Below are 72089 nucleotides of genomic sequence, written 5' to 3' on the forward strand. Positions count from 1 at the left end.
CACAGCGAACAGCATCAATTTTTTTTTGTAAAGCAGTTTATAGCTATGCAAGACAAAAGAGGTTCGGGTGTAAGCGTCTCGAAATACTGGAAAGAAATGTACAGCGTCAAGAAGAAAATGCGGCGTCGAAACATCCCTCTACGAGTTGCAAGATAACTCAATACAGCCTGCGTGAAAACTCATCTTCGGCTGGAGAGCGTACACCGAATACTCCTTAATTAATATTCACTTAGACCCAAAATATCTGTATCCGAAAATAACTTTTGCACATAAGGTCCAATTTTACAGAACCGCAGCCACCCTGTTTGCTCTTTCTTCGGAAGGAATTTCTCAGCAGTTGGCTGTGCAAGAAAGTATAACTCCTTCAGGGAGTTAGACACCAAATTTCGGGTGCATGTTTTCTTTTTTGTAATGACGCGTAATACACTTCTAATTATTTATTTGATTATAGATCTATCACCACGTGGTATTCGCCTGCTGCCACTAAATATTTTGTATTTGAATTTCTTCTCCTAGCGGATGTGTTTCTATTTCAACAGCCGGACAATGGCTATGAAGTCAAAGGTCAATTTAGGTCATGTCAGTCATGAAGAAAACTGCATTACAGTCGCTGCATCTTCACTCACTCTGTTTCCGGCTCTTTAGGCAGGCTGGCTTTAGCGCTGTGGTGAAATTATTCGACGAAGCAGTGGTTAAATCGCAGTTTTTTTTTCGTGCCTTATGTGACCGGTACTGAACATTGACGTCATAGCCCTCTCGAGGCTGCCGAAACCGAAGCAGATTTGAAATTCGGCTGCAAATTATTTTGCAGCTGGACGCAATCGCCATGTCTTGATCTATGCATAATGATGTCTTAATCATCAACACAAAGAAGAAAATGTTCAACAAAAATTATGTCTGTATACTCCTTTGATTCTAATCTTTGTATCCCGTGGATAACTAGAGAAGGGGGGGGGGGAGGTGTAGAGGGGGCAGTAGATTTGAGATATCTGTGACGTTGTAAGCGTAGTTCCAAAAGCTTAATGACTCACGGCTATGAACCCGAAGCCTGTCTCTGCTGCGCATCGACTGTACCTTTCAAGAGGGCGCGAAATGCGACCTCGTAGTCCACATAATGGAGCTAACTGTGTTCGGATATCGCTGTCTCTATATTCTTCCTTTTATTCCTTTTTATATCCTTCCCCCATCCTTTCCCCCAGTGGGAAGTGGTTCCTCCAGTCGTCCATGATACCCCTCTTACCATTGAAGCAGTCTCTTTTCGTGAGATGGGAGAACTAGACCGAAATAAAAGGCCCAGGGCATCGTTAATAACTACAACTGCGATGTAAGCGAGACGCGCTATCAGAGCACGCAAAAGCGTGCCTAGGCTGTATTAATGACCATTTCTATACAGTGAAACCTAATAATGCGGACCACACCCAGGATGGCTCGTTAAATGTGCCGTTTGGTGGTGTTCCAGAGTTACTTAAAAAACAGCATTTCTATTCTCAGCGTGTTAGCATTGTTCAACCGCAGCTTCTTTCTGTTCCATGGTCAATTTATTTATTTATACAACATTTATTCCGTTTCCAACTACCGACCAGTGCGCCAGTAGCTAGCGCCGCCGTCCCAGTATATTTTTCTTTTAGGACACACGTTCTCAATAGAGATATTGAGTTTCTACCCCGGCCTTGATGTCTCTCTTATTCGCCTGTCTTCACCGCTGTGTTGCAGTACCAGCTGCGGTTTTTTGCGATAAAAAAACATAGAACTACAGCACCAGAAAATGATAAAGCGTCTCTGGTGATTCCATATTTAAGAGCAGAATGAAACTCTAGAAGCCGAATGTGTCCTGTATTATGGTTCTGTCGTATATTATTAAACACTCTGAGCCTGTCTGTCCACATCGCCGGTGCTTCACACGATGTTGTCCTGTCATAAATGAAAACGAAAAATTGAAAGCTGTCGAGACGTCTTCGAATTCCAATAAACTGATTCCGATTCTGACAGATGCTCACACGTGCGGGAGCATCGCCAAACGTGGCACATCTTCGTCTCACGTCCTCTTTCGGTTTCTCGAGTGAGCTGTTTAAGCCAACGCTCAGCGCATCTTTTTCATCCGTCCTGTTGTCGAAATGAAAACGCGATGTTCAAGAAATTGAACAAGTTTTCACTGGAATTGAAGGGGGGCTTCCCCGCGGTTTGTACGGTTGCAGGCGAACGCAGATTTGGAGCGTTGCAGCATTGAAGTGGCGCTGACTGGACGTCTCCAAGTACTCGTATGGTGGCCATTATGGCAATGGTAACAGTTTGCGTATTTCACAGAAGAGGATAAGTCAATAGAGAGGAAGTGCTCGGTTATACTGGACCAACAGTTGCTGCGTGCTTGTAAAGAAGTGCCTTCACTTTGCTGTCAACCGTTCGAGGAGACAAGGTTGCATTCTTCTCACTTTTTTATGCTGGCTAGAAGATTTTCATCATAGTTTTGGCTCTAAGTGAGCATTAGGTTACACCTAACTAGCCTGTGCTTATGTTAGAGACGCCGCCAACGCTGCTGCTTCTCCATGCAGGGCAGCTTGCATAGCTCGACTGGAAAGGAGGAGGTAGGTACGATGCTCGTGCAGCGTTCCAGGCAGACTCAGAAATGCGTTCAACGGCCTGAATGGCTGAGTGCCTATGGCACTCGGCTAGTGAGCTCGAGGTCCCGGAACTGAATCCCGGCCCCGTTTGCCGCACATCGATTCAGGCCTAATGCAAAATGCAAAAACGACGGCGTACTGAGGTGCCCGTACATGATGGATAAACGTCCCTTTTCTTGCTCTTTTTGTCAAATAGGAAGGAGAAGAAGTGCGAGCATTAGAGGACATTGGTATTCTTGGCATTCATTGGCATTCTCCACTGTACCTTGGCCAATCCCCCCGCGTGGGTATGTGTCATATTTACTGAGGTGAAGAAGAAAAAGAACGTTAGAGGACACCTCAATGTACAATCTTTAGCAGCAGCGAATTGGGTTTCTTCTACTTAGCAGAAAACTTCGTATGGTCCATCGCCACCCTGTTGGGCAACTGCAAGCTCGATCAGTGCGCGGTGATATGAAAGACGTTGGACGTCATTGCAACGAAGAGAAAGCTCACCTCTTCCATTATAGGCCGTAGCGGACCCTTTTGTGGTCTGACACGGTTGCACAAGCAACCGCGGTACGATAACGAGGTACAGGTTCGCGTACCCAGCCGTCGCAAGTCAGTTTACGCCACATTGACGCAAGAGGTCAGCGACGTAGTCATTGATAGCTTCATGTTAGTCGATGCGGGCGCTGTCAGCTTCTTACGAAGGTCAGTGGTTGTTTCCATTTTTACCCTGACTTTATGACAAATCCAAGGGGTGTCATTGCCATGCTAGCCTGGTTTGGCGGTGAATTAATAGATAGTGAACTTAGGAACGTATATCAGGCTGTTTAGGACACTGGCGCTGTTATCCCGCTGTGATGTGCAGAAGACGAGCGCAAAAAAAAAAAGCCTTCCCCAGCCTTTGTATACATATATAATTAATCCTTATGTTATGAATTCCGCTATTTTCATGCAGTTCAGTACTGCGGGCAAAGTCCACGGGCCGCTATGGGAAAACTTCATATTACATAAACAAGCGCTGTCAGGGCTTGTTTGTCTTGGTATCTTTCTTTGCTCTTTCTCCGTGCGGCTGCGCGCGGCGGAAAACGCGGAATACGCGAAGAAAATGTCAAAGAATGCCCTCCCTCCCCGTGCAATGGTGCATTATGCTTGTCAACTTTATTATGGTAGAGCCGCATGTAAACCTTCTGAAACAGAGATAATTGCTATTTCACTATTTTAGTAATCCAAATTGCATGGTTTTTCAGTCCGCAAACAGATTTGTTCCTCTTTACAAAACAGCAGGTCAAACACTGCTACGTATTTGTAGTTTTGATCTGTTGCTTTATTGATTCGAGCTTTATTTTCAGACAAAAAATTGTCCCTTATGTGATGCGGCAAAGGCATTCATTTCCTGACGAGGTCGCGCCACGCGAAATGCGATCAGTGAATGTGACAAGTGAAATTACTCCCGCTCATGAAGTGTCTGTCGTTTTCTTCGTGTGCCTGTACCATGTTGTCCATAGTGACACGTTTGAGCCCTACTCACATGTAGTGAAACTGGATGCAAACAAGATAGGAGCTGAGTGCAAATAAGGAATGCTATTAAGTGGGAGGAATACGCTATATTTGCTCTAACGCTTCCTCCTATCTTTAACCTTTGCTACTTAATCATCTTTTGGCAGCAAGCATATGCAGCGCGTAAATTGTAGTTGGGGTCTTTACTTCTTACTGATCCGAAGTTCCCGGGCTCGAACCTGACCGCGGCGGCTGCGTTTTTGTGGAGGAAAAACGCTAAGCCGCCCGTGTGCTGTGCGATGTCAGTGCACGTTAAAGATCCCCAGGTGGTCGAAATTATGCCGGAGCCCTCCACTACGGCACCTATTTCTCTTTCTTCTTTCACTCCCTCCCTCATCCCTTCCCTTACGGCGCGGTTCAGGTGTCCAACGATATATGAGACAGATACTGCGCCATTTCCTTTCCCCAGAAAACCAATTATTATTATAATTATTATTATTTACTTCACCTTTATGCATAAAGCAAGGCGGTCTCCCGTTGAAGTTGAAGTTTTATTCTCGGTTTCCTTCTACACGGAACTAAAAGAAACTAAATTATCACGAAATAAAGGTGCGTTTTTGCACCTTTCCGTTAGCGCTGGCACGCGCTAACGGAGAATCTTTAGCGAGGAGAATCGTTAGCCGTGGCTCTGAAAAAATCGAAGGTTCGTCCTCGTAATTTGGTGTATTCTATTCTGAAAGCTAGAAAAATTATTCTCCCAGTTCCAAGAGCCAAGCCGAGCACTTGGAAAGAAATGACAAGTTAGCGCCGAACGAAACTAAATCAGTATTTATGACGTGCGCCAAGCACAGGTAGACATATGTTGTTCTGTAATTACCAAAATAAATAGGATAAGAGTGATATATCAAGGAAAAGTTTCTTTCACGGCGTGCAGGCTTCTGTGGGGAAATCTTTATGCATGTCCTATGGCAATTAGAAGCAATAAATCAATTGAAGATATTCTGTTGTTCAAAAAAAAAATAGAATCTGGCTGCTCGACAAGACCGGCGGTTTAGACTCTGGTGTTCTTACATCTTTGCTCGGCGCGTCAGCATCCTTTACTTTTTTTTGCAGTCCATTTCTTCTGAAATGAACCACAATGTAAGCGCATTCTGTACATATCACTGAAATGTTTGTCTGTGCCCACGAGAAAAACGTGCTTTTGTGTTAGAGCACAAATTATTGGTGTTAACATCTCTGAGTTATAGAGAAATAATTGATGCTTGCTGTAATAGAACTTATAGTCTAATTAGTTTTAATACTTGTATAAGACCGACCGAACTATAGGCGCACGCAGGAAACAGCGACTCACCCGCAACGTACACCGGGAAATCATCAGCGGGGCGCCTTTCCGGCATCATTACGGTCTCCTCACCATCCAGGTGGTGGCTAACCCCAAAGAGAGGACTGGAAGGGAGGGGTGGCAAAGGAAGGGCATTGCGTAGCGTGTGCTGGTCTGTGCTCGAGCACGCAGGTATGAAGCTGCGTGTACGGTTCAGCGTTCCTCGGTGATGGGTGGGGCGGCGTTGGAGTCCGCAGAAGTAGAGCGTAAGATTGATTCCTTTCACTCGCCTGCGGCTCCGATACGCCTTTCGAGATCAATGCTGCTCCTATTCCGAGCGCCCCCCTGCCAATTTTAGTGCGAAAGCACAGAGATGGGCAAACCCCGAGCAAGACCGTGCGATGTTTGTGTGCCAAGTGAAAGGAGTAAATAAAAATGATGGTTGATTTGCGTGCTTCGGCCAAATAAGAACTAGACGTGCTAGCATGCAGTTCGGTTTTCTCTTCGGTTTCGGTGTTCAGATCTCCAGTGTTCACGGATGGCAGTTGTTCGAATAGCGATAGTGGGTTAGCGTCAATATATGCGGAATTGGTCATTATCTCCCTTCATAGATCTCTGGGAGTCTTCTTACCACAGCTGGCGCAGTGGTGCAGCGGTCAAAACATGCGCCACTTCTCTTCTCTGGCAAGTGCTGCCATCGGTGGGACATGGGTCGGGTTGCGACCCAGGTGGCTCTTCCCGAGCAGGCTCTCACAAATCATTAAGCTGCCTCTCAACACTGTGGGGAGGCTGTTAGGTATATATAGTATATATACAAATGAACGCACACGCGCGCCCGCACACACCGCTGGTTTTTCTCGTCATGGGACTAGTAATGTTTTCGAATTAAAAATAACGAAACATGAGAGAAAAGACTGCGCCTATTTTTAGCCAACAATCCAGAGGGCGACCGGCAATTACACTGGGAGGAACTGCAGCAAGGCTCTTAGAACACCGAGTCTTTCTTTGAGGCTGGTGTGCGCAATAAAAGCCGGCTTTACCACCTGGTTCATTGCCGGCAAATTTATCGCAGCCGCTCGCTCTTTTCGAGAAGGCGCCACTGATAAAAACAAAAAACGGAATGATTGCTCCGTGCAAAAGGAGGGTGTATAGCACTACGGCTGGCTGACCCATAAAGAGAGAGCCCAAAATCGGAGGGACCCTTGCTCCACACGTCACTTTCGTGTACGTCGGTATAAGGGCTGCCGCTCTTCCGCGGTCTCTCCTTTCGTAATCGTTCTCACTAAAACGCTGCAGCGTTCACAAAGCTGCGGGAGTGCTGAGCCAGTAACTAGGGCACGACAAAAAGTGGTGCAGTGCAAGTGTGGAACGCATTAGTCACGTAACAAAGCCAACTTACGCTGTGCCCTTGGCGTGTCCTTTTGTTCGGTGCAGCGTGTGTGAAAGTGCTCTAGGCTAATTCTAATGAAAGGCCGATGCCTCCTCTGATCCGAAACATCGCACCGTATTTTAGAGAGACTGTAGGGTATAATCGTCAGTTCCGTTCCTTTTTCTTCTCGTTCAGTCTCCCGCTCTCTTTTTCATCTCCTGGATTCGCTTCTGTTCCTTAAAGACAGTTGGGGCGCGTGCCTCTCTACGCGAGGCAACGAATACCTGACGCACGCGTGCTTTCTCGATAATGAATTCAACTAAAGCGAGTGTGCCGGTACTCCTGAAGCCTGCCAACAGGGCTGGCCCCGGAAAAGCGTGGCCACCAGCTTTGAACAGAAGCAAAGATTCGAGTTTTTGCTCAAGGACACAGGGCGGGCGAAAAAAAATCAATGCTCTGTTTCCTATCGATATGGAATGCCGAATACGTCGTGACCATTATTCAGCGACTCGGAAGCTGTTCGGAGTTTTAGTTGTTAGAGAACGACCCAGTTTGCGAAACCAAGTGACGAGCGGGAACGCCCTAGGTCTTTGGAGTTTGCGCTCGCTAATATTTCTCCGATAAAAATATTGTCAAAAATCAAAATTGGGAACTTCCCTAACTACAGTTAATTTTGCAGCAGCTGTCGGGCTACGCACCGAAATTTATACTGCGCTTTATTGAATACTGGATTACTTTACCCTGCGCTCTTCTTACCACGCGTGAGGCGGGCGTGACTCATCAGCAAGGCTACGAGCGAATGTTCGCCCACGCTAGAGCAAGGGGAAACTCCGAAGCCTGACGGTACGATATGAGAACGTTCTCCCCGCCGCTACCTCGCCCCGCTGGCGAAGAGCGGAGCGCGCACCGAACAGTCCGTACGCGCCGACCTTAGCGCGAGCGCAGCAACAGTCACGCCGTCTGTGGCACTCTTGTCGCTGCGATTCCTGCGCCCTCCCTTTTTAAGAACGTAAACTAATTAACCAGGGAGGGTGCATCGCGGGAAAGCAAACCAAAGGGGACGTCGTGAGGCAAAGTCCTCGCAAAGTCATGCAATATTTTTGTTTTTGTTCCACCGGGGGGGGGGGGGGGGGGCACGCTAGCGGGACCGCGACGACACCGACGACGATGCGAAACCGGGGGAACTAGGGCTAATACAACTAGAACTGTAATAAGAGCGCGCTGCTTGCTGATGTTCAACAACGAAAGGTGACCGAATCTCAATTTCTTCCCCGCTGGCTCATGCAATGAGCATGGGCCCTTACATTTATTCATTCAATTCTTCTTACTACTCAATTTCAGTGAGGGCGTGTCGAGGGACGAATTGCCAGCAGGGTCTCAAATCTGCAAAGCGGTTGAACTTGGTCCTGTAGAAGTTGAGGATGCTGCGAATCGCGTGGAGCCGCGAGAAGGCCCCGAACTTGTTCAGCGGCCCGCAGAAGTTGGAGAAGTCCTCGTAGTCCAGGTCGTACACCGCGATGCCGAAACGCAGGGACAACCGCTGAGCCTTCACGGTGCACAGCTGCGGGGAAAAAGGAGAAGTGTAATGGAAGGCTAACTGAGGAAAAAAAAGTAAACTTTCTCGTCGCTAATATTAATAATAATAATAATAATAATAATAATAATAATAATAATAATAATAATAATAATAATAATAATAATAATAATAATAATAATAATAATAATAATAATAATTGGGTTTTGGGGGAAAGGAAATGGCGCAGTATCTGTCTCATATATCGTTGGACACCTGAACCGCGCCGTAAGGGAAGGGATAAAGGAGGGAGTGAAAGAAGAAAGGAAGAAGGAGGTGCCGTAGTGGAGGGCTGCGGAATAATTTCGACCACCTGGGGATCTTTAACGTGCACTGACATCGCACAGCACACGGGCGCCTTAGCGTTTTTCCTCCATAAAAACGCAGCCGCCGCGGTCGGGATCGAACCCGGGAACTCCGGATCAGTAGTCGAGCGCCCTAACCACTGAGCCACCGCGGCGGGGCTCTCGTCGTTACCAGAAGCGCGAATTCTCTCTAGCGATCATGTTCTCTGTGAACAAAAAGCCGCTTAGACGAAATCTAACCAGAATACGCTTAAGAAACGCGCTGAAAATAAGACATCAATAGAGGTCCGAAAACGTCAATAAACTCCTAAAAGATATCCAGGGCTGTTTAACAACCCCGGGTATCTCACGCCGATGGCATAGTGATTGAATTCACTGGACTTATTCCCTTCTTATCGTGTTAACTGAGTCGATAGCATGGGTGGAGGGAAATGCCAGGGCCGGTCGGAGTGTTTAGTACCTCTGGGGTAGGGGTGCGAGGAGGAATGGCGGGCTTCTAGAATGAGCGCGCGTCACATGCGGGCTACCGCGCGTCAGGCATGGTCTCGCATGAACGCTCATTAATCCTTATGAGGCGGGCTTACGGCGTGACAGGTGCACTGGCGCAAAGTAATGAGAGGAAGAGTAAGACAGGAGGGAGACGAGCGAGAGTGAAAGCAGATGGAAAGACAGGGCAAGTGCTTAAACAACAGTAGCTTAGCGTGGAGCCCTGTAGACTGCTGTTTTTTAAGTTCTTGGTCTTTCTCTTTACTTTTACTAGCCTTCTGTTCGGTTTCGACATAATTTCGGTTAGCTTTTACTTTTTTCGCCTTGCTCTCTCTTTTTCAAATATACAACTCCAACTGACCTTTGTCAGTCGCCCTGTTTTCCCCATATTTTTGTCTTAGCGTGAGCATTGCACACTCGTTTTAATTTCCCTTTCGTTCACTTTTTTACTCGGGTCAGTTTTAGATGTCATATTTGTTTTGAGCAGGAGCCCTTTACAATGCCTTCATCTTTCTCCTTTTACTCGATCTACATTTTATTTCTTCATTTTTACCTGTGTTTTTGTTGGGCTTTTAACTTTTAAGTGGTGTCTCCTTTTTGTTCGTCTGCATCTCGGCACCGTGCTTTTCATATTTGGCACTATGTTCATTTGATTTATTTTGATTTTGCTCCTCTTTGCGCATGCTCATCAACTGATAGTGGTGTTCGGCTACAATATATTCGAACTGGTGGCTTTTCTTAAATAAAGTTACAAGTTAGCGCCTGTCCCGTGCACATCTGTGTTATCCGTATCTTTTTCTTTTGCGCTATGTTTTAAAAGAACAAGTGCTGAAGACGACCCGTACGACGACGAGGACACGATTTCGTTAAATATGTCATCTACAGCAGTCGCTGTAAATGTTCCCGGAATAAGTGGCAAAACAGGCAGTCTGGCTGCATTCGGCCAACGGGTAGTGATGGTGTGGAAGGATTATTGCAGTCACTGAAACACGCGAAGCCATGTTTTTTCGATGTCACCACAACGCTGTGGTAATGAGAACAGCCGGAGGCCTTGAAATGTGAACAAATGATGACGAACATGACTGGATGAATCACAGGACGTCAAGAGGCCCTTTCGACTGATGTGGGAATCAAGTATTCGTATGCACTGTATCTACCTGCGCTTTCATACTCAACTTAAGTAAGTTTTACTCCTTTTTTGGGCTAGATGACGCTGCACAAATTAGCAGTGCTCGAATAAAGGCTCAAAAGCTAACTATCAACATTTTACCTTAGACCAAACGCTCTGAGCAAGTTTCAAAAAACACGCGTGCAAGATGCAATGATGTCACAGCCAGAAACGCAAATAAACAAAAGTAAACGGCTAATTTAGTGCGGATTTAATTTATAGCCGTTCACGAAACATAATTTAGCAGATATCTAGCACCGTAACGTTCTGTTAAAAATTTTTGCGTTTTTGGCTTGTCATAAAAGCCACCAAAAGTAACCGAGGTGTGCATTGGCAAGGAATAAGAGAAGTCTCCACATTCGAAAACTGTATGACTCCCCTAACTTTTCCTCTGTCATTTTCTCGCCTCAATTTTTTTATTTGTCTAATGATTGGATAAACTTTCAGGTTCTCAGCAAGAATTAAGGCTTTTGCATTTGCCGTTCTTCTTGCATCTTGGTAATTGCTTCCAAAACATAGCTATTCTTTCTGTCTCCCATATCCAGGCGACGTGATTAATCACCCCTCCACCCCCCACCCCCGGGCCGAAAAAAAGAGAACCGAACCTACAGTTAGTAAAATGAGGCAGTGGTTCAGGAAGCAATTAATTTTCACCGGTCTTTGATTCGACTAGTCTCAAGAGGCTTGTCTCCTTCATTCCCATGAGTTTGTTTGCTATTCTTTTACAACCAAGCCTATAGGAATATAGAGTCCTGGGAGGCTTTGATAGTCAGCCAGAAAGAAGACGAACAAAAAGTCATCCGTCTGGCCCTGGGAACCCTAAGAGATCCCAGCCTGCTGAAAGAAGAGGAAGATGACGGCGGTCCAGACACAATTCGTCATCGTACTCTGATTCCTTGAGGGGTGATAATAAGGGTATTTCATCATCATCACACAGTCCCCCTCTCCGCCCCCCCCCCCTAAAAGTAGACCCACTTATGAGCACTTATGAGTCCGCTGCAGTCTCACCTTCCTGGCGAGACCCAGTTCGTTGTCGTAGGCGAACAGCACGGGTTCTGACTCGTGTACAGCCAAGACAGCATCAGCCGAACGGCTGTAGCTCGCTTCAAGGAAGCTGTCGTTTCTGCAGACCTGCCACAGTGCGAGGAGACAAGAGTAGCGCTTAGAATTCATCTACACGGGTTCAAAAACCTGCGTGGCGATGAGTTTGATTTACTAAGGCACACAGCACATATTCTCCAACAATCGAACTCACTTGCAAGTTTGAATGGCACAAAGTTCTTCACTCCTGAATGTCACTTTTGAAGCGAAAGCTTCACTACGCTAGGTTTTCAAGAGGGCAGCGTCATTGCAGTCACGTGGCAGGTCATGTGACCTACTGACGTCATCACAATCTGCCCACCGTGGCAGGTGGCAACTGCCCCATCGGGCATCGGGCATTTCATCGACGCTTTGCAGACAATCCGTTTGGCAGTCTGTGTGGCGTTTGTTAACGCAGCCATGCAAAGGAAGCTTTCGCTTCTCACCAGGGTTAACCGAAGTTTAAACCACAGATAATTTTTCAGCTCTATTGTGTCTCCATATATATAGCATTTTTTAAATGGTCGCCAACAAACCTCGTCGACTAAGGATTCAGACATGCGTATTAACGTTTACGCTGTATAGATTTTCTGTACAAATAGTTCAGGTTCATGCTAAAACATCAACTGATGTATTTCAGTTTAAACCACAGGATGAACGTTTTTATGCATAATGGGAATCGCCGCTTGTGCACTGAGGAACACAGAGAATTAATTCGATTTACAGAAACAGATTACCACATTATAAAAATAAATACGTTACAAAAGCTGCAAACTGAGTTTTTTTTTAAGGTAGATAAAAAAAAACAAGAAACACACGTATCTCAATTTAACTGAGTCCTTGAATAGGGGAACATTTCCAAATGTGATTTTGTCACCAAAAGATGTGTTTTCCTGCTGGACAAATTAAAATGGCCAGGAAGAATTCATGTTTGCAAAAAGAAAAATTGTACCAAGGTCCTTTTAAGATGGTTGTACGAACCGAGTTGCCATAAGCAATGACATTGGACGCGACATAGATAATCGATACGGTGATCCTAGAGGCGCGACTCAAAGGTAAGTGGAGGCCTAAATTTCTGTGCAGGCAAAAATAAAAGCTTCAGTGTTGTAGGCTTGTAGGCTTAGCCTGCCTCTTCCTTTGGAGCATTTTAGTAGTTACTTCTTCGGATTCCCCCCCCCCCCCCCCCCCACCCCCGTAAGGCCCCTCAGAGCAGACAGTTTTTCGTCCTTTAGAGAAGGGTGGTTTAGCAGTACCTTTGAACGGCCAGGGACGAAATGATTTGAAAACCTGACACCCAGTCTGTGCGATCGCAAACACGGCACCGTGATCTCAATTGCATCAGATACAAAACTGATGGCACTTTGACACTCGCAACGTTGGTTCAGTGGTTAGAGCACTCGGCTGCAGTGTCCCAGGACACGGGTTCAATCCTGGCCACGCGAGGTGCGTTCGGATTAAGGCGAACGCAAGGTGCCCATTTACTGTGCGGTATCAGTGCGCGTTAAAGAACTCCAAGCGGTTGAAATTCGTCCGGGGGCCTATACTGCGGAGTCTCTCATAGGCTATGGGCCGCTTTGGCACGTTAACGACGCATAATTTACCCTACGTACGACACCTGTAGTCTGGCATGAAGTCATCGAGGCCACAGAATGTCTCCTCGAATCGCAATGCAGTCAATTTACTTTGTTGTCATAAATAGAAATTTGTGCTCTTCACAGAGCATCCTAGTGCATTCGACATGAAGACCTCGAAAGCAATAATTTCTTACCGGATGTGTCCGGGCGGCGATATTTTTTTTTCCCGCATAAGCAATGGGGCTCCATTTCTATCAGTAAAACTAAAGTGTTCTCTTAAAAATTGAACGGTAGTGTACGCTAAGACTAACTTGAGACCTCCCTGTGCACAGTTGTGTGCTGTTATGGTGGCTCACCTCGGAATAGCTGCCGAAGGAGGCGGCGGTTGTGTTATGCACGCAGGACGAGAAGAACTCGTCGTACCCTTGAAAGGGAAGGGCGATCGTCCAGCGGCCTTTCATAGTCACCGACAGAGCCCAGATTATCGGCAGACCGCGCCCTGACAGCCGGTTCAAGGTGCCGGCGGCCACGTTCTGGGGAGACAAGGTCGAGCTGCTAAGATTGAGCTGTTCTGGAACCAAGTTTCGTTTGCTGACTCATACAGCAAACATTTCTAGTGATGTACGGATGCGAAGCCAGCAGCGATTCGGAACTGCACGTGCAAGCTATGACACTAGTATGTAACACCCGAGCTTCGCTTACGCTTTGGGGCGTAATGCTTACCCCAGATTGGTGCATCCTACGCTTTACACGATTTTGGGTTTCGGATGAAATGGGGCACGGGGCTTCGCCTTTTCGGGTACGAATTGACTTTCCACAACTATTAGCCCTTCTCGGGGATAAAAGTCAATGAGGTTAAATGTTAGAGCTCGGAAAGCCATCCTTTATTAACCGTCCTTCAGATTCGTGCTACGTAGGGGTGCAACCTTTTGTGCAGAGAGAAGAACGGCAGAAAGAAGAAAAAGAAATTCAGTGTCCACGGTGGTAGTCGAACCGCTAGACCTCCACTGCAGCAGATTCAGCCTTTCGAATACGTCGATTATATAAGCAGCATGGTAGAGGTAAGTGTAGGCCAGTCGAGATTTATGGAACGTTTTGCTACGGTTCCTGCAATGTGCAGCTGTTTCATTGTCATGCGCTTCCGCACAAACAACGGGCTCAAAGCGGCGTTTTTTGCGCAAGAAATAGGGTAGGATAGCCTTTGGAGCCGGCGCCACCGCGATCCTGGCACCATTTACTGAATGCCGCCTGGCACCGTATCGGAACTGTCTGCTCTCCCCGCCCCCGCCGTGGGTGCGTGTTCTTGTCTTACTGCAGAGCATGGCGATGCTGCGCCGGGCAGCCATTGGGTGAATGGTGCCGCGGCGACGACTAGCCATTTTCCCCTTCAGGGCACCGCCTCGCTGCCAGATAGTATAAAACCGTGCACTTAGTATTTAGTTTAAGAGAAAGCTTCCAAAAACAAAAATAAAAATGCCCAGCCCGCACCGCTTAAGGCGCAACGGGATAAAATCAAGAAAAAATTAAATAGAGGGCAGACCGAAATAGATGTTTTGCATTGCAAAAAAAAAGAAAGATAAATACAGAAATAAAAACTGCATATCCAGTATTAGCTAATAAGCTAAGAAAGGCCCTGCATTATGAATCTTTGCTAAAGGAAAGGAAAAGATGAAATGAAATTCTGAGGGTCTTGACTAACACATTATCTTGACACAGATGCTTGAATGAGTTTACTGACTCACGTTATATTTACGTTATATTTATAAATAAAATATAGGTTGTTCACTTTAAGACACACAATCAGTGCTTTCAGGTGTCAGTTTTTGTTTCCATCAAAAACAAATATTTTAGACCGAAATAATATATTGAGACCTCAAGAAATACAATTTGTTGGTCTTCAAGCGCAAAACGTCAGCGGTTGATTTTTAAAGTGATGCGCAAGATTTACAACCAGGCGCGTTGGACTCGCCATGTTCAAACATAATAAAGGAACGCAGAAAGTCGTTTTAAAGAAGGACGCCTTCCCTTTTCTTAACTGGCGGCGATCTGCAGGTTTTATCCCTGCTCTCATAGCCTGGTTTGGATCAGCGCTCAGCAGTTCTTTGGAATACATTTATTGCGAAGAGCTCCGACGACGGACTGAAACGGCTGAAGAGGTTAAACAGGAAGGTGGGGCCTCCAGAAAAGTATCATTATCTGCATAACGTAAACTGCAAGGCAATGTCTTCTTTAAGTAACCTCCAATTAGCCGCTCCCTTTGCCAGCTATGGCCAGTTTTTTCCTGAAAATTTCGTATCTTCAAGCCCAGTGCCCACCGTGACCTGCTGCACAATCCTTGCCATAAAATTTATTTTCTTGCCTTCTGAGACCAATAATTATTGTTGTCCACATTAGAGATCATTTCCGCGGACACAATTAAAAAGACTCTAATCATTCGGCGACGTGTTGTATCTGTTAGTTTTATGGTGTTCGTGTTCTTATTCGCAACGGCACACTCAATGTACAACATGCACCAGATACACGACATCCCTATTTTTTCATTTTCTCATCTTCATTTTCTTCAACCATTTCGCAACGATATGTTATAACATGTCTGGTTGAAAAAGAAACAAGAGACTATGACGTGGGAGGTAAGCACACGGTACTGACCAGGTCGTGCTGGTACGTTTCTTCAATCCCCGCCGGTCTGCTGAGCAGTGTGGGGGGCATCACACGACACAAGCGGAAAATGTTGTCGCCATAGAAGTAGTGGCCTTGGGCGATAAACAGGTCCGGCTGATAGAAGTTCCTGCGCAGACACAGAAGCTGTTGGTGTTAAACAGTCGAAACCAGTTACACACTTTGCAAGCGCTGCCTGATAAATACGACAAACTTTTTCATTTTCTATATTTCATTTTTTATATGAGCTATGCATAGTGCCTCACATTGCTGTAATATGTGGAGGAGGGCCATGTTATAACATAGAAAGCTGGTGGAGCATAAATACAGACACCCCTCCCCCCCTCCCCCCCCCCTCCAAAAAAAAAATCAATAAACCATTCAGCGCAGTTTGCAGAGTCAATTAAAACAAACTACTTCTGTACAGTCCGCGTCACACTTGTATGGACCGCTGGAGCGGCGCAGTTTTCCGCATAAAAACCGACGTCTTGGAGCAGCTTCTACGATTTACAAGCAACGCTTGCGTGCAAGTAGAGCCCCACAAACTCACAAACAAAGTAATCAAAAGCGATTTGCTCGAAAACCATTTGCTGCTTCCTAATTTTACATTTTATTACCCAAAAGACGCGGGTTCGATCCCGGCCGTGGCGGTCGGATTTCTATGGAGGCGAAATTCCAGAGGCCCGTGTGCTGTGTGACGTCAGTGCATGTTAAAGAACCCCAGGTGGTCGAAATTTCCGGAGACCTTCACTACGGCGTCTCTCATAGCCTGAGTTGCTTTGGGACATTGAAACCCTATAAACGAAACCAAATTTTATTGCGTGGAGCGCACTGCTCGAGCACTGTAGAGCAGGGTGATGCAGACTGTATACAAACAATCAGGCAAGAAAAGGACATGAATTTCACGGAGGGGAAGCAAACCATTTCTTAGACGTTTTGGGCACTTCCTCCTGGGACAACCTGTTGCATTCGTTCGTGGTTTCTGGAAAGTGACGTTTTCACTAAATTTCCTATGCTATTTCATTTCTTTTACATTCAATGAGTGGTTCCTTCTCGTCGATATGTAGACAGGCTGAAACAGGTATTTGGTACGGTCAACACGTTTGAACCTTAGAAACTCGAATGTTTCTCTTTCGACTGTACTTCCTAGTATTCCTGTAAACGGTTCAGAAAGTACTAAGTACGCTCCCTACCCAGAACAATATTCAGACAGCTGAGTACTCTGGCACGTATGCTACGACTTGCCACAGCATCAGACGTAGTGGTCATCGGCACATAAACACTGTAATGGCGTACTGTGGCATTGATGCTTGTGCTACCAACTGCAACGTACCAGTTGACACCGCGTAAGCGGCATGTCTGAGCTCAATGCCAACTGAGGCGTGGTAATGCGAAAGCATTAGGTGCTCATCGACAAGAAAACCCGACTTTGCCAAATAAGTCGCTGCGTTAAAAACAGGATTGGTCGAAACTGTGTGATGTCATTAAAGGCGGAAAATACAAATTGTTAACCAGCAATAATCAGTGCTAGTACTTACAACTGAACCGACTACGAAGGAATAGAATAAAATTATAGCAGAAATGGCGTAGCATTACAATAGAATTGAACAGAATTGCAATGTTCTCGTGTTTCTCGCACGCAAGTTCCTTAAATGCCACCGTAATTGTTTGTAGGTGCGTTTCTGCCGGCATCAGAAGCAATAAAAGCATAAACTCTTCAGGACATGAGGCATTCCAATTTTTTTGCAGACTTCCTACTCCAAAAACCAGTGCGCACGATGAATGTCTGAGCGTCTTAAATTCTGCCAGCTCAAAAATTCCGGAACATTCTAGCGTGTGTGGCATCGAAATGGAATGGTGAGGAATGTTCAGATATCAAATATTGAGTATAGGTTCCTTAAAAACAGGCGTAAGCTTTTGAGAATGACCATGTTTCAAACTAAATTTTGATGACAACTAAGTTTTAGAAAAATGTTACTCTGGCAGTCCTCAGCACTTACGTAAACTTGTCATTATAGAAGTGTAGCCACTGGTCATCAGTAACCAGTCCAGCGAAAAAAATGAAAGACGGGTTGCCCCGTCGCCTCTGCATCGTAGCTTCCGTGTCGAGAGCCTGAAAAGAGTGAAATGTTGATGTCAGTTCGGGGAGTATTCGGAAACTGTCTGGTATGTACCAGTGTAAAATAAGCTTTTATCGCGCGCCGGACTGCAGTAAACCTTTGTTTTATTGTATCACGAGACAGCCGCAACATAGCATGCTTATCTTGGAAACATGTATGGCGCACGCTCAGTGTGTCTCCTTCATTCAGAAACGTTTTTGAATTTTTTGTTTAGAATATAGAATTTATTGGGTACATATTGGATAAGTACATAAATTCGGTATACAGGCGGGGGTCCCAATGTCAAGCGAATGTCACGTGAACCAAACACGTAGCTTTACTGTTTATCTCTGTATCTATCTGGAGTGACAATTCGCTGTCCAGTACTCGAGCCTTCTGGTGAAAAGTAGATAACAGAGTCCCCTGACTATCTATGGACCTTCCTAGCGGACCGGGGAGATGTCAGATCGCCTCGTCTCCGGACTGTTACAAACAGGTTACGCTGCCGCATCCACTGTGTTAGCACCATGCGCACAAATCAGTCCGGAGAGCCATATAGCGACACCCATTGATCCATTGGAAAAGTCCTTCACAGATTTTCCTAGAATGGAAGGCGCACCGCGACCGCGCCGTCAGTTACTCCAAGAAGGATCATCGCGAAAGGAAACGCGTTATTTACTCCGTCGCGGGTGCTTCGCCGGCACATTGGGACGTTGTTATCCAAGGTTTAGCGTAAAAATGTGCTTTGAAGGATGGCTGCTACGTACATGTTGTCAAGATAAGAAGATAGAAGAGGCGCTTCGTGTTCTGCAAATTGTGCAAGTTTTCTTTTGCCAGCCACACAAAGAGAGCATTAGAACGGAGAGTTTTCCTACAGTTGCAGAACGCTTGCAGGATTACGACGGCGTAGTTCTTATCAATCATTTAGCCTATATTTATAAGATTGCCTCATGCGCAACAATTCTAGATAAAAGCATTTTTGAACGTTAAAGGGCTTATAAGGGCAATTTTTTCTCGTATTGTAAGATTTCGCTATAACCAACAATATATCCGCCGATCTCTTGTCGGCAGGGTTGAATGTTTTTGCTATGAAGGCGCGTGCTATCGTCAAAAGCGGCCGATATTGGTTTTCTCTGGCAGCCTTAACTGCTTGAGTAGAGTGATTGAAACACTATAAAATAAAGATTTTGCTCCAAATCGGATGAATGAACCATTACCTTCAATATTTCTGTTCCAGTACCTTACAGTTATTCAATATTCTGCATATTTGTCCAAGTATGTTGTATTTGGTACTAGAAGAGGCTACGCATATACAAAGAGCTATTAACGAACATCGCTGAGCATATATGACTTAAGGGGACATTTCAAACATCGAGCGAATCACTTTCACAAAAGCGAGCCTAAAAGCCTGACGATGCCGCTTACCTGCGGTTTCGGACATTCGTTAGGTGGCGGGCAGCGTAAGAAGAAAAAAATTACACAATTGCACTTAAGCCTGATTAATAGCGGTAATGCGAAAGCCTTTCCCGTTCCTCTCTTTTTCCCTCCATTCTTCATTTTGAAATTTTTATTAAGTATTTGAAATTGTTCTCTCTTTACGTTATTTATTTTATTTATATTTTATATTTTTGTTTTTATGTTATTTTCTTTTTTGTTTTTCTCTACATTTATATACTAAATAAGACTTCTCAAGCATTTACACTATTTTACATCTAATCAGTGTTACAAAATCTGCTTCAAACACAGCGTTTATTTTCATTAATTCAAATTAATTAACTAAATTCAATTCATCAACCAAACTTTTCGCATTTCAAGATCAACTCACGCATAACCTAACACAATCAAACTTCTGCACATTTTCCTCCACAGAATGACATAATCGTGCGGACAATATTTGCGGACTCTTTTTTTATTTTATTGCTGACGCGACATTACCGTATAATGCTTTCGCATTAATGAAACTAAAATCGCCCGGCCCACACCGCGTCTTGCACAAGAGGGGGCCATTTTGGACCGGCTGCTACATACTTTCAGTACGAGCAGGGCCAGTTCCACGTCTGCTCGCCACGGGTTCCTGGTGGCCGTGTCCAGGATCCCGAAGTGGAAGATGTCGTTGCGCCAGAAGGGCTGCAGCAGTGACGGGGTGGTATTTCCCAGCTGCCGGTAGACGCTGAACGCCTTCCTGTACACGACGGGAAGCACCACATATAGATCAGACTTTCACACGAGCCAAAATAAGGATTATTAAGCTTGAACCAATCACAGTCACAATATGCCGGTGAGAATTGTGGCATCTCTACCAGCCCTGCAAGCCGAATGACTGTAAACCACAAGTTAACTTGAGAAACCCTTAGCCAGTTTCTAACGTCATAATTTTTGCTATAAATTTCGACACCTCCCACACGGGAAACGTTGTCTCTCAAAGCTATACGCAGCGCGCAATAGTTGATCATGCACAAGTTAGCGTTTTCATACTTTCTGGGTCTAATCGTATTTGATGTGTAGCAACACATTAAATAAATCTGTCATCTTCAGTGCAGCATTTGGTTTGTTTTTCCAGGCTTGTAGCATTTCTGTTTTCTTTATGGGGTTTTTCAAGTGCCAGTGTGTTTTGGTACATAATTTTACATTTTAGGAATTGCTGTCTCATATATCTATTTCTTTTATTAACTGTGTCGAGGGTTGTTAACTATTTTATTGCTTTAGTATTGCAAGGTCGTATTGCTGACATCAATGGTATTTACAGATTTTATGTTAAAAAAAATGTCTGTACCTCCTTACGTAGCATACTCTTCACATGAATTTTAGCAGTGGAGTAAATAAATAAAAGATACTGCGCGAGGGTACAAAATAACATTTTTTGCTGACTGATTCAGTTCCACGTAGATGTTATGATTTGTTTGTAAGCAGACGCATACTTGAAACCAAAATGAGGTAAACGATGCTGCTTAAAAGAATACAAATCACCTAGCATTCATGCACGCAGCTTGAAACACGGGAACGATGTCACTGGAATGCGCAGGAGTCATCGATTTCTGCCCTTACGAAGCAGTACTGCTCAACATATTGCTTTGAAGCTTGTAACCTATGTGCTGAGTTTGTATTGGGTTGAGTTTTCTGGCGACAAAAAGCTAACGCTATCGCGCGCGATGCATATGATAAGAAATATTATGCAAATTTAAGTATTGCCCAGATGTAGTAATTGTACACAAGTACAGCTTCAATTTGATGTGTATTTGTAGAAAGAGAGGGGGCGTAAAGGACATGAAAAATTGCGGATCGATTGTCTCTGCTACAAACAAGGTATTTACTTAGGTAAATGTTAAGGCGAGGGTTCATTTCGATGGAGGCGAAGTGCAAATAATAATAATTCGTTTTTGGGGAAAGGAAATGGCGCATTATCTGTCTCATTTGCCGTTGGACACCTGAACCACGCCATGAGGGAAGGGAGAAAGGAGGGAGTGCAAAAGGCGCCCGTTTGCTGTGCGACGTCAGTGCACGTTAAAGGTCCCCATGTGGTTGATATTATCCCGAAGCCCTCCACTACAGCAACTCCTTTTTTTCCCTTCCACCTTCCTCCTCCTTTTACAGCGCATTTCGGGTGTCCACAAAGATGTGAGACAGTTACTGCGCCATTTCATTTCCTCAAAAAACCAGTTTTCATTTCCCCACTCCGGCTGAGAGCATCCTCCATTTTAGTTTACGTTCGTGCGAGCATTCTGCGCGTTCTACTCGTTCAAATAGCACACTGCAGGCATCATTCAAAAGCTTAATCAATATTCTGTGAATCGATGCACATCGCTGTGGTGTAGTCGCACTATCAATTGCACAAGAGATTGTATTGTAGTGGGTAGGGCCTACTTGATAGGACCTACTTCAGAGGATAATTCTGAAGAAACTGCTTTCCTTAGGACAGTTTTGTTTGGCCTCCGTATAGAAGAGATGCTTATCTAGTACCATAGTGTCTCAGAAGAATTCGCTGAATTGTGATCGGCAGCCTTTCAAATATCGCTAAATTTGGCTGTTTTTGGCATGAATATCTGGTGTGTATTGGGGTGCACTCCACCAATATTTTAACCCTTTGGGGCGGACAGTAAACTAGTGGAACCTGTCAAGACATCTCGAACTTACTCAAATGCGAAGCCGATACCGAAGGCCGTCGTGCTGTACCGGGATGGGGCGTTGAGGAAGACGCGCAGGTCGATGTCCCATTCGTTGGGCAAGGCCAGCGGGTTTCGGTTGTCCTTGTCGACCGAGTCGAAGAAGAGGTACTCGCAAAGACCGTCTTGCGGGAACATCTGCACCGAGTTGGTCCTGGAGCCCATTGTGCAGACTAATGGTTGCTCATCCATAGCTGCACGAGATGGTTATCGCAGCCCATCGTAGTCAGCAGTCGACTTATGCATCCACAACAGTACACACGCTTCTCCTATTGACCTGTAAATAACCCTCTCGTGGCCTCTGCGGACAAACGATACCCGTGCAGCACGTCGTGAACCAGAAAGAAAGCTCTTGAATTGTGGTACCGTCTTGCCAGCGTGTCCCCTTCAGAGATGGATGGTGATCCAAAGGGGAAGAATGTTAAGATTTTCAGACTTATTGAGGAGCATGCCACGTTTTCACAGAACAGAATTAATCCTCGAGGATGATTATTAAGCAATTCCTGTCGATACCTCATTTCTGCATATCATTAATTCACATCGGTTTGGTTTGGTTTATGGGGGTTTAACGTCCAAAAGCAAGTTTGGCTATGAGGGACGCCGTAGTGAAGGGCTCCGGAAAATTCCACCGCCCGGGGTTCTTCAACGTGCACTGACATCGCACAGTACATGTGCTTCTAGAATTTCACCTCCATCGAAATTCGACAGTCGCGGCCGTGAATTCATATTTCAGTGTCTTAATTCGGCTTCTTCTGACTTATGTCTTAACAACAAGTCATGTAAACAAACTAGCACTACTTCTGTGTTTTAAAGAGATCATTGATAAACGAATATAGGGAAATGCGCGCTGACCAAAGCCGTACCAAACCTGCCGTAAAAAGCGCATGCGTGAATTTAAAAAGACCATTCCTTGCAGTCACTTCGCATGCTCGGATTTAAATGATTCTGCGGATGATGTTGCAGGTTTGGGCATTTTATTACAAAGTCCACAGTTCTGCACATTTCTCTGTCTATCCAGTAAATATTAGAGCATTTAGGGGCGCGTGCACAAATATATCCACAGCACCTGCGGGAGTTAAGGCGGAACCGCATGGCGCGATTTCAGGCGCGATTGACGCGCGGATGATGGGACGCGCGCGTCTTTTTGACGCGTGCCCAGTATGATCCGTCTCGAAATCGCGCCGCCGCGTGCTCCTACTCGGAGTAGAAAAAAAAACGCCTCACGCGGCGCGTCCGCCAATCAGAGTTCAGGTAAGTCACGTGGCATTTGGTCACGTGACATTTTGGGTTTGTGGTTTTGCCACCAGATGGCCTTGCTCTCTGCGCATCTCGACGGGACCTCTTTGGTGCAATTTTTTTTTCCTCGGCTGAACTTGCGCGTGCGTCAAAGAAAACACGTGCTACCGTGATTTCGTTCGCGAATCGTGTTCACTGAAATGGACAAAGTAACCTTCAACTAGGCCCTAATAACTTAAGTGGAGAAGCGTCGCGTCCTGTGGGACGTACGCGACCGCAACTATAAAAACAACATGAAACGTGGCCAGGCTTGGCGAGCTATATAGCAGATGCCCTCAGCGTAGACGGTATGCACCAAATCTGAATCTGTGCACACGTGATGTGGCTGCCCTGCTTGTTCTATGTACATTCGCCTCGACAAGCGTGTGAACTTGACATGTTTACCCGCCGTTTTCGTATTTATCTTGCTGGCAGAGAGCATGCCGCCGCGACGCGAAAGCGCCGCTCCCTTTTTTCGTGCGGGTGCTCGCGCGTCGGCGGCAACGCGGGCGTTCGCCGCGCGTCGCGTTTTTCGCTCGCGGAAAACGCGCCATGCGGTTCCAGCTTTACTGCGTCAGACGTTCAGCGTTAGAAGGGTTTTCCTAGAATAGCTGATGAAAATGACTTGTTTTCAAGGCAGGAGGGTAGCCTCCCCAAACAGCACCATGGTTAATGTTCTCTGTGTTTTTTTGGTGCGCCGTCAGCAGCCGCTGGCGATTAGTTCGGAACCAACAGAATGGGGAAGTATGGTCTTGTGCAGCGATGAAGGCGCGAAGTTGGCAGAATTTTCCAACTCGTGGATAAGAGCATTGGAATCGCCGCGTACTCGGGCGCCGAAAGCATGCTTTCAGTTGGCGCGTTATAAATCTCGCGGGCCTTCATTTTACGCTCAAGGTGTACCTCGTCGCAAGCACCTAGGTCGGGTCTTTTTCAAGGCGATCGACAACTTTTCCCTTCGCGTGCTTGCGTTTAAAAACGTATTTGAAAAGTTTATTGATCAATTTAGTATAATTAAAAATTATGCGGAGCAAGAACACATTAGCCGCTACCTTACATAACTAGAAACACAACATTCATTTGGTTCAGTTCTGAAAAACACTGTTTTGGCGAATTTTAGCGGCGGCAAGCTGTACGTAGGTGTATCCAGCACGGTGGTTCAATAGAATTGGTGTTTGTCTTCCCGGGTCAAGGGCGGGGAATCGACTCCCGGTGGCGGCGGTCGCATTTTAATAGGATGAAATATGAAAATGCCTGTGTGCAGTGCGACGTCAGTGCCCATGAAAGAACTCCAACTAGTCGAAATTTATTCACAACGTTCCGCTACTGGGTCCGTCACAGACAACGTGAAGCTTAGATCCGGCAGATCCGCACGAAACAGTGAAGCAAGTCAATGCAATGCTGTCAATACACTCACACAATCTTGGCGACTTGGTCGACGCTGTCGGTGTTCCGGTAGTAGTAGGCAAGGTGGTCTCGGTCGTTGTTGTCGTTGTCGTTGTCGTTGTCCTCATTGACGTCGTCGGTGCGAGCGTGGTCGTCCGCTTAGTAGTGGCGTCCGGCACCGGTTCCTTCGGATCCAGGGGTGGCAGAGGTAGCTCGTCCATTTCGTCTGGAGCCTCGGTCTCGGGGACAAAGCCATCATCTATGCCTGGTGCATGGACCGCAGATGCGTTGTCAGTAACATTTCTAGCGACGGCTTTGCACGCGCCTTCCGCCGTCGTTCATGGCAGCATTTGCGCCCCCCCCCCCTTCTTAGCTAGTGTCGATACAGTGGAGATCGTGTAGTACAACGTGGAATGCAGCGTCTGGAGATGGGGCTGCCTCTGCAGGTATTGGGTTATGTATGGCGTACAGCACATGATTCAAATGTTCCAAACCTCACAAGAGTTATGATCGGTGCCGTAAGGTAGGGTTCTGAATAAATTTTGAGCTGCTGTGGTTTTTTTTTGTGTACTGCTGCTATCCTTCCGTCCGGCCATGCCATGTCATGCCGTGCTATGTTATGCTATGCTATGCTGCTGTAATATACTATACTATATTAAACTATACTATACAATATTGTACTACACTATACTATTCTATGCTATGCTACACTACTCTATACTATACTATACTATACTATACTATACTATACTATACTATACTATACTATACTATACTATACTATACTATACTATACTATACTACACTATACTATACTATACTATGCTATGCTATGCTATGCTATGCTATGCTTTGCTATGTTATGCTATGCTACGCCGTGCTATGCCGTGTAGTGCTATGCTATACTATGTTGTGCTATGCAAAGCTACCCCTAGAGCAGTATATTTTCCGCCGCCGCCTCAGAAAGGAAGAAGCGCCGGACTCAGCCACGGCCGAGTCACATCATCAGGATGCCGTGTTTAGTTGGGAGACGCCATTTTGTTTAGTAAGGGCTGCGTAGGCCTGTGGTAATTACAGTGAGGATTCTAAATTTCATCCTGACGTCGGCGCCTGTCAGGTGCATATTGTTTCACACGCTTCCCTAGAAGGAAAAGTGGAGACGCGGCAACGCAACCACTCAGGGAATGCCGGTTGAATGTATGCTGAATATTTCACACGCTTGGTATTCAGTCATCACACTGTGAGTTCTTTCGAAGGAAACAGCAGCAATATGATGGGTTATTTCTACACGAGCCTAATACTAAACATCAATCCGCTTTAAATAAACTAATGTACAGAAAGAGCATTACAAAAGTAATTTTATTTGCACACAAAGAGCAGCACTGTGACGAAACTATAGGATACCATCGCAGACCACACGAGTTCAGTCCAGCACAAGCCAAGAAAAATGCCATGTGTCTACTTTCATGCGTTGGATGAAGAACTGATTAGGAAACTTGTATGGATGGCGGCAGGTCTTTTCCCACTAAAGTTTGAGGAAGTCTATGGGCCGCTGGGCTCGGCCCATAGAAAATAGTACCATAATGACCATTTAGTACCAGTTGTGCCATCTGTCGGCAAACAAAATAATGCTTTGAACTAGTACTACTCGCCTTGGAACGGACAGTGTGTGCCAGAAAGCGCTCGACAAGCTGGACTTTTTCTGACCCAGAAATGTCAGTCGTCTTATAACGAGCCTGACTCATTCCAGTGCGTAAAGGGGTTCAGAACTGCGGCGCTGCATAATTGAGTCTGGCACTCAAATAGAGCAGTCGGCATCACCCTAAGCGGCGAAGCTCTTGAAGGCGCTCTGAAAGGGGCTCTAATAAAATTGCAGTATGGCTGGTATGTTAAAGCACGCCGCTTCACGAATATTGTCCAGTCCAGCAAGAATTTTTAATGTGCTTTCTAGAAGCTGACTTATCTGTAGTCAAAATTTGAATTTCAGCGTCTTCGCGCCTGAACCTCTCCTCTCGTCACATTTTGCACGCTAGAAGGTCGGCGGTCCTCCGCCGGCCTCACCTCCGGGAGCGGATCCTCCTCACCCGCCGGAGCTACGCGCATTATTCGCCGCGGCCACGGTAGCTGCCTGACGTAGGAACAAATCTAACCAATAGCCACTTCTCAACTTGTATACGCAGATGCGAGCGACAGAGGAGAATGGTAGCATGAAAAAGTCGCCGGGAAGGACTCGCCAACTTTCGCGCTTGATTGTGGGTCCTCTGCTGCATGTAGAAGTGTATTTATTATTTGGCTCAGGTTTTCATGACAACACAGTGTAGTCAGTGAGCGAGTTGACGTGCTCTCCTCGGAAGGTGTTTCAGAGCCCCTTCAATATCAAGCTGGCATGGTATCAAGTGAGATCGCTCTCTACAATGACTCTGCGGTCGAGAACCAACATGATATCTGGTCTGCACGAATTCCCAGTACCTGGTAAATTCGTAGAATGTTCTCAGTGGCCAGCGGGATAAAGATGGAAGTTTTTGGTGATGATTCAATATGACGCTGATACCCTTAACCTGCTTGGTGTTACTTAAACCTAAAGTAGGACACATAATTAGAAGATAGCAGTTGAGAGCAACGGCGTATGATTTGCAGTGGTTCCGTCATTCTGCTAGCGATTCACAGCTCTAACCAAAGCAAACATTTTAATGTTTCACTCTTCTACGCTTCTACGCCTATAATTTCTTATGGAGTAGCAGTTTTTTTTTTTTGATAACGGAAAAACGGTGTGTGCCCGGCATATATATAAGCAGGGCTTCACTGCAGTCTTCGGTTGTATCTGTCTAATGAAGCAATGCTCCTATGGTGGTATCGTCTTTCATATGCCAGAAGTATGCATCCCTCTTCGTTGACTCAGATGTGTAACGAGGAACAAAGTAAGCGAGAACAGACGGTGGGCGCTTAGAGTTCTTTTAAAATTCACCATAGGTCTGCGATTTATTTTTGGTGCTTACCGAATGCAATTGCCAGCGAGGAAATGATCGCTAGCGCGGCAATGAATGCGACCAAGCAGCACATTAGCACCATGGTTGAGGTCACACGGTTCCTCCTGCACGAGGGATAAAGCAAGCGAGATAACAGTGGGCGATATTACAAAGGAACAATAAAAGGTAAAACTTATGAAATAAGAACAAAGCTCGCTACAAGCAGCGTTCCTTGAATAATCCTTGCAGTTGCGAGAAATTTTTTGAACGTTGCAGTTCGGCTTTCTACTCAGCAAACTCGAAGAAACAGCACAGTCGAATTTAACCTAGGTAGTGGAAAACGGTTAACGCATTGCGATTTCTGACAATCAGGTCGTCTGTAGCACTTCTTTCTAGTTTCTAGACAAAATGCACAGTTTGTCTTGCAGTAAAAAAAATAAAACAAATTGAGCGGAGATCGAGCCTCAGTCTGCTAGCCAATGTTTCTACAAGAGGTCTTGTCTTGGTCTTGAGGTAAGAGGTTACTTACAGTCTAGTTTCCAAGCCTGAAAAACAAAAGAAATAAATAATTATTAACGGCGTGCACTGGCAGCTTTCTTATTAAGCAGGGTTTCTAAAGATGAAAAATTTTCACGGCGCAAGGGCATCTGTGGGCAAAGAGCGCCATGAAACAAGGTTTTTTCTTCTTCTCGAGAATTTCACCCCAAAAAAGCCGAGCACAAGGCCAGAGGATAGTTTGTACCCATTGTATCGCCGTTGGGTACCCGGTGGCACTGGGGATTGAACCACGAACCTCCCACATGCGAGGTGTATAGGGGTGTCTAAAGACAACTTCAGTAACAGCGCCAGGTACTTCGTATATTTCATGTGAGGTGAGCATACGCTTATAATTCAGACTCTACTGACAGATCTGCAGATCGAAATCCGCAAAGAGTATGCATGGTGCTAAAGACAGATCCTTAAGGCGCACCGCAGTAATGAATAAATGCATCATAGCTAGGGAGGCGAATGGTTTTTTGAAGGTGGACAAATATATGAAGTGGCAGCATAAGAAAGAGGCAAAGATATCTTCTCATTATAGGACATCATTCTCTGCCATTTTACTGCTCATCTCCTAACATTTTATGTAGCGAGCTTTGAGAATGTTTTCGGGGGAATTCAGCACAAGTTCGCTGTCTTTAGAGGCGTCTTGAGGAGGGATTAAAACAACAAAGCGAAATATATGTGAAGTTAGTCTTTGTTCCCAGTTCCTCGGGTCTGAATCCACCGCTGTATGCTTACCCGAATCCCTTCCTTCGTGAATCCACTTTTAGTGTCTTTTTGTTTTTTAGGCGAGAAAGTAACACACCCGAAAGGTAAAAGTCGATCACACTTGTCTAGAGCGCTCGGGTGGAGCCGTCCGGCGGAAATAAAGCGAAATTTTTAAGTAGGTGCTGACTTTCCCTGATAATACTTGTGCTGGAGAGCAACCTAATCGACATGTGAACCGCACAGGCACCAGCACCTTATCCCCAGGAAAGCAGCTGCAATAAGATTTAACTTAATTTCCTTCGCAGCACACCACTCGAGCACCCTAGACAAGTGTGATCGACTCTACATTCTCATTGCAATGCGTGCGCAAAAAGAAGTGTCAACAAGTTACGCTGAGCGCTAGGGAAGGCATATAGAGGCCATTACATATTCGAAACACACTTCTGCATGCATAATTTCCCTGCCTTTCCTCTTCGTCCTCCTCCTCCTCCTCCTTCTACATGCATTTTGTGCCCATCATGCCACCTAGAAGTATTTCTTAGCTCTTTCTTGACCAAAAAAACGCTGTCGTATACAAAATCTGACTTTTGTATCAGAGGCATGGCGACTTGGAAGTGACGTGTTCAACGATGCGTATATGCCCTAGAAAAGACTTTGCATTGATCAAAGTTTAACATCCCCGTACCACTAATACTCCCGAAGTCCACTCCCGCTGAGACGGCTTTGTTGCTGAGACCGATGGACCCCATTAATACTGTTTAGAGCCTCGAGGGAAGCTTTATAAAATTCTTCATAAAAATAGATCATGAATGCAAAAAAAAAAGTTGCTATGGGACAGGTACACTCATTGCGTTTTTAAATTCGTTCCACGGTTTCTGCTGTCCCTGGTGTGCGATAAGTCTCCTCTCCGACGGGGTGCATTGGAGGCATGTTTCCAAAGCTTCAGAAATATAACGGCGTGTGGCTTGGCATACGCTATGGCGCTTTACAAAATCGTGGGGTTGACTGAGAAATCTGACATACAATAATCAATTGTACACAGCAATGGATTAATCTGTTCATAATCGGCGTTAAAGGTACTGTTTTTCGTATATTAGTGGTGCACCTGTCTGCTAGCGGATAGTGTTCCTAAATATGCTTAGACAGGAACACTACTAGCTTCCAGTGCCTTCCACCCAAGAAGCGCGATAGCTGAGCGGTGACCACGGCCGCTGCCAGTCGTACCTTCAGTTTTGGGCGAGTTGCCTTGCTGGTTGGCTCCAGCATAATTGTAGTAGGGGTATCCGTACGCAGCCTGGTCGTAACCGTACGGGGTGTACTGACCGTACTGGTCATACTGGCCGTATTGGTCGTACTGGCCGTACTGACCGTATTGACCATACTGGCCGTACTGACCGCCTTGGCCGTACTGGCCATACTGGCCATACTGACCGTACTGGTCGTACTGCCCGTACTGGCCGTACTGGTCGTACTGGCCGTACGCCTGAGCGTAAGCCGCAGGGTCGTAGCAGGCATTCTCTTGAGCCATACTGATAACGGAACTGTGAGCCTGGAAACGGGAAACATCAATCAATTTCCAGTGTGTAAGGAAATAGGAAGGGAAGATGTCTCGCCCTGAACGCTGTGCGCTCTGCATTGGTCTCGAACGTACACAGTGTAGGTGAGCAGAGTAATGAAGACATCTGGACATGGCTACTGTTCCGAAGAAGCAGTGTTTACGCACGAACACAGACACTTGTCCGGCAGGCAAGAGAGGCGCGTTTCGCAACTTCATTCTTCGCTCCGGGGTTCACCACTTGAAACTCTTCCGCAAGGATGCCGAACATTGTACGCGAGGAAAGTGTACTTCCTCAAGAACATCGCCACCTATAGTCTAAAAAGCTCTGACGCGGTAACAATCATTCCAAAGAGAACGGATTTAACAGAGTGCCGTATTTTCCAAAAGTAACCAGGCTTCGCTCTTTTTGTTCTCAGTCGGATATTGCGTCACTTATGCCACCGTCAAGCTATGAATCTATGTTAAGACAAACCCCTTCCTCATCATCCAAAACATTTGGATTTTCTGCATTACTATTACGACTTTCAAGCGGTCATGCAGTCTTGTTACTTTTGGCAGAAACGATACCACACGGTACCCATCGCCAGGGCCCTGGGGGCGTCTCCTCTCGAAAATGTGGGCTTTCGTGTGCTAATATTGACACAGTATGTTCAATCACAAAATTGCCGACAATTTTTTGTAATCCAGAGCTTAACGTGAACTATGCTCACCGGACGTAGTGCAAGAAAAAAAACATAGCAACGAGACGCGTTCGCTATACGAGTTATACTATAGCTTTTCGTCCATGACTGAATTTAGGCGCACTTGCTTCATTTATTTATGTTATGTTTTATTTCGAGGTCCAGGGAATGCAAAGATACAGCTGTCTGTGATATCATCATCAGCCTGACTACCCCCACTGCAGGACAAAGGCCTCTCCCATGTCTCTCCAATTAACCCTATCCTTTGCCAGCTGCATCCACCCTTTGCCTGCAAACTTCCTAATCTCATCCACCCACCTAACCTTCTGTCGCCCCCTGCTACGCTTGCCTACTCTTGGAATCCACTCCGTTATCTTTAAGGACCAGCGGTTATCTTGCCTTAGCATCACATGCCCTGCCCAAGCCCATTTCTTCCTCTTGATTTCGACTAGGATGTCGTTAACCCGCGTTTGCTCCCTCACCCACTCTACCCGCTTCCGGTCTCTTAACGTAACACCTATCAATTTTCTTTCCATGGCTCGCTGAGTTGTCCTTAACTTGAACTCTTCCATTAGACGCAACGTTTCTGCCCTATAGATGAATACTAGCAAGTTAATATAGGATAAGATACCGGTAAGGCTTTGACATAGGGTACTTTCACTACCGTGTGTGCATCAAGCTTCTGTAGTGACCTGGTAGGCACAGTAGAAAGGAAAGAAAAATATTTCAGACAGGGCGCTTCTAGTTCGCTCTCCTTTACTTGCGCAGCACTGAGGGAATCTTCGCTTAAAATCCAGCAATTTGCTACCCTTTATGTTTGTCGTGCTGCAGTTATGTCAGTCATTCAACAGACATAACTAAAGTTCAACAAAACAGGTAAACGGGCGAGTTGGTGGTACATACTGAAAGGCAAACAGCGCCTTTTACGCCAGTGATAAGGGATGTTTTTTTTGTCCTTTGTTGATCATGGCATTCAAGAAGATATGTCAGGAATGGAGTCTCGCACTTTTCGTTATGTCGATTACTTGTAAATTTTTATTGAAAAAACTAACTTATCTAGGCGCATGACTGATGCACTAAAAGTGTTTAAAGAAAATGCTCTAGGTCTGGAGTTCACCACAGAGGTCACGGTTGATAGCAAGCTACAGCTTTTAGATCTGTGTTTGAAAGTTAAGACGATGCATATCTGTTGGGAATACCTGCCAAGGGTGGAAAAGCCATTGTTAAATTATAAATCGAATCATTCAAAAATAGTTAAAACAGGAATTGTAGTCTCATCTCTTTTGTCTGCGTAATCAAAATCTTGTATTTATATGGTAACCAAAAGCTTTAATGAGCAAATTAAAAAGACTCAACAAAGCTGGATATCCGGGTGATGTTTTGTAGGACTGTAAAAAAACAGCCAAAAAGCTTAGGAATTCAGTTCTGGTGCCTAGTCCAGTAAAATAGAAGGAAAAGAATAATAGCCATTCTGAAATTATGAACACCGTCTGTCACAATCTTAAAAAATGTGGCAAGAAGGTATGATGTAGAGGTTGTTTTCTCTGCAGCCAAGAAACTTATAAGGGTTTGTGCAATACTGGAAAGAAAGGCTGGGTAACTAAAAGCATTTGACATAACCTGCGGGGTTAAGCATGAAACAAAGTATGTGCCATGGGCAGAAGAGGTAGCTTATAAAATCCCATTGTCATGCGGACAAGTGTATATTGGGCGAACTGTGCGATGCATTAACACACGTTTGAAAAAGCGTGCGTATAATTTGGACGCTCACAAGTCTACTAATTTCGTTGCCCATGTCCGTGACTGCAAATCTTGTTTTCCGTCCTTGCACTATTGTGATATCCTGTACAAGCACCCGTCTTGCTTGACAAGTGAGATTATGGAAGCTTACCACATAAGGAAGAAAACAAGGTTGTGCGCTAGTAAGCCATCTATTTTATTACATGATAATGAGGTTGAATGCCTTGATGCCACGGTAACAACACAGGTTTTTGTTTATGTACATGTTGATAGGTTGGGCGCTTTTTCAATATATTGTGTTGCTTTCTTCGAATAAACTTTCTGTTTTGAGTAAGACAGCGCTCGTCCTGTTTTTCTTCTGCTGCGGTCTTCGTATTTGAGCTGTTTGCCTTTTATAGATAACTAGTGTAGTTAAGCTCAGCAAGAACAAACTTGCCAATCTATACTAGATAAGACAGCGATTTAAACGTCCAATACATAATTTTCATAAACACCGACCACATCAACCTTTTACTCATTCCATTCCCATTTTCAAGGAAATGACAGGTTTTCTCAGCTCGGGCAGCCACGTTATGAGCCACATCACAAGGATCAATGATGATTGATGAGCAAAGTTCATTTCTTAGACATATTGGCACTGCTTTGGCACGGCGCCTGCCATTTAAAGATTCCAAGCACGCACAAAACCTTCCTCATTCCTAAGTAGGTTTTGAAGTGTGAAATGTGCACACCAAGCAGTGAATTTACCTTAATGGTCCGTCAAATAACAGGGCCTAAACATCAATCACCATGGCATTACGGCTGCTTGGGTAATTGGAACACAAAATACTTCACCTCATTCTACCAAAAACATTTCGGCCAAAAATTACAGTTGGTGTCGCACATTCCACGTTGACTCTGCGTTCGGGTCACTATTTTCTGCTGTCAAAAAACGCAGCAGAATAGTTTTATTACTGATGTTATAACGCCTAATAAATAATTTATTACTGTAAACACTGCCGACAGTTTTTTCACTACCCACTCCTTGAACCATCCCTCTCAACAACCTTTCGTCATTGTCCCGCTCCTCCTCAGTAGCTGTAGGGATTAGCCAAAGCCAACAAAAATAGATTTTCTAAACAGCCGATTAGAATTAGGTTCACCTCCATGTGAGTACGCCGCATATAATAAAAAAAGAACCTATGCAAAACCATGTTAAATTTGGTTGGTTCTTTGAATTTAACGTCCAAAAGCGACTCAGGATCAGGAGCGTCATAGCAGAGGGCTCCGGATAATTATGACCTCCTGGAGTTCTTTGACTTGAATTGACGCACAGTGCACGGGTCTCTAGCATTTCAATCTGTATTTCGGTTAGCGTTCTAAAAACACAAGTGTGCAATGGAAGATTCCATAATGGAAGGCAGCGCATTAATATGGACCATTTCGGCCTCTAATCTAAAAATACATGGCACAGCGCACGGCTGTTGCAGTTGCATTTCGCCTTCACTGCAACGAAGCCGCCGTGGCCAGGATTCAACCTCACGGCCTAAGACTGAGTTGTATTTAAAAGCGAGTGTTGGATGTACGGAAGCAGGGCTTCCAGAAATCGATTCTGAGCCCCGCGAAAGTACTGCAACCAGGCAGAGGGAGCACACTGTACGAAGCTGAGCTGACAGGTTGAAGCGGGATAGGTAGGCCTAAAGGAGCGAGCAAGGGCAAAGTGACTCACCGAGCCTGCCGGATAAAAGGACCTCGAAGTGGCTGTGGTTCACACGCGAACCAAAGACGCCGAACCGTGGGTGGGGTCTGCCTCGGTAGGGAGCGCGGACAGGGCGGCGTTCTTCAGGCGTCGAGTGGCAAGTAGCCGCACTGGAGACCGGTCGAGGCGAGTGGGGTACTTCTTCTTCGTCACCAACAAGCATGCACGCGGTGTATTGCTCCGCCAAAGCTAAGTACCTCATTATCGCCAGTTTATACCTGGATATCGGGTTTCTTTTATTAGCTTAACCATTTTCTTTTTGTGCCCTGAGGCATTCAACTCTGCTAAATAAAAGAATGAAGTGCTGATGTAACACCGGGAAGATTGTTATGCTTCACCAACAAGCATGCACGCGGTGTATTACTCCGCCAAAGCTAAGTACCTGATTATCGCCAGTTTATACCTGGATATCGGGTTTCTTTTATTAGCTTAACCATCTTCTTTTTGTGCCCTGAGGCATTCAACTCTGCTAAATAAAAGAATGAAGTGCTGATGTAACACCGGGAAGATTGTTATGCTAAGCGTGCAATAACTTGATGCAAGGCTGTTGCTACCGCTATTGACGACACTTTGTTGATGCTTTCTCATGACACGCATTGCCTGGGCACCACATAATTCAAAGCACTTTTCCTTTCCCCATGTGCAGTAGAAGGCCTGGATCTCCCCACCCCCGGTCGACCTCTTCACCTTTCCTTTTACTAAATTCCTTTCTCTCTCTCTCTCTCTCTCTCAAAGCGCCCCGAAAGTGCGAGAACAATGAATCAAGACAGAAAGGACGGCACAAGCGTTTTGTTTAGCTTTTCCGAAATCGTGTCTTGCTGAGTAGCCTTCCTGCGTTTCTGGATTCTTCATCGATCCCTCAATGCGGGTGCGTGCGACTATAGGCAACCGGAAAACAACGACAATGACATCAATACTACAGCGCCAGTAGCCATTTCTATGTTTTTTTAGGAGCGGTAGCTCTACTCAGCGCCAAAGTCTCTCACCAGCCCATGCCTGATTTCACCTTGGCTTAACTTTGAGAAGCATAGCATACCAATTGACTTTAACAAGTTGAAAGACTGATCTTGGCTGATTTAGGCCAAAATCGATGTCCAACCATAATTGAGCATGCCCGACACGATGGCGCCTCCAAATTTGGCTCAGGTGATTTGCAAAATTTGGCCCAGGCCACCTTCTAAATTTTATCTTGGCCAATTAAGACCAAAAGCGATTTACAACAATAATTGAGCGTGCCCGACTCCATGGAGACCTCTAAACTTGTCCCGAGGCATTGCCACAATGCTATCACTTGACCTTTGGGTATAACCGTGGTTAAACACTGCCTAACTTTTTTTCGTAGTCTCTACACTTTAGCTCTAACCTCAGTTTTACGATGATTAAGAGACAAAAAATGAAACTTTAAGGCACTTATAACAGAGTCACAAATAGAGACTGTGTATGCGGGAAGGCGGTTACATTCAGTACCGGTTCTTGGTAAAAAGGAAGAATAGTAGTAAGTGGTGCCGCAAGATGGCACTTGACCTTTTCTTTACGCTTTTTCACTCAAGCTTTCTTGTTGGTTGTTGAATAGTTGAAAATTGAAGGCTGAAGTATAGGCCGGCTTGCTCGGCTGGCTGTGGATGAATTTGTTCCAATTCTTCGCGCTTAGCCGGTCGGCGATTTGCCGTCGATGGTTCCTGGCTGCTTACTCTCGAAGCTTCTTGCGCGCTTGTGGCCTTTTCCACCCTTGCCTTGTGCGAGCCACGTAACAACCCGAGCGTTGTCTCAGGCAGGCGAGGTCTGATTTGTTCCCAGTGCACTCACTGGCATGTCTTGCGTGCGCAAGGACGCAGGTTCGTTGCCCGGCCACGGCTGCTGCACTTTCTTCGATGCGAAATACAAAACACTTGCTTGCGCTCGTATGTGTTCGTTAAAACATGTTAGGCAATCAACTTTCTCATAAGCGGAATATCACGTAGTCCACAGTGTTCACTTGGCATCTACAGACCGATTTATTTAAAGCCAGATTTTTTTGTTTTCATTCAGCTGTTCATTTTTAATGGCAACTTACCTTGCTCTTCTGTTTCTTTCGTGTCTACTTTTATGATACAGTAACAAAACCAATGAACTCCGGAACTTTTTTTTTAATGTGGAGGAGGGGGAGGAGGTAGGTAAAATTAATTTTTATCTCTTAATTTTATATTTATACATTTTATTTTTATTACTCTGCACTGTTCAAAGGCGTATTTGTTAACGCATATAAATCTAATAGAAATCAGCAGATTTATAAACGCGTGCCAAGGAGGAGTCATCGGCAACGTTTTAAAAATTTGCGCGTACTCTATCAATTTTGCAAACCATGCTCATGAGCAGGGGTCAGGCAATGAACGACTTCTGTTATGTTGAGACATAATCGGCTTAGGCTGCTGAAATGGATTGTTTTTTACGACTGTTTACGAAGGCAACTAGCTCTGCCCACTGTGTTTTAAATTATTACCCAAGCAGCACAAGTAATTGGCCCAACATTGGAGCCGTATTGGCAAAGGCCGGCCCTACAAAGGGCCAGGATGGGACCATCCTGTTGCAATATTGGGCCGATGGCCTGTGCTGCTTGGGTAACGTCCTAAAATTGGCTCATCATTCAGAAATCTCATCTGAGTGAAAGCCATTAGAGACTTGGGGGAGGGGGAGGTGGTCTAACATTTAGTCAGAGGGGGCAGACCCCCTCTGACGAAATGTTAGACCGTTGGTTCGAGTTTCTTCAAGGTCGTGGCTTCGAGTCCCGCGAAGGTCGTTCGGAGGTCATGTTAGCCATGAACGTCGACACGTTAGCCATGAACGGAAACAGACGTCTCAATAGCCATGAATGTCGACATAGTTAAGCCTGTTCTATAACATAAATATGAAAAAGGGAGGGAGAAAGAGAGGAAAGCGAAAGGCTTTCGCATTTCCGCTCTTAAGCAGACTTAAGTGTAATCCTGTAACTTTCTTTTTATTCAAGTTGTGAGCCCCACAAACGCATCAGGCCGCCGTCCACAAAGGGGATCTCACGTGACGACATCCCGGCAGCCTGCGACGTCTGGAGCGCTTTGGAACTTCGTCTTGAAGTAGTTTAGAATCCTGCGAACAGCGTGGAGCCGCGAGAAGGCACCGTATTTGTTGAACGCCCCGCAGGAGTTCAAGAAGTCCTCGTACTCCGTGTCGTACACGGCGATGCCAAAATGCAAGGCCGACTGCCGAGCTTTCACAGTGCACAGCTGCCGGCGTAAGGAAAGAACGTGAGAACTGTGGTTTTTATTGCACATAACCAGCTGAGGTTAACATGCGCGAAACACAGCGTTGGTATCATCTCACTGTTGTGCTGGCCAATCACTAGTTCTTAAAAAATTGCAGTGTGCAATGACATGCCCTTCTTTTAGGAATCTTACAACTCGCGAACAGTCTGCTATTGAATTTTTGACTAATAGCAACCTAGAGTGGAAAGGGAGGTTTTTGTCATAAAATACTATGAAATGCTATGAAAAATACTATGAAAGTGATGTGTGAGATGAGTATGTCCAATGCGAAGGCGACACAAGGTTTATTTATTTATTTCAAGATAACCCTAAAGGCCCTCCTCACGAGGGTATTACATAGGGGGGTAAATATTCGAACATGAAGAAACAAGAAGGAACATCTAACATGAGGAATAGGACAAAAAACAAAACAAGAAAAGAGCAATAACCGATAGTCAGCAAGTATCAAAATCTGGCGGAACAACAACACGCAAAATAGACATAATAAAAAAATAAAACAACGTAATAAACAGAAAGAAAAACAACACTCAAACACATTACGGTGAGCAGAACAGAGCTAGAAGAAACCTACACATCGCTTTGGATTTTAAAGTTCATGAAATGATGTCGTATTCGTTTCAGTTGCGATTAAGGAAGGCAGCCGGTTCCAATGAATAATGGATTTGAGTATGGATGATTTGGCAAAACTTGAAGTGTGAAATGTGATGCGTTTTAGCTTGAGAGGATGGTAACGGCGTGGAAACACTACTGAGGGTGAGTGAAAGAAATCGTCGCGAAGCAATGGATGATGGTAAAATTTGTGGAAAAGAGTTAAGCGAGCCAGTTTGCGACGATGGGAAAAGTTGTGAAGTCCAGCACGAGCTTTTAACGCCGTGACGCTAGTAATAGATTCAGTAAAACGTTCATGGTGTTGACACATTCTATTCGCAGAGGATCGGTTTTACCAGGTGCTGTTTGTTGTCGATTTGATCATCCCAAGTGGACTTGCATTTTGTTAATACTTTCTAAGCCTCCAGTGGTAAGGTAAACTTCCGAGGTATTTATTCCCACTCATAAAATGACGGAATGAAGTGTTAACATAAATCAATGCTTTACAACCTCGAGCAAAAAGTATAAAACGTTTTAAGGCGTTAGCACAGTGGCTATAAGCATAAAAAACTTGGAAACAAAATAAGGAACAGTAACAAAAACGTTTTCTAGCGCTCGTTTGCTATGGTAGCAAGAGGCACATATCCAAAGTCCAAGGAAGCTACAATAATGAAGAAAAAAAGACATACAAACAATGGATGAAATATGAAAATATAATGTAAGTAACGTCATACAACCTTTGTCAGTAAAGTTTCGAGACTGAATTATTTTCTTCTCTAGAAATGATTCCCCAAAACAATGGTTGATGCGTATGTGTAGCGCCATATTTTCGGCCTAACCTGAGCTATTTATGTTAATTGCTGTGGCAGCCGCTATATGGCATAACATTTAGAAAAATAAGTTGCCACTAGTAGTCTGTGCATTCTACTGTGAGTGAATGTGGAGAGATGGACGTCCACATCGAACAGCGTGTATACATAAAATTCTGTGTGAAGCTTGGCAAGACATCCACACAGACGTATCAGCTCCTTTGTGATACTAACGACAAAAAGACATTATCGCGGGCGCGAGTTTTCGAGCGGCACAAGAGGTTCGTTTCGGGGAGAACGTCGGTGGAAGACGACACAAGGCAGGGGTGCCCTTCGACCTCATGGAATGAAAACAACGTGGCTCTGATGAGAGAATCATACAGCAAGATCGCACCATTACAGTCCGCATGCTATCATATCCTCTCGACATTAGTAAGACAACATGCCATCAAATTTTGAGTGAGAACTTGGGGAAACAAGAGCTGAATGCCAGACTTGTGCCGCCTTCCCTCACAGAGGACCAGAAGAACACGCGGGCACCAATGAGCGCTGATTTGCTCTCCGAGGCAGAGAAGGATGCTGAATTCGTCGACGGCATCACTGCTGAAGACGAAACATGATGTTTTCAATACGATCCTTAAACGAACAGGAAGAGCGCCGAATGGCAGTCCAGAAGCTCTCCGGTGTCGAGCAAGGTGCGGCGACAGAAGACCAAAACAAAGATGATGCAGATCGTTTTTTTTTTCGATGCCAGAGGCCTCATGCACCACGAGTTCGTCCCACAAGGGCAGACGGTGAATCATGAGTTTTATATCCGCGTGCTCCAACACATGCGTGATGCACTGCGACGCCGTCGCCCTTACTTATGGTCATCTGGACAATGGAGCCTCCTCCACGATAACGCAAGGCCGCACAATGCTCTCAGCGTGACAAAATTTTTCGCCAAGCACAGCATTGCTGTACTTCCTCATCCGCCATACTCGTCTGACCTCTCCCCATGCGATATATTTCGGTTTCCTTGTGTGAAGGGAGCCCTAAAAGCTCGCTGGATGAAGAGCGTGGAGGTCATTCAAGACGCCACGACAAAGAAGCTGACAGCCCTTCAAAAATAAGCATTTTCCAACTGTTTCCATGACCTCAAGAACCGTCGGAAGCTGTGTATAGATGAAAGGAAGACTATTTCGAAGGGGTGCTGCTCAAATGATTTCAATGTTAAACGCATCTTTTTTAATAGACTGAGTCTCGGAACTTTACGGACAAAGGCTGTAACGAGAGGAAAACAGGACATGAAGACAAATGTTGAGTAAACCAAACCTGTCTGCACTGAAATAATTCTTAGAACGAATACCAATGTAAGCAACATATACTGAAAGGAATCCATATAAATGTTTTGCCCTTTATCCCGCTATGAAGGCCAGTAAAAGTTTCCTTGATACTCAAAGCAATGGCGAGAAACAATCGCAGTTTCATGAGTCAAAACGGATTGTATACGGAGCACTCTGCGTGTTTCTTTTCCTCACCATCACTTTTTGCCCGTAAGAACATACTAGCTGCCTTACATTTTAAGAAAGTCCCAAAATTACGCCTCTCTCGAGAACCCTCAGGACTGTCTTCCCTCGAAGTGGATGAGCAGACAAGGAAAAGAAAAAAAAGGAACTCGTTATGCAATACATATGAAGGAAGACAACAATGATAAATAATTACAGTAATAATTTCTCACTGATCAACACCACAAATAAACAAATATAAACACTCCCCTATGCTACTTGGTTTCACTTACTGTTGGCTTCCTTGATCTCGATGTGGATGGCTCGAATATTGTCGAAGTTTTTTTTCCGACATAATGCGTATATGACTAATTAGCAGCTATATAGATACACTGAACAATTTATTTTGCGTACATGAGTTTGAGAAATAGCAACCAAATAATCTTTGCTGGTCCCTGGAGCATAGTAAACAATGCACTCTTGAGCGAAAACGCAGCCCTGATAGGTATGCAAGAAGTTTATCAGTGGGTTTACAGGAACATTTCACATGCACTGGGCAACAGCGTTTCCTGTAGTCTCACCTTTCTGCATAGGCCTACTTCGTTGTCGTAGGCAAATAACAGGTTATCCGTGTCGTGGACTGCCAGAATGGCATCATGCGCCTGGCTATAGCTGCGCTGCAGGTAGTTTGGATTCCTGCAAATCTGAGACAATGCGAGAACACGAAACGATTGCTCTGAATTCGTGTATGCCGGCGTAAAAGGTTGAATTTCTTGTATTCGTATGACAGTGAATGCATTAGAGAGGAGAGGAATACGCAAGAACAATGCACAACAGTCAGTCTCAGCCATTAACTCAAGTAGATCAAAATTCTACGGCATCATCATACATGATTGTGGGCTTATGAAAGCAGAAATTAAATACGAGAAGAGGTATACAGTTCGCAGTAAAGATTTTATTTGGGTAAAAGGCAAAAATGAAAGAGCAATGGCATTATACGGGAATATAATCTACAGCTGGACTGAGCGATTAGGTTCATGTGGCAGAATTGGGCGCCGCGATGGCTCAGTGGTTATGGCGCTCGGCTGCTGACCCGAAAGACGCAGGTTCGTTTCCGGGCGTGGCGGCCGAATTTCTATTAAGGCAAAGTTCTAGGGGCCCATGTACTGTGCGATGTTAGTGCACGTTAAAGGACCCCGGGTGGTCGAAATTTCCGGAGCTCTTCATTGCGACGCGTCCCTCGTAGCCCGAGTAGCTTAGAAAGGACGTTGAACCCTCCTCATTAACCATAAAATGCTTATTGAGAAACCGGGCACTCACACCAAAAAGGGACCTTTTGGGAGCTAAAAATCGTCAACAAAATCAAATATACGTGTTTCGCCTTCCGGTCGTTTAGGAAGTTTAATCCGCGTTGCATCGAGATAGTTGTTTTCGGCTCGGATTCTAGAAGCTACGGTGTGCCGACAGTTGTTTCGAGACCGTTATCACAGAGTCCTTTCTGGTCTTGACATTTCGAGCTTAATCTGACACGGCGTAGATTTTTAATTTGATTTCGTCGGAAATCATCTTATTTTTGTCGAGCAAACATCAACATACAGGGGGGGGGGGTCCCATGAAAGTCTTTACCCAGAAAAAAAGATGAGGACGAATTTCTGTCCCTTTATTGGGTGAGAGCGTCCAACGAAAAGTTGCTTTAAAATGTCAGGATGGTAACGGCTACAAATGGCGTCAGCCTGTTTCCGCGACTACAGACAGGTGGACTTGAGAGAGGAGAAAAATTTGCAGTACTATCTTTAATTCGGGTTAGGCATGACGCTGTGTTATTGACAAACCAAGGTCTACAGAACACGCGACAGCAGCAAAGTTTCTGGCCTTAAATTCAATCAAGTGATGCAGCTTTATTAGCCCGGACACGAATTAGGTGTTCCTGTTACAACTTCTTCAGCGTTGTTACGCACCAAAAATTTCATATCGCAAGTACTACCCTACCCTGTTCCTAGTTGAGTCTGTCAAACGAGCAGTGGATAAGTCGAAAGGTCACTGCCGTATGTGTTGTAATTTGCCGTTTGCCGATATGGCTATGATAGTTCGGCCGTCCCGCAGCTCTGCACCGTACGCCGCTGTGCTGTTCTGTCGTCGTGCTGTTTTTTCCCTGCGCTCTTCTGTCGTCGTTCTGTTTTATCGCTGTGCTGTTCTGTCGTTGTGCCGTTTTATCCGGTGTTTCGTTTTGACGCGTGCTGGTTTTTCCCTGTGCTGTTTTGTCGCTGTGCTTTTTTTGTGGGCTGTTTTGACGCATTCTGTTTTGTCGTGTGCTGTTCTTTCATGGCGCCCCCTTTTCGAGTGCAGCCTAGTGTGTTCGACAATAAGTTTTAGAGGCATCGCAAAAAAATTGCATGACGCACTTTAGAGCTGGCCCGGCCAACAGAACGCAAGCCCTTTGGACTACATGGGGTGCTAGACTAGCGGCCTACCTCAGAATACCTGCCGAAAGAGGGGGCGGTGGCGTTGTGCACGCAGCCCGAGAGGAAGTCGTCCAGCCCTTGTACGGGCAGGGTCATCGTCCAGCGGCCTTTCATGGTCACTGAGAGTGCCCATATCATCGACAGTCCGCTGGATGACAACTTGGTAAAGCTGTCTGCTGCCAGAGTCTGCGCGAGAGCATATGTTTATTTAGGCTGCGGGGTTAAGAACATATATTCATACCCAGCAATTCTGTACAAAAGCATTTTTGAGCGGGAAACCATTTATGAACGCATTTTTTTCATATAATGCAAGATTTCACTATAACAATCAATGTATCCGCAGATCACCCGATGGCAGTCTAGCGTTCGCCATTGGTTTTCTGTGGCAGTCCTAACTGTTCGATGCGACCGATGGAAACACTTTAAAAGAAATATTTTGCTACATATCAGAATAATAGACCATTACCTTCAAGATTTTCATAACAGTATCTTACAATTTTCTAATATCCAAAATTTCTGTCCGAGAAAGCTGCACTTGTTTCTAATGCTACGCACTAACGTTCCCTGTAAAATCATCGACGCCCGATTCATAAGGAGTAGGCCAGCAGTGCATTGAAATCGGCGATACAGACTGCAGATGGTGTCGTTGGTATCTTGGTAAGGTGTGAATGCTGGGTACCATGTCTGCTCAATGTCCAAAAATATGTGACCCCCAACGTTGGCTTAGCTGCTACGGCTTCCCTCCGCTCAACCCAATTCGCGGCTACAGATGCCGGCAGCGGTGCCAGAATTGTTATAAAGGGGAAATTCAAAAGCACCCGTTCGCTGTCCAATGTAAGTGCAGGTTAAAACCCCTAAGCTGGTCGAAATTAATCCAGTCTTCTGCTGCAGCGTATCTCATAACCCATTTGCAGGTTTTGGACGTTAAACGCCAGCCCGCATACCACTCCTTACCATAACATACACCACTGTGCCGTACAGTACTATACCATATTATACCATGCTATACCATACCATACTTATACCATACATTACATCATACCATGTCGTACCGTACCGTACTCAACGGTATCCTACCATGCCGCACCCTACCGTACTGTACAATGCCATACCATACAATACCATACCATACCATACCATACCATACCATACCATACCATACCATACCATACCATACCATACCATACCATACCACACCATACCATACCATACCATACCCATGTACGTCGACTTTCGCGTACTCTGCTCAGCCAACTGAGCTACAACTATGGTTGTACAACTTTCTACTTTATTTATTTGGGAGATACTGCAGTCTCGGAAGACCAAGCAGGTGGGAGCATACAAATACAAATTTTAACATAGCAGTGCTTTGAGAAGCATACCTGTAACGTGAGCTTGGTTCAAGAGAAGCAGACACTAAAAAATGGCAGGCACAACGGCTTATCAAGAGCACAAAAAACATCAACAAAACAAAATTATGATAAGATTATACATTCGTAACAAAGGCTGACGAACAAAAACGATAAACACAATAAAAAGTTGAATACAGAACTGCAGTTGCGCAATAATAATAATAATTGGTTTTGGGAGGAAAGGAAATGGCGCAGTATCTGTCTCATATATCGTTGGACACCTGAACCGCGCCGTAAGGAAAGGGATAAAGGAGGGAGTGAAAGAAGAAAGGAAGAAGAGGTGCCGTAGTGGAGGGCTTGGGAATAATTTCGACCACCTGGGGATCTTTAACGTGCATTGACATCGCACAGCACACGGGCGCCTTAGCGTTTTTCCCCCATAAAAACGCAGCCGCCGCGGTCGGGTTCGAATTCGGGAACTCCGGATCAGTAGTCGAGCGCCCTAACCACTGAGCCACCGCGGCGGGGGCAAAATAATCACAATTACATCACAAAGAAACCTCAAGCGTGCATCAAGATTGAAACACGGTGGTTAAGCGCACTCAAAATTTTCCGAAGAAAAACTGATAAAGGCATCATTCCACTCGGTTATTGATCGTAGAAAGAAAGAAGAAAAAATATGTGTGGACGGCATACGCCACAATGCATTTACACTGCGTATAGCCTAACCTCGAGCGTGTTTACCAGCGCTACCCTCCACCACAAGAGCGGATGTAGAACGCCCTTTAAAGCTGCAAGTGCCACCTAGAAGGTGATCGAAAGGTGAGGATTGCAGCTTTGCGAGAACGCTTTATGCTACTAATGGCATCAGGACTGGCGAAACCAAGGGCCTCGTTAAGGTACTGAACAGAGAAGGGGGGGGGGGGGGGGGTCCAGCTTAAGTTAAGGACAACGCAGCGAGCCATGGAAAGAAAAATGGTAGGTGTAACGGTAAGAGACCGGAATCGGGCAAAGTGGGTGAGGAAGCAAACGCGGGTTAATGACATCCTAGCCAAAATCAAAAGGAAGAAATGGGCTTGGGCAGGGCGTGCAATGCGAAGGCAGGATAACCGCTGGTCTTCAATGGTAACGGAGTGGATTCCTAAAGAAGGCAAGCGTAGCAGGGGGCGGCAGAATGTTAGGTGGGCGGATGAGATTAAGAAGTTTGCAGGCATAGGGTGGGCGCAGCTGGCAAAGGACAAGGTTAACTGGAGATACATGGGAGAGGCCTTTGCCATACAGTGTGTGTAGTCAGGCTGATAATGATGATAACGATGAAGGAAGCCAGCAGTCACTCAAACCACGAAATATATAGGCTACTTTTTTTTTAGTTTCAGGTATTGATCAATGGAAAATTAGTGGTGCATTGTCAGTCATGCACCATTTGTGGTCCCCTTGTTCCAGGAAATTTTTCTCCTCAGCTCACCGCCTAACGGTCGACTACCCGTGGTAATGTGCTCATTATGCAGCGACAACTGTTAAGGACATGTTTCCCGGTACTATAGGGCGTCGGTGTTGGCATCGACTTAACATCACGCCAAGCCAATTGGTCAGCATGCGATTACGTAGTAGCAACTCATTGCAACTAACCACGCTTAGTTGTCTGAACGTAGACACGTCATGCAGACAGTCACGTCACGAGTGACAGCATTGTGACGTTACAAGAATTTTACTACTGAAGGAAAATATTATTATAATATCATATTACATTGTAATTGATTAATTACCCGAAACAACTGTTGCTGAATCTCGTTACCCAGTTGTAATCGTCCTTTTAGTTTTTTTTTTCCTCGAATCAGTCCTGGAAATAAACTTGAAACTAGAAACTATCCTATTCGGCCATCAGCTGTATGACCTTCGCACTGCATTTCCATTTGCTCCTCCTAATTTTGGCTATGGTATCCAGTAAGATATATGGGAATAAGAAACAAATTTATATTGGTCAAGGACTAAGTTCTCACCAAATCGTGCTGGTAATTGTCAAGCCCCTGCGGTCTGGTAAGCACTGTAGGCGCCATCACGCGACAGTCACTGAAAGTGTTGTCACCGTAGAAGAAATGTCCCTGGGCGATGAACAGGTCCGGTTTGTAGAAGTTCCTGCAAATGCGTATCGGGTATTAATGCAGCAATGTATTTTAACGACTACATTTTCGCCGCTCTTTGTACCCAGATTTGGTCCGTCCAGTTTGTATACGTTGATCCAAAGCTGAACATCTAGGACATGCTTAAGTCCACAAAGTGATGCTTATACGAGGTTCAAAAATTTCGGTTTCCTGATTCTCGTGTTAGTTTACCATATCCCCGATTTCTGTGGGGGCCAACTACGCAGGGTTTTAAATTATCGCCTACAGCAACGACGATGCGAAGACAGACACTCACGGCATCCAAAAGGAAATTGTTATAACACTTGGCAACGGCAGTGCGGAGGAGCTTCCTGCGCGTGCAAAAAGGCCGTACCCGGCCCTCACAGAGTAACTGCCTATAGGCCTTCTGCACAAGAATCGCCATGAGGGCGCCAGATGGCACCACATGTCGGCAAGGAGGGCGCGCGCCTGCCATGCCGGGACCAATCAGCGAGTGCGCACTGGCTTCATGAAAGTCTATCACCCTGCACTCGAAATGGAATACCCACTCTGACTCGCTTTAGAGAAGCTTCGGAGGGACACTTAAGCTCCGCCTTAAGGGTATGAGGCAATAGCTTTAATGAATGAATGAATGTTCACATATGCGGAATTGGTCACTCTCGACTATACATTCATAAATCCCTAGGTGTCCTCAGATCTCTCCTGGTGCAGTGACGCTCCCGTAAAGCGATCTACTACTGGCCTGGTCGTTCTGTAAGAAGTTAAGCGCTTTGAACCATCATAAACATGTGCCTTAATTTTAATGAGATTCTGTTTATTGAGTACACGTAAAATGATTAGATATCACATGATATGCTGTGGCTAGTTCCAAAGCACCGTTCACTGCGGCTTCAATGCGAAGTAGATTAGGCCTAGACGCCTAGCGAGCGGCGCGCCGTCAGCACGCTGGCGAGCGGCACGTTGCTACAAGAAAAGCGTCAGTAGCATTCGTGCAGTGTATTCTTGCTTCCTGGTTAGGGACAAGCTTCTCTGGTGCCATGTTCTGTATGTCGAATTATCGGTATATCGAAATATTTTGAAATCTCCCTCGAGTTCGATGTATCCAGGTTCCACTGTACACTATGTTACAGACAGTCGTGTCCGGCGTCGACCATTCCCAAACTCCCTTAGATGTGGTTATTTGCTGCCCTTTCAACTTTGGTCTTTCCATTTAGCCAATACTTTGGTTGGGTTATGGGGTTTAATGTCCCAAAGCGACCCAGGCTATGTGGGAAGCTGTATTGAAGGGTTCCGGAAATTTCGGCCACGTGGAATTCTTTAATGTGCACTGACATCGCACAGTACACGAGCTTCAAGCATTTCGCCTCCATTGAAATGCGACTATTTAGCCTATGGCTTGGTTGGGAATATTTCTATAGGCTAAGTACAACTGCGTATCATCGTCTTGCTTAGTGATTTGGGATAGGCAAATAAAAAGTAGTGCATAATAGCTATCGGTCAGTATTAACTGCCCAGGGTGCTCGTGGCTGCTGACCCGAAAGACGCGGGTTCGATCCCGGCCGCGGGGGTCGAATTTCGATGGAGGAAGAATTCTAGAGGCACGTGTACTGTGAGATGTCAGTGCACGTTAAAAAAAACCGCAGGCGGTCCAAATTTTCGGAGCCTTACGCTACGGCGTCCCTTATAGCCCGAGCCTCTTCGGGGTGTTAAACCTCCTAAACCATAGATCATTAACTATACCTGCCTAATTAACTGCACCTCATTCTTATTCTCGTAGGTATCTAACGCTCTTTGTCCGGATCTGCGGACACGACCTGCAAAATATGGTGCGTCAAAGTTACAGAATAGGAGGTCTGCTGACATCTGTATCACGTGTAGGGCAATGTAACGAGCGTTTCAAGAATGCTTCAAAATTAGATTAGGCTCAGCATTACTATTCGGCGTCAGCTATCGTGAGTCGCCAATAGCCCAGGTTTGAAACCATCCTTTTCTAAGTACTCTAAATAAGGGCGAAATGGTGGGCCTGTTGGTATGATATGGTGGTATGACATACTCTAAATAAAACGGGGCCATGGCTACTTACGTAAATTTCTCGTTGTAAAAGTTGTTCCAGGTGTCATTAAAAACTAATCCCGCGAAGAAAATAAAAGACGGGTTGCCCAGCCGCCTCTGAGTCTCAGCATGCGTGTCGAGCGCCTGCAAGAAATTCGTGGCCAAAGTCAGCTGAGCGACCATTGTCCAGCCTTCTCATATGAAACCAGCGTTATATGTGCTTGGATAGGGTGCTCTCCCGTCTGGTGTTTCTAAATGCACTACTAAAAACAGTACCAGCAATTCGCAATGCAATTTTCCGGACCTCGTCAAAATCTGGTACACATATTTAAAACAAGCTTAGGTACGTACTTGGCATCCTTCTCTTATGCACTGCAGCTTTCGACGAATAGAACATAAAACTTTACTGAGTTCAATGCATTTTCAACAAGGAATGCTATGCTGTCTCCTAAAACCGTAACGGGCAGCTAACGGAGGCGATGGACCCAAATGGGCATTTCGGTATCATTCCTCTAAGAAACAGCATCCAAGAGTGTTTCGTTGAAGCTTCCCGGAACTCTTGTAGGCTTCCTTGCAGCATGATGTAGAGCACATCTCATCGTTTGCCGCTTGAATGAGGTGCTCCGGGCTTCCGAAGGCCAGCGCTACACATATGAAAGTCCTCGTTAACGCAGTGCAAGCGATCTTTTCCAGTATCTTTCCTCCTTTCCTACGGTCCCCTTCCGAGCACACTCTGTTATCCTTCCGCCCACGAGCCATGTACTGACAGCACAGCGTGGCGGTTACACCGATTCAGTTAAGCCGCTAAGGCATGACGGCACAGCGCTGGGGTTAGTGTGTGGGAATAGGGAGAAACCGAGAGGCTCGTCAGCGCGCTGCGTATACCTTCAAGACGTTCAGGGCAAGTTCCACGTCGGCTTGCCTCGCGTTCCTCGTGGCTGTGTCCAGGATGCCAAAGTGGAAAATGTTCTTGCGCCAGAAGGGCTCCAGCAGCGAGGAGTTGGTCGTGTTCAGCTGTCGTACCAGCGTGAACGCCTTGCTGCACAGTGGTGTCACAATGAAGGGATGCAGATTACGCTTCTCGAAAGAGTTTCAGTCGAATTGTGCAGTTTTAGGCAAGCGCAGTTACTGAAACGCTAATAGAGGTGGGAGCGGATTTAGCTTGGCGAAACGAACACTGCTAAGCAGAAGCATCGCTATAGAGAGTCATTTCAAAACGCATCGCCATTTCCCATGATGCCATGTCTTGCACGATATTAGACGGGCTGCTTGTGAAAAATGCCTTCTCTCAAAATCCTTCGTTGTAGCATGACCAGCTACGAAAATTCTTGTCATTCTACACTGTTACTCATTCTGATGAAACTGAATTTGACGTATTGCTCCCCACTTTCAAGAACATACAAAGTAATCTGGTAGCTTTTGAGTTAGTCTGTTATATTTATTGTTCACATTTTGCAACTTACAATGAATCATTTTCGGCACTAATTTTCACTTTCTCTTTTTGTCTGTAGGGTACTAATGCTTGAGTTACACGTTTTTTATGTTCTGATTTTTTTCATTACAGAGAAAACTGTTATAGCTTAGGTTTGACCATATAGCCCTCCATGCTACTGGGAAATCTGCAGCGTCAGCCATAAGATCTTAATTACTTAGTGAATCAGGTATTTTATTTATTAAATGAAGTAAATGGCTGCTAAATGCCAACTGTGATGCCTGAAAACTGTGGCAGGTGGCAGTCGCCTGCCAAGGTGGGCAAGTGGCAAAGAGGAGAGCAAAATACTCCTGTCCACTTATATAGGAGAGAGTTACGTAAGAGAAAGAGAGGGTGGAAGCGGCGGGAGGCCTAGTGGCTTGGTAGGTTATGCCGTGAGCGGAGGTATGAGCAAATGGAAGATGCCTGCCATCGGAATAAGCCTCGTGGCCATCTTGGAATGGTGGATATCTTGGAAGGAGGAGGTTATGACGACGGCGGAGGAATACACAACCTGAGGGTGTTTGCACAGCAGAACGCGCGGCTGTATGGCTGGACCAAAACCTGTAACAGCTTTCGCTGGCTCAAGTATCAAGCGGGCAAGCATAGCTCTTAGAAGTTTATTTTTGCTTCGTTTACTGCAAAGAGATTATACTGAACGCATGCGCCTCCTTGATTCCTCAAATTTTAATAGCGTCCAGCAAACGCCAGTCTGCACATGCAGAAACTCCACCAGAGGGCTATTATAGAGAGATTGTCCATCAAACTTCACAGGCCACGGGGTATGCTTTTCAGCAGCCTATAGGGAAGTAATTACGACTCCCACAAAGCTCTTAATCTTTGGAGGGTGAGGCAGTGCGATTCCTAGTGCTCTTTTTGTGGCAGCGGAAAACGGAGGAAGCGGAAATGTGCAAATCTTCCATCAAATTTCATGTGGAACTTATCCGACTGTGCTTCTATAGCTATATATGGTGACGTCGCAATGACGCAATTAACTCGCATTCTCTTCGTGAAAGTTACTAACGCCACCGCTGCAGTTCGTTTTCGGAAGGCACAAAGCAAAAACAACTTCGATACACGTCACTCTCCATCGGTCGATCGAGTGAAAGTGATTGATCTAAATCTTCATGGCGGCCAGCAACTGCGGGATGCGGGAATTCGGTGGAAATGAGGATTCGTGCAGTTTTATGGCTCAAGATAGCGGCCACTTACTCGTAGGCGAAGCCGATGCCGAATGCCGTCGTGTTGTACTGGGCGTAGGCCGCAACGAAAATTCGTAGGTCGTTGCCCCACCGGTTAGGGAAGGCAAGCGGGTTGCGGTTTTCTTTCTCGACCGAGTCGAAGAAGACGTACTCGCAGAGTCCGTCTGGTGGAAACATCTGCGCGAAGCTTGTCTTGGAGCCCATCGTGCAGACCAGGGGCTGCTGGTCCATGACTGCACGAGTCATTGATAACTCTGGTCACCATAGCTCTTTGTGTTAGGCAAGTTCATCAGTGGGCAACAGGTCTCTAGCAAGTGCTTAACTTAGATCCATTTTGGTCGCTTCACTAAAAGACAAAAATAAAGTAAGCAGATGTTTTTGGACCATTGTGATTAAGGGCTAAACAAAGCCGTTCTCAAAGTTAGGGCCCAAATAATGAAACACTGTGCGGAGAAGAAGCACAAGATAGACACTCAGTGCTTTATATGCCTCCATCTTTCGTGCTGTCTCTAATTTGGTTCCTTCAAATCAGTTTAAACTCTTGCACCAGCCGTTTAAAGCATGCGTATTGTTTTCAAGCATGGCTGGCAACATGGCTAGCCGTAACTTTTCCATGCCATCGCACACAGCACAGCTTTGTTTAGAAAAAAAAAACGTGAATTGTTTTTACGCTCGTGAAGCTATCCAGACTCAGCCGCTGAGAGCCACGAATGCTTTGAGAGAAATTTTTGAGGACCGTAATCATTTTATTTTAATGACGCAAGGGAAGCCTTGCCAAAACCCTCATGGGCATGTGTTTGGCGGGCACGAGGTAACGATATCAAACTGCTGCCTTTAGGCAGTACATAGCGACTGTTATAAATTGTCGCAAACCTAAAACTGATCGTAGGAAGGACTAGTAAGGTGCAAAAGAAAAATGTTTTCTTTAGCAGCATAACTGTACAGCCCTCCTTCACCAAGGCATAGCGGATACGGGCACGTGTCGGTCTATATCATATTCTCGGCCCTCGCAGAGTCTGGTGTTTAGTGTGTCACGCAGTTGACTCTCATAATTCCACCTCGATGAGATAGAAGATTAGTTTGAATAATGCGGACTTCGAATTAAGGGCAGCCCTTATGAATCACTACTGGCAGACGGACAACAGCGCATTTTTAATAAACCAGGCACCTCGATTAAGCGAGTCTGTATTTAACAATGGCCTCTTATACGAGCATGTGGGTGGACGGCGGCGGACACTGACCTCTCCTGGGCGACTGCGGGGTCGTGTGCGGCGTGATGGTGGCACTGGTATCTGTCGCCGTCACGGGAGAGCGGGTCTGCATCCGTATCACGGGGTAGACGGACGGAAGGCGGGGCATGTCCGCGTCGTCCGGAACATCGGTCTCGGTGCCGAAGCCAAACGCTGTGCCTGGGACATGAGGCGCAGTAGCATGGTTAGTCGAGTTTAGAGGGACTGCTCCGCACGCGGCTCCCGTGGTGGATACTTGGTACTGTGTCGGCATCGGGGAACAACGTTATGTAAAACTACAACGTTCTCTTCCTGGCCAGTGGGCTGTATTCCAGGTGGTCTCGGATTATGTGCAGCATTGGGGCTGCGAATAGATAGTCTTTAGATGTGTTATTGTATTATATGGTATGGTAGAATGGTAGCACTATATAATTTTGTATGGCACGGCACAGTTGTTGCAGTAAAGTAGGTGCTTTCTCGCCATCATCATCAAGATCATCATCAGCCTGATTACGCCAATCGCAGCGCAAAGACCTCTCCCATTTCTCTTCAATGAACCCTGTCCTTTGCCAGCTGCGCCCACCGTATGCCCGCCAACTTCCTAATCTTGACCGCCCACCTAACCTTCTGCCGCCCCCTGCTACGCTTTCCTTCTCTTGAAATCCACTCCGTTACCCTTAATGACTAGCCTTCTTAAAGCTTGCCTTCGCATCTTACCTTCGCATTGCATGCCTTGCCTAAGCCCATTTCTTCCTCTTGATTTCGACTAGGATGTCATTAACCCGCCCCGCCGCGGTGGCTCAGTGGTTAGGGCGCTCGACTACTGATCCGGAGTTCCCGGGTTCGAACCCGACCGCGGCGGCTGCGTTTTTATGGAGGAAAAACGCTAAGGCGCCCGTGTGCTGTGCGATGTCAGTGCACGTTAAAGATCCCCAGGTGGTCGAAATTATTCCGGAGCCCTCCACTACGACACCTCTCTCTTCCTTTCTTCTTTCACTCCCTCCTTTTTCCGTCCCTTACGGCGCGGTTCCGGTGTCCAACGATATATGAGACAGATACTGCGCCATTTTCTTTACCTCCAAAACCAATTATTATTGTCATTAACCCCAGTTTCTTCCCTCACCCACTCTGCCCGCTTCCGGTCTCTTGAAGTTAAACCTATCAATTTTCTTTCCACAGCTCGCTGGGCTGTCCTTAAGTTGAGCTGAACCCTTTTCGTTAGCCTCCACGTTTCTGCCCCGTAGATGGGCACAGGTAAGATGCAGCTGTATAGTCTGGTATAGTTATGTACAATTCAACGCTGCAAATATTCACGAATGCTCTGAAATAAGAATGGGATGACAGATGAGGAACACGCAGCGTAAATAGAGAGATGAGGTGACGTATAGAAATGACGCTAAACAATTTTCGGGCAACATTGAGCTGCGCTTGTGCTTACCTAGTGGCAGGGCCAGCAACGTGAGGATCGCTACAAGGGAAATGACGGTCAACAATATGCATGTCATTACCATGGGTGCTGTTATGCGGTTCTCCCTGCAGGAAAGGAAATAGAGCGAGCTAGATAACCGTGCTGGAGACAACCACAACGCTAGAAGAGGCAACGATTTCGAGAAGCGTAATTCCGTTTTGGTTTATGGTTTATGAGGGTATAACGTCCCAAAACGACTCAGGCTATGAGCGTCGCCGAAGTGAAGGGCTCCGGAAATTTCGACCACCTGGGCCTCTTCAACGTGCACTCACATTGCACAGTACACGGGCCTCTAGAATTTTGCCTCCATCGAAATTCGACCGCCGCGGCCGGGATCGAACCGGCGTCTTTCGGGTCAGCAGCCAAGCGCCATAACCCCTGAGCCACCACGGCGGACCGTAATTTCGTTTTCTCAGTACACTTCACCAGCTTTTCATATTGCCCCTTGGCTTGTCTCAAGGTTGTTTATGAGACGATGTTGGTTTTTGCTCCCAAGCCTCTTAATATGCAAACGGAAGACGATACACCTCCGGAACAGTAGGTGCAGGATTTGGCGGCTTTAAATTTAATGTAAAACCAAAAGGCTAGAAAATATTATCTCGAACAAGAGGATTCGTACTGTTGTATTAAGCGTTCAGAAATGCAGCTCTAATAGACAGCGTTACAGAACGAGAGGGAAACACCGCTTTAATTGTGCACTTATCACTTATCTGTCCTCATAAAATCCTTCTACTTGCCGCTAGGTGGTGCGCCTTATCTGGGAGCCGTGGTACTGTACCGTTTATAAAACGGATTCATGCCTGCGAGGACTGGAAGTCCCTAAAGAACTAAGGCTATGCTGGAGATTAGAGCTCCAAACACAACGCAATGGCTTGAGCATTACAGTAGTATCCATATGAGAATCGAATGAGTAAGAAGATATCAAAGCTGTAATATTGGAGCGCTTTTTGATCAGGGTAGTGCTGCCGTGTATTGCTGATACTGCTTGAGAGAAGTGTTCACTCTCTAATATATAACGTTCAAATGCAACTTCGCGAAGGCCATTTCTTAGTGTCTGAAATACTAAAGATCAACGTGAAGGCCCCAAAATGCTTGTAGGCTGTCAGCATTCATTAAACCCTCGGTGTCAGTAATTTCTTCGCACAGAAACAGCTTATGCGCTGTGTAAGGTTGCAAACTAGCAGAGCAACTATTCATTATACAGCGTGGAATTTAGGAAGCGGTATACGTACAGTGACGTTTGAGAGCTGAGCACGGGAACGAGAACAGAATAAGGCTCTAAGCTGTCACATATTTTTAGACCTTTCTATTCTTGCTCGCCGATTTCGCCTGCCTATCTGATGAAATTGTTGAGACAAATATTTTCGATTACCTTTTGTGAAACCAAAGCAGAGGACCAAATAAGTTGTCCCGGTACTATTGTGGCATTAGGAATTGAACGATTCTATGAGCTTCATTGCGGTATAATCTTTCGCTAACCCTATGTGCTGATACATCACCATCACTAATAGAGAACATACGTTCCTCAATGAACGTTTCTATCCCAATGAAAACGCCTGCGTTCATTCAAGGGAAATGATACAACTTTTTTACCCCAATCTTTATTGAATCCACTAAGATCCATCAGCGTTTTTTATTAATGCGATAGCATTTGAGTTGTATCAACATAAAATTTCCGGCATCTCTTTCACGAAACTAATTGGTTGAAAGAGGTGGCGTTACATTGTGACGTCATCACAACCTGACCACCGCGGCAGGTGGCAATCTGCGCAAAGGATAGTGAGCAGACTGCCCATCGTTGTCAGATGCAATGCAGTTGCCTCTTTGCCAACCGTAACATGCGTCTCATGCTCCTCAGGTGGCTCAAACCGCTGCAAGACTGCGCCAGTTGTGGTATGAGGAGACCCAGCGATCTATCAGTGCGATTGAGAGGGTCGCGACGTCATCAACGCCACGTGACCACCACTGGACCAATAATAGGGCAAAATTTGAATATATCAGGGGCGCCAAATTTTTCGAAGTAGGCCGGCCCAGCCCAGACAATTAAGGGTGATTAGTGGGTGAATCAAGGTGGATGATGGGCTCCGATTAGTATAATTACAAATGATGCGAGACTCTCGAATAATCTAGATGACGACCGATGCGTACTCATAAGGGCAATAAAACCGGTTTCAACCGGAGGCTTGGAGGGACATCGTGAGAACAACATTAGACTCTGGTTACAGATACATTACTAGGAATCCTGAATTCTATCGTATTTTCTTATTTAGGAATATAATTAAGACCCCCCCCCCCCCAGTTTTTCTCGTTGGTGTCGATAATGTTCTATTCGGTGCTTCTGCAGAAGCCTGACACTACTCGCTTTTTAACACACAATGCAAAGTTACTTACGACGTAGGCTTGGTGCCTGAAAGAGCAGAGCGACGTGAAAATATCTATCAGTATGGTGCTTAGAAAGTTAACGAGAAAATAGCGCATTTAAAGACACTATCGATATCCATATGAGGCACGTGTATTTGATTATACAGAAATAAAATATGGAAAGATTGCCTAAGACGATTTATATGAAATATTATTTATTGCAGTCACTGAAAATTCTGTCAACGAATCGACAGAACAATGCAAGTGGGCAGCCGGATGTTAGACGAATGTATATAGTGGAAAGCGCCAAGGCGGACTAGATTTTAATCAGGGAGCAATTAATTACTCGTTAGCATCTACTGAAGCGAAGCCATGTGGCTGCAAAGGAAACTGTAGATCTGCATGAAAAGATCTGGATTTGAAGAAAAATTTGTTCTGGTCTGGGGATCTCTCCTCTTGCGGTCCCTTGACCTGGACGAATTTTTCTTTAACTACAAGGCTACTGGGAAATTTGCGTTAGCTTTCATCAGTAAACGTAAGGCTGTCTTCAGCAGACGCTAGTCAGTAATTACCGCATAATTTTATAGTTGGCTGTATGAGCAAAAATATATTTTAATAAACAGGGTTAATTGGAGAGACATGGGAGAGGCCTTTGCCCTGCAGTGGCTGTAGTAAGGCTGGTGATGATGATGATGATGATGATGATGATGATGATGATGCTATTTTAATACTTTAGGACGCCGAATATTTTCTTTGCTACTAGCATCTGCATTTCTCTGCCACTGGTGGGGTTACTCTATGGCGTTTTACTAATCTTGATGTTATTAATTATTATTATTAATTGGTTTTCGGGGAAAGGAAATGGCGCAGTATCTGTCATATATCGTTGGACACCTGAACCGCGCCGTAAGGTAAGGGACAAGGGAGGGAGTGAAAGAAGAAAGGAATAGAGAGGTGCCGTAGTGGAGGGCTGCGGAATAATTTCGACCACCTGGGGATCTTTAACGTGCACTGACATCGCACAGCACACGGGCGCCTTAGCGTTTTTCCTTCATAAAAACGCAGCCGCCGCGGTCGGGTTCGAACCCGGGAACTACGGATTAGTAGTCGAGCGCCCTAACCACTGAGCCACCGCGGCGGGTCTAATCTTGATGTCCTCTGCAGATTCTGGGACGCATTACTCAATAATGCATTGAGGTACTGTAGTTAATGCTAGGCCTATGTTTAATCAACCATACATGGTGTTCATGATAGCTCGGAAGCTCGGGAGTTGGCAGGCAGAGAAGTGCGCTTCCGTACTTACCTTCAAGTTTTGACGGGAGGGCCTGCGTGGTGGCTTGCGTATAATCATACGCGGTCTGTCCATAAGTGGTTTGTCCGTACGCAGTTTGGTCGTAGGCGTACTGGCTGTAATCTTGAGCGGGAGCCGCGGGGTCATGGTGCGTAGCGTCGTGCGACATGTCGAAAGGGAGGCTTTCAACCTGGAAAGGAAAAATATTGTCCCTCTTTTCCGGTGAATAGACAAGAAGAAAGGTCATCTTAACTGCCTTGAACGCAGCGCCTCACAGCTTCGGTCTCGGCAGCTCACAACGTGGCCTGGAGTTCAGTGAAAGCGACCTTCTCTCGTAGCTTGGGGTCGAAGAATTAGTGGTCGAGAACATGCGCAGGAACGTGTCCCAAAGACACGAGAAGTCTACGCCGCAACTGCTTTGTTGGCTCTGGATTATCTCACCGCCCGAGTTCGCGGATAAGAAAAGACATACATTGTCCATGAGAATAAAAAACCAAATAAAGGACACCCGTACCCTACTTCAATGACGCAAAAGCAAGGTTTCTTAGCATGCTGAAACAGAAGCAAGGAAAGGGTACACCATGTGGCCCGAGCGCTAGCCGCCTACTGAAGCTCTAACTAAGCCCCCAGAGCGATCTACAAGCGCATCAGCTAAAACCTGTTGCTGTTTCCTTGCACGCTGAGCAGTCATAGAACATTGATGCACTTGTTTTGTCTGGACATACGACCTCTTTCATCGTGAGCATCAGAGATGAAGAGCATAGTACAAACACAGGAGGAAGGAGATAGCATATCTGACCAGTACGCCTTCTTGAAGGCTATGTGATGGCTTGGTACAGGCAATAAAAACTTAAAATTTTAATTAGAGTGTACAGCTCATACACACCTCAGAAGCACCTCACACTAGTAGAGGCTGTGGGAATGCACTATGGGGTTAATTTTTAGAAAAAATAAACTAAATTGGTTCAAGGGGGGAGCGGGGGCGGGGGTAAAAGCAGCCAAACTTTCTGGTGCTACGGCTCTGTGGATTTGTATAGCGCCCTTGCGGAAAAGGTGGCGGTTCGAATTACGTGGCGCACTCAGTTTCCGTTTCCTAATTCTACTAGTGGCATTTAGCGAATGCATTTAAGCTAAGATCTCGAAATGCTTAAGCACCTGTAATGTCGGCCACCAGTCTGTACCGCCTGTAGGTAATAAATACACAGGAAATGGCGGCTCCTATCCTCAAAAGTGTTAAAGTTTTCAAAATCCGCCATCAAATAGCAAGACATTGTGCGAATGGCCTTAGCTTGAAGAGAGACTGATCTGGATATACCACTGCTGCCAGTTGGTAGCATTGCGCCGCATCTGCCGTAGGCTTAGCGAAGAAGTTGAAAAACAATAGCAACGCGGGAAGGGGCAGCGAAGAGCAAGTGACTCACCAAGTCGACTTGAAAAGTGAACCAGGCAACGGTGGAGGGAACCAGTTGAAGGAAGCGGCGACGTCGGGTTGGGAATGGGGCATATACCTCACTCAGCACGGAGACCACGATCAGCACGATGCGCGTGGCGCACTTCGCCCTCTTCTTCTGCGAAGCTCACCACCCCGTGACGCGTTGCTGATTCGACGTACACATCCCTCCTAAGCATCTCAAGACATCATGATCATCATACTAACTACGCCCACTGCTGCACAAAGGTGTTTGCCATCGTCTTCCAATTAATCCAGTACTGTGTCAACTGCGGCCATAATATTCTCGCCAGCTGCGTAATCTCATTCGCCAACCTAATTCTCGGACGGCCTCTGTAGCGTCTACCTCCTCTTGGATGATGATGATGATGATGACGACGATGACGATGAAGATGTCCTCAGATCTTGGAATGCCCTGCGTTACGCTATGAAACCATAGGCGTCGTTCTTTTTCATCTCATGCCCTGCCAACATTCATTTCTTCCTTAGTTAAGTTACGATATATTAACGCGCGCATTGTACCCTGGCTCACTCTGCTCACTTCCGGCGCTTGAAGTTACACGTATTATTTTCCTTTGAATAAATTTCTCCGCTGCTTCCAGTTTAATTTCAGGGCAGTTACGAGCAAGCATTAGCCCTAAGATCAAAATTTGTTGTTTTTGCCTGCCCTAGATTATGAATGAGCGCCGAACCAGCTCTCTTATAGCTTCTTAAGAGACAGCCTGTCAGCCCATGGATATTATTAGCCTTAAGTGACGAGGCGTTCGCTTAAGGCAAGTACAAATTTCTGACTTCGTTATTCGTAACTAAATCAAAATAGCTCAGCAATAAATTTCGGTCTGCTTGGCCAGAAACCAAATTCGGCTATGGGAACCTTTGGGATATTTCTTCGTTATTTGCTTAAAGCCGGCCTTACTATCTGGAGCTTCCGCCTTCTGCACTGAAGAAAATGCACTCTTCATTTTTTACTCTTCCTCGTCGTGTAATAACGCTGAGGAACAAGCTTAACATTTTGTTTTCAAGAAATAAATAAAAAATTGTCTCAATGGCTCAACTCTACATTTCTTTTTAACCTTGACATCCCCTCCCCAGTTTTTACATTTTTCACAAGAGTTATACATTGGAGACATTTTATCACGCCGTCACAAACGGCCCACCAGATAGTGAGCAAACTGCCCACCATAACAGGTAGCAGTTAAATTAATTACTGATTGGTCGCTCGGGAAGAGCAACCCGGGTCGCACAAGGCCCACCGATAAGAGCCCCTGCCGGCGCAGGGCAGTGGCGCATCGCTTAACCGCTGCACCACTGAGCCGAGAGTGGTATGAAGACTGCCAGGAATCTGTGAACGTACAGAAAAGAATTAACTTCTGGATAAATGGGAATTAACCCACTACGCTATCGCATCATACCCTTCAAGCGGAGTTGAAGTGCATCCTCCAATTTCTTTTTTCACAAAAATGAGGAGGCAGCGAACGAAACTAAGAGTGGCCGTAATGCGGACACGCCTCAGTCGGGATGCTTCGTACATATGTATATATATGGTCGTCAGTCTTTTTGGCGCTGAACGATGCATGTGGGTGGACGCTACCAACGACGCAAAGCAACAGGAACTATGCTAATAGCGCTTGCGCTGCAAAATGCCGAGTAATGTTTGAAGGGTGGCTGTGTACGAGGACCCTGACGTTGCGATGTATATCCGGGCTGGCTGGTAGTCGGTTCGGTCTTGAATGAGAGCTAGTTCTAATGAGAACTGTGCGATTAATAGGCAGAAAAATTGATAGCGTTTTCGCTACGCCGCGTTATGCACTAAACTCAGCGGGGAGTGTGCTCCCTGTTCGCGCTGCATAGCTTTTTCAAGCTTCGCGGGACACTAGCGAACAGCATCTCTGCCAGAATCAGGGATACCTGGTGTAGCATGTAGCAGGCTACCCCAGACGGCTACACCAGACGAGCCAGACGGCCCTAGCGGCTGCCAGAACTGTGAAATTTTTCTTGCGGTGTGAGAATAGCTGACATTTCTACGGGTACTATAATGACTGTCCTCGGCGCAGATGTACTAAGGAACCACGAAATTCCAAAAATAGCACTTTCCGTATAGCAGTCATGTGGGTTCATGATTCACCACCTCTTGTTTGTCGCTACTTCGAATTACTAAAAGCGAATATTTTTTTACAGTACGCGCCACTGTGCAGCATTAACTTTCAGAAAACACTGAAATATCATTTGGACTGTTTAAATTTTTTCAAGAAGTATTTAGATAACACCTAAATAAAACTTTTCTTTCGCAGAACCAATCGAGGTACAATCACCTCTCTTGAAAAATTGTCAGCAGCACTACAGGGCAACGAACTGAAAGGCAGGTTATGCGTCCAATTATTATACTGTTTGTGCTCTTTTCGAATTACAAAATAATTAAACCTGTCTGACGCACCCGGTGTTACACAACTACGCAAGGGCGGTGACGACTCTCATCCCATTCTTATATAGGCTGTCTCTTGAAGTTTTTTTTTCACCAACAGAGAACGAAGTGACGCGTCTCCGTACGGCGACCGTATAACCGAAAGTTGTGAACAGACAAGAACCTTCTGCTTTTGTTCCTACTTCTGAGTGTCCTCGTAAACAGCTACATGTTCATGTCTCTTTCTCAGCGGCTTGGACAGGACATCTCATTAATTTTTCAGGCCTCTGAGAACGCCGTCTTATTCGGCTATGCGATTCGCGACAAGAAGCTTTGAGGCAACTTTCTTGCAGAATGAGTACGCTATCCATGCTGTCTGTAGAAAAATACTTCACTGGTTCGTACAGAAACAACAGGGTTATTTTGTCTGTTCCAGGAACATTTGTTTTTTAGCACATGAGGTTACATAGGTGAGTATTCGTGTATCCGTGCGTGCGTATGTATTCTTCGAAATTGTTATTGCGCTACTCAAGTTAACGCAGACAAGAACGACACATACAGACAGGGCGCACTGTTTGTATGTGGCGTTCTTGTCTGTGTTCACTTGAGTAGAGCAATAACAAAGTCGAAGATTACAAACCAACTAGGCCCATTTGAAGCTCTGCGTATGCACATTTGGGGAAACTTATCATCAAAGACAGTAATGCGTAACATGCATCATACAAGTTTGTTGGAATGTTTCCGAAGCACATCATAGTTTCTACGCTGCTTACAGGTGCCCGAACTGCACCAATAATTCTATTATCGAAAATAGTTTCTGTCACTGACATAGTGAACTTCAGCGGCAATGCAGTGCACAGGTGAGCTGCATGAGAATACTCAAAGATAGGAACTGATAAAGGAAACCCCAGAAGTTTGCGTCTTCTCTTGGCGCGAGGAGCTCGCAGCGACTACTGTATACGGAACGCCTCGTCTTTCCCTGCCTAGCCTTTTTTGCTATGTTCACGACAAAAAGTGCGGAAACAAGGGGCTTGTAAGTGATACCGGGCGTTCCAGGTAAATATAATCATGTTTTTAAAAAACGACTGAGTGCCCTAGGCGAATAAAACTGACTGGGTGCTAATGAAAGAGTGTGGTCTAGTCTGCAGCATTTTTGTCGTCTAGCGGCAATGCTACGGACCTCATTGCTCTACTTCTTATTCTTTCATGCCTCCCTCATTTCTCTCCCCCAGTGCAGGGTAGAAAACCGGAACATTTTACTGGTTAACCTCCCTGCCTATCCGCTACCACTTCTCTCTATCTCTCTTGTCGTCCAGCAAAATTTGTTAATTAGTACAGACTAATTAGCTAGTGTTTGATATATTGGCTTAGTGAAAAAAAAAAGTCAATTCGGAAGTTGTATATCGTGTTGAAAAAAAGTACGTTGAAATGCTGACAACAAGGTGCCATTTAAGCAGATTTTTTTTGTCGGCCTAAGAAGAAATCGCGCCCAGTGCAAATACCACCACGCTTTACCGGTGCTAATTCAGCGCATCAAGATGCGCTGTCTGAGAACGAAATCCTCTAAACTCTGGAGTGTTGTCCCAGACGTGGCTGCGTGTTTTTAAACTTAGCATTCCAAAACTTCTTCGCATGCTTTCTGAAGATATCAAATTCAGTTACTTAACCATGAATGCGCACACGTTTGAGCTTTCACGTTTTATAAAGACGCGGTACAGCACTGTGGCGAAAGCCTGTTTTCACCTGGGTTTATTACTTTTCCTTCTCTTTCATGACGTTAACTTCTGCGTTTACGCAGTTCTTTTGACTAACCTTTGCTATTTTTTCACCGCTTTCACGAATCAAAATAGTTTTATACGAATGACAGCAATAAAAAATTAACAGGTATTTTGGACCGATAACCAATAAGTCTAGTGAGCGCTATGCTAGTTATCCTGAATTGTTCGTCTTCCAGCTTTAACTGCGCACTCCAACCTCATCACGTAAGTTCTATATCTTGAATGTTGCACTTTTTAATGGGCGGCAATACCCGACGAGGCTATGGAACAAGATAACATAAGCGCAAACTGTCGTCTGTCGTCTTTGTCTGTGGTGCTGCATTTCCTCTTGTTAGTCATATGAACCAGCTAGCCCTTATTGCCCCTCTAATTAATGGGGCTGCTCGAATTGTTCTCTCCTCTGCCAAAGGGCTTGAATGCCATCGCCTCATAAGGTGGGCGTATTTTCTTTATGGCTGTTCTCACCGACTGGCTGCGTTTGCTTTCTTTGCACAGTTGGCAGAACTAAGCCTTAGAAGCCCTAGCTCTGTGTCATTGAGCAGCCGGGTTTCGCAAGCCTTCCGACATCCTTAAGGAAGACATGTGTTCCTTTTCTAATGGAAGACAAACAGGATGGTCGTTTAATTGGTGCTCTCGTTTCATGCCGCTGCGAGGCTCACTTGCATCACAAAGTGTTATTTCTATTTACTTCGGGTAGGAGAAAATTTCCCTATTGCTCGCTTCTGTGATCTGCCGAGTTGGCGCTGCATCAAATCACTGAGTGTGAAGCTATAGACAGCTGAGAATTCACTGAGACGCATTTCTCCAGCTTACGAATAGGAAAGCAAAAATAGGCACTGTTATATGCGGTATCGAGAGGTGCGAAAGGCGAATATTTTTTTTATTTTATTTTCTGTGGGGACATATGTTTATCTCTAAAATAATTATTGTGGACATCAGGTGGCAAACGCTTATCACCGTTAGTTTTGTTTGTGAAGCGCTGTTTGTAACAAAAGCTTGCACGGTTAAAATGAGCTGACGCGCAGTGCCGGCCGTGCTTCTGCACCCTACGCCATTTTATGTCCGCATTTGATCGGGATTCGGAGTTCATCGCAGTCACTTTGAATTCGGTGCCCTAAAACTTTCACACAAGGGCTGTGAGGAGGTCAGCGACGCAGGTGGGAGAGCAGTAGTGTGCGCTATCCAGCGATTGGACCAGTGTGACGAATCACAAGGGGTTAAAACTCACTTACGCGTTTCATTTAGTCGTCCTTCAAAACAAAAAAAAAACTTCAAATTTGATGACACAAGCAAAGCTAGCCTAACCACAGAGAGGCGTTTACCAGTGAGAAACAAGCTGTCGGCGTTCAATTTCTCAGCACCGAGCAGCGTAAACAACGTCAAATCAAAATTGAACAACTGACGCGCAGTCGACTACGCTTCTGCACCCGGAAGCAGTTTAGTCGTGATTTGGTCAGGATTTAGAGTCCGGCGCAGTTCCAATAAACTCGTTTCCTTCTAACTATTTCTTAAGGTTTTGAGATCAACTTCCCGTTGTTTATCACCGGCAGTACCATTAATGTTCACGAGTGTCTTCATCGCGCTGTAGCAGCGGCGGCTATTCCTTCGGTACAAAAGGTAGTGCGAAATGAGGAAAAAAAGAATGAAATACAATTTATTTATTTATTTATTTATTTATTTATTTATTTATTTATTTATTTATTTATTTATTTATTTATTTATTTATTTATTTATTTATTTATTTATTTATTTATTTATTTATTTATTTATTTATAAATAATTCAAATGGTTCAAATGATTTCCACGAAAACTAATTTTCTGGCGCCTTCTGTAACTTCGATATGGGCGACATAAGATATAACAGAGAGTAACTTCTTTTGTTCTTAGCAAAAACAGTATGTATGTATACTCCGTGCATCGGAAGACGGCCTCATTAAAGACATGCTTCAGCTATTTCGACCATCTTTGTCGTCTTTTGTCTGTGCTGTCATGTTTTCGGACGTCTCCTCAGACACCTTTATAATATTCAAGTGAAGCTCTGTTCCTCTTACAGATGAGGTCAAAAAGACGGACGGAGTGATCGATAGCCTTAAATTTACTTTTAGACTGAGTGAGTTTTGCTCTTGTTTCAGAAATTTGCTCGAGAAACTACGACCCGCCCGCTGCGGTGGCTCAGTGGTTAGGGCGCTCGGCTACTGATCCAGAGTTCCCGGGTTCGAACCCGACCGCGGCGGCTGCGTTTTTATGGAGGCAAAACGCTAAGGCGCCCATGTGCTGTGCCTTGTCAGTGCACGTTAAAGATCCCCAGATGGTTGAAATTATTCCGGAGCCCTCCACTACGCCACCTCTTTTTTCCTTTCTTCTTTCACTCCCTCCTTTATCCCTTCCCTTACGGCGCGGTTCAGGTGTCCGCCGATATATGAGACAGATACTGCGCCATTTCCTTTCCCCCAAAATCAATTATTATTACTATTAAACTACGCGCAGGGGCGTGAGATTGTGAGCAGAGGGCTCTTAATTAGGATATTTGGTTACCTCTTTCAGGCCTCTCAACTCCCACAAGAAAAACAAGGGCCAGAGTGTAAGGACTGTTGCTCACTCACTTGCGCGTGCCCTTTCTTGTTGTTGCGTTTTTGCGCTCTTTCCCATTCTTTCTCGCCCGTTCCTTTTTTTTTCTGCTTCTCAGTGCAAGTTCTAAATTCGCGAATGGTGGAATTTATTCAAAAGCCCTCCACTACGATATATCCTTCTCTTTTATTCCTTTCACTCCCTTTTTCATCTCTTCTTTAACGGCGCGGTCAAGCTGTACACCGAAAAGTGAGGCAGTTGCTTCCTCATTTCCTCTCCTCAGAATCAATTTTTCACATGTGGCAAAAGCAGCAAGAAATGGGTGGACGGTTATATATCTTGCACCTGTATCTCAGTACACGGCCGTTTTACATCGACAGCTCTATGGGCGTCGGTCGGCAAATCGTGTCGTTGCCGGCGTCGTACGCACGCCGCACGGCACCCACTCTCGCCCCTATAACATGCAACCTGCAGGGCCCATCAAGCCGCAAGTTTTATATTCTATTATATTCTAAGCAGAGCACGAACATATTTCTTACAAAATTGATGCTAATACCGTCTGGATCATGATGCTGAGGACGCGTGAAAGCTTCAGATAGCAAGAAATATTCTGTGCTATGTCGCAAAGCGAATACAGCGTGGTCGCGTTTGTGCTGCACGATCATGACTGAAACGAAGTCGCGCTCATCGCGGGGTCATTGCTGTGACCGGTGGCCTGATTATGCATGGTGACTTGATGTCACCGAATTATTTCAATCTGGACTTGTTTGATGGAGCCAACATCGTGTCGGGGATGCATATTTTTCTGCGACACTTTTTAAAATATTGCCACATAGAATTTAAAATAAAAAAGGGAACAACACTTAGCCTACTTTGCAGAATATGCCCTATATTTCTGAAGATGTTCTGCAACATTTATTTTAAAATTTTGAGCGAAAGTTAACAGTGAGAATGTTCGCTTTTAATCTTGTCAATTAATAAATCACGTGCTTGAAAAATCTGCTAAATTGGGCAAGGCGGCGGGGTACAACCATGCAATGCTCGAATTTTCGCATCAAAATTTGTCTTTTAAACCTTGGTATAAGTTATGCAAAGCACACTGTATGTGCCAGTGCTGTGATTAGGGTACAATGAAAGCCTAGGTAAGACACGAAGGCAAGAGACATGGTCTTTTTCCTTCATTCGTTAATCTCTTAATAACATTCGTAACCGCCTGAGCTAACTTTCTTTCTCGGGTAAATGAAGCCTTGCTTCAGTTTCTTTCTGCATAGATCCTCATATATATTTTGATGCCTTGTAGTTTTAACGCAATTAGCTGAATGCGATTAGCTGGAACATTCTAATTTCGTCACCGCAATACCTTTGCACACCTTGTTGCTTCATCACGCGGTGAAGAAATGCCTCCGCTAATGAGTTAATTTCATCACACAGCCATCGTTGCAAGGTCTGCTCACTAATTCCCCCCGCAAAGACGTTGATAATTAAGTGGTTCCTGGTTAAGAAGCCGTAACGAGAGGCTGCTTCCAAAGACCGCATTAACGTGTGTCGTTAAGATGGACTGTGAGCAGCAAGTCAGGCGTACCGTGCACTAGGATGCAGAAGAGCATGCAGTACCATTTTGTGCCGCGTCTTCGTCAGTCATTCAGCATGTTATCATTTTTGATTGCTGCGACTAAAGCACTCAAAATGAACAGAAAGATTCGGCCTACAGACTGAACGCAAGAACATGCAAGGGGAGCAATACATGGAGCTGGATTGAAAAAAAAAAGACATATATATTGAATTGTTTCATCAGATTTTATTATGGAGTGGATTCGTGTTTTGCAGCTGAACTTTCAGCGTACAGCGCTTGCCCTCTTAGTTTGCTCGCTTTTAGAGCGAGGGTTGATTGCTGTGCACAGACTGTCGTAGTATGTCGTGAGAAAATAATGCTATGGTCTATTGATGGCGAACACGAATGTTCCCCATGTGTTGGAGGCTGCACCAACATGCCTAAGTGCGTGGTGTGACTATGTTGATCTCAATGTGAGGTTGCAGAGGCCTCGGAGTGGCCGCGTTAGTTAACGCTGGCATTACAATCGAACGAAGTACTTAATTATGGATCGGCTCAGGAGGAGGTTACCAAGTCATTTTCGTTGTCGACCTTTGTGCTTTCTTTAAGGAGTGTCATAACTTTAAGCTAAAATTCTGCTAACATTTCAGTTACTTTGCTGCATAAAAACGCAATAACTAAAATAAAGCTAGGCTCACTTGCCTGATCCGCTTACGGGAAGTGCAACATCCTAGCAGTGTGAAAGATATCTTCTCTTTTTTTTTTACATCAATCCTGGCATATTTGAGTACAGTTACACAACTTCCCTTCAGCAATATGTCTGAATTAATGATTGGAAGTAAAATTACTACAAAAAAGCTCAGCCTACAGTTATCAAGTATGGCACGCTTGCGCACTTGTAAGATTTGTTGGACCTTCTACCTTATACCCTCTGCAATTCGGTGTCATTCATCGCCAGACTAACTTACTACTGAGTTTGCTACTAAGTTTGCTTCGCCTTTAACTCTTTCATTTGAAGCTACTAGTGACAGGTGCTCGACCATCTTTCCAGAATGAGAGGCAATGGAGCTGAGGCTAAGTAAAAACTACATCGTACCCCGTAGCGCTCAGTGACTCGTCCTTTGTGTCCGGCGGTTGATAGCCAGAAGAATAATGAAGAGAAAGAAATAGCTTACGAAGGCTTGGGCATATATTTTCATCTGTAGTCTTAAAATAAGCTTCAGCAGCCGTTTTGTACGCTCACAATGCCAGCATGTCACCTTATAGATAAAAAAAAAGAAGCGAACGAAACAAAGGTTTGTTTTCTTACCAACATTTTTCTCCCGAGGTTTCTCTCTCTCTCGAATACTCTTATTAGCTCTTATTTTCTCTCTCGAATACTCTGATTAGGTACTTACCAACAATAGAGTTGAAGTTGACTGTACCTATTCTGCCTCGGTATATTTTGATTGTTTGGCTAAAGATGACTGGGTCACCTGGAAGAAAGTCTGAAAATATCTCCTCACCTACCTTCTTCAAAGCTTCTCTCATGGATGGAAAGATCTGTCCAATCAGGGCCAGGTAGTGCCTTTCCTTTCGTCCTAACTTGCCCGCCCTCCACACTCGTTACGTTCGGTTTGTGAACGGGATGCAGAAAATGGCGAACCATTATGAGAGCTTAAAGCCGTCGTCGGACCAGCTGCCTTTCCTAGGAAAAATAATTAAACGTTAGAGCCCATTTGAACGCAATGTTGTCCAATACTACCGCACAAAACGTTTTCCTTCCGGAATTAGGGCTGGATTCCTGCTGTTTGTGGTGGCAGCCCGCATTTGAGCACAGCTAGAATTTCCGCTCCTTTGCACTCGCTAGTAAGGCGCCCTTATAATGCTACGGGTTCACGTCGCAATTATTTTAAGAGCGTTAGCTCTGATTCATCACGTTTCTCGATTTCTTGGGGTCTGCTCTCACTTCCCTTCGGCGTGAAATTTTCTAAGTCCGAGGAATTCGAGATGGCGCCCCCCATAGTAAATCGATCTAGCTACCCAATTGGTGATATATTGGTGACGTCACTTATAAATCTAGGATGTCGCCCAATAAGTTTAATTAATTGATGACATCATAATTAATCCATGATAGCGGCTGACTTACTTGTGTACCTCACATTTATCTTATTCATATCAATTCTAGTAAACCGAACAGCTAACGCTGGTTATTTCAACGTCTTCCAGACGGTGGCAGTATTTTTTTTAGGAAGCCTCAATGACTGTGACGTCATTCGTGCTACCGGGGCTCACTCATCCTTTTTCGCGTTGGGGACGCACACGAAACGCCACCACATGTGGTTTTTCGGTGGCCCGAGAAAGCAAATTTGTCTCCACAAAGATGGCGACGGCTTAAGAAAGTTTTCTCTTTACTGCTGTTTGTTCGTAGCCCCTGTGTGTGCGCCCTCTAGACTGCTCTAGTTATTTGTGGGTCGGCTTCTACGATAATTCCGCCTGTCTCCTCCACCGACGCTAACAGCCGTCGCTCTGCCATGGTGTCTCGGTACCCGGTTGCAATTAGGGAGGTCGCATTAAATCACACCGCCAGACGTGGGCGGCGCACTTTACTACGTCCCTCTAAAACAATGCACCATTGTGGAAACTGGAACCGTGGTCTAAATCGGCGTATGTACTCATATGTAGAAAAAAACAAAGAAGAAAAAATGGCGAAAGGGTAACTCAGGTATGATATCCGTTTTTATGGAGTAAACTCGCAGAGAGAAAGCATTCTAATGAGGGTGACAAAAAACACATTCATGCACATCGTGCTCATTAGCGACAATAATGATACGGCAGGAAAAAGAAAAAGACAGAAAAGAATACAAAAATAAATAAGCTTAGAGACCATCAATAGGATTTGTGTGTCAGATGTGCCTAAGTATTAGTGACCCCACAGTGCGACCAGTTTGTGTGGACGGACTGAAATCACTCACGCAAAGTCCTAAAGTTTCGGTTTGCTGGTTTAATCTTACGTGAGGAGAACACACAGCACATTAACGACCGCTTAAAAGAGCGAATCACTACTGAAGGGCTCCGCTCTCTGACTGCGCTTTCAACCTGTCCGTCATCGCTGTTACTCTACACAATCCCCTCCCCCGTTCGCTGATTGTCTGCCCCGCCTTCGATTCTTCACCTAACTCCTCCCGCCGAGTCCTGCCAGGCTTCAGACGGGTCACATCACGGACGGTGTTTGCCAAGATGGGAGTTCTAATGCTATCGCATTTAAAATATTCTTTCCTCACATGGGAATAGATCTCGACTGATCGGTGTTGTCTCTCTTGGTCCTGGTTGGTTATTGTGGTTGACCATCGCACAAGCACCGTCCAGTAACGAACGATGGCCTTTCGCGCTAAGGTCTTGAGAAATGGGCTACTCACTGGCTGATGCAAATTCGAACTTCTCCTGTGATGCATGGATTCTGATGCTCAAAGTGGAGTGGTCTTGAGCAGGAACATATATTTCTTTTTTACTTACTCTTATGTGTTACTCTTTATTTGACTCTCTGTCGCCAGTTATTCATGTTGCATGTCGTCACCAGTTTGAAACGTAATCCTCGTGGACTAGCCAACGTCCCTTTGTGTTTAGTCTTTCCTTAGATTTTTTTTTTCCACGGGTGATCGAAATTATTCCGGAGCCTTCCACTGTGGCACCACATTCTTTCTTTCTTCTTTCACTCCCACCTTCCTCTCTTCCCTTACGGCAGGGTTCGGGTGTCCACCGAGATAAGGTAGACAATTACTGCGCCATTTCCTTTCCTCAAAAACCAATTTTCAAATTTTCTGTGCTTAGTGCGGATGAGGAGGAAAGAAATTACCCGACACAGAGAACAACAGATGGGGAAGCGCTCCGCATCCGTTTTTCTTACAACCTACGCTCCCTGAGGCCAGACATACGCCCCGATAATGAAAGAGTTGCAAGATCTTGCTCATGACGCCTTTTCTTTCTTTGCCCTTGTCTACGTGCGCTTGATTGTTTTCAGTAAGTTACTGGAGTAGTTTGACAGGCGTTACGCCATGCAAACTCCTCTAGCCACCACTAAGCAGCATGTCTAGTGCAATAACTATTTCAGCCGCTGCATTTCTTCCTCCTATTGGTGCAGAACAGCCATAGTACACGCACGCCGCACGCACGCACATATTAGCGTGGAATGGTCTAAATTGGGGCTTGTTACAGCATATAGTGGTGTTCTAACAATGTAAAAGTTCTGTTCACTTCTTGTTAGTTGGTTTAGTAAAAAAATACAAACTTTTATAACACGCACTTAGCCAAAACATGGCATCTACCTATCCCTCTTACCAACTACGGACTCACATCTGTCAACTACGCATTACTAGCGTTACTAAACAAATTAGAGCTGAAAACCCCATTGTGCGATTGTTCATCATTTCAAGCCGCATTCAACATATTGTACGTTTTGTGAGCTTTCGCTGATCCCTTTGCCCTGAAACCCTCTGTTTTAGTGATTGATTTTTTATAGGCCAATAATTTGTTGCTGCTGTGTACGTTCTTCAATATTAAATTAAGTCTTTATTACAAACTCATGTGCTTTTTTATTTATGTGTGTAACAGCATTTTCTTACGTGACCCGTGTTCATGACATTTGTAACTTTGCGCTATGTTTGTTTATAGAGCATTTATTTTTTTGTTTGCTTTCTTGTG

General features: G+C 45.3%; 2 protein-coding genes across 2 annotated transcripts; both read right to left on the bottom strand.

The window, feature by feature from the left end:
- Positions 1-8099: 8099 nt before the first annotated feature.
- Positions 8100-27793, bottom strand: LOC144096994 (uncharacterized). Its single transcript, XM_077629799.1, has 9 exons — positions 27551-27793; positions 24586-24819; positions 21868-22090; positions 19765-19918; positions 17638-17750; positions 15629-15767; positions 13336-13512; positions 11334-11456; positions 8100-8354 (listed from the first exon to the last, which is right to left on the bottom strand). The coding sequence occupies exons 1-9, from the start codon at positions 27621-27623 to the stop codon at positions 8121-8123; spliced, it is 1470 nt and encodes a 489-aa protein (XP_077485925.1). The 5' UTR covers positions 27624-27793; the 3' UTR covers positions 8100-8120.
- Positions 27794-37516: 9723 nt separating this feature from the next.
- LOC144097000 (uncharacterized) lies at positions 37517-57837 on the bottom strand. Its single transcript, XM_077629800.1, has 11 exons — positions 57673-57837; positions 56400-56415; positions 53979-54073; positions 52553-52720; positions 51322-51544; positions 49524-49677; positions 48670-48782; positions 46464-46599; positions 43121-43297; positions 41231-41353; positions 37517-37726 (listed from the first exon to the last, which is right to left on the bottom strand). Exons 1-11 carry the CDS (start codon positions 57827-57829, stop codon positions 37517-37519), a joined length of 1572 nt encoding a protein of 523 aa, XP_077485926.1. The 5' UTR covers positions 57830-57837.
- Between the last annotated feature and the right edge of the window lie 14252 nt (positions 57838-72089).

The sequence above is a fragment of the Amblyomma americanum genome, chromosome 7, assembly GCF_052857255.1.
Source record: "Amblyomma americanum isolate KBUSLIRL-KWMA chromosome 7, ASM5285725v1, whole genome shotgun sequence".
NCBI lineage: Eukaryota > Metazoa > Arthropoda > Arachnida > Ixodida > Ixodidae > Amblyomma > Amblyomma americanum.

What these genes read in the sequence shown, in the direction of transcription:
- LOC144096994 (XM_077629799.1), bottom strand. Translation starts at nt 27,623, where the DNA reads ATGGTGCTAATGTGCTGCTTGGTCGCATTCATTGCCGCGCTAGCGATC. An exon ending in CTCGCTGGCAATTGCATTCG is followed by an intron (nt 24,820 to 27,550) that starts GTAAGCACCAAA and finishes TCCATGCACCAG; the next exon opens with GCATAGATGATGGCTTTGTC. An exon ending in AAACGTACCAGCACGACCTG is followed by an intron (nt 13,513 to 15,628) that starts GTCAGTACCGTG and finishes TTGTCTCCCCAG; the next exon opens with AACGTGGCCGCCGGCACCTT.
- LOC144097000 (XM_077629800.1), bottom strand. Translation starts at nt 57,829, where the DNA reads ATGTCGCACGACGCTACGCACCATGACCCCGCGGCTCCCGCTCAAGAT. An exon ending in GGCATCGGCTTCGCCTACGA is followed by an intron (nt 49,678 to 51,321) that starts GTAAGTGGCCGC and finishes ACCACTGTGCAG; the next exon opens with CAAGGCGTTCACGCTGGTAC. An exon ending in TTGCCCTGAACGTCTTGAAG is followed by an intron (nt 48,783 to 49,523) that starts GTATACGCAGCG and finishes AATTTCTTGCAG; the next exon opens with GCGCTCGACACGCATGCTGA.